The 71,864-nt window shown below is 40.6% G+C and overlaps 3 protein-coding genes across 7 annotated transcripts in view; 2 read left to right on the plus strand and 1 right to left on the minus strand.

The window, feature by feature from the left end:
- The first annotated feature begins 281 nt into the window (after positions 1-281).
- LOC106603319 (rho guanine nucleotide exchange factor 9) lies at positions 282-21,102 on the plus strand. Of its 4 annotated transcripts, none has more exons than XM_014196844.2 (11): positions 282-460; positions 4,060-4,239; positions 5,152-5,241; positions 12,181-12,399; positions 13,764-13,943; positions 14,179-14,411; positions 14,743-14,872; positions 15,576-15,707; positions 18,422-18,665; positions 18,740-18,808; positions 18,908-21,102. In XM_014196844.2, the coding sequence occupies exons 1-11, from the start codon at positions 440-442 to the stop codon at positions 19,075-19,077; spliced, it is 1,668 nt and encodes a 555-aa protein (XP_014052319.1). In that variant the 5' UTR covers positions 282-439; the 3' UTR covers positions 19,078-21,102. The 4 variants fall into 4 exon arrangements, with proteins under 4 accessions (XP_014052319.1, XP_014052323.1, XP_045572996.1 ...); XM_045717040.1 differs by lacking the exon at positions 282-460 and adding an exon at positions 727-884; XM_014196848.2 differs by lacking the exon at positions 5,152-5,241.
- A 271-nt stretch (positions 21,103-21,373) lies between these two features.
- Positions 21,374-41,411, minus strand: gab3 (GRB2 associated binding protein 3). Of its 2 annotated transcripts, none has more exons than XM_014196841.2 (10): positions 41,057-41,411; positions 37,307-37,616; positions 26,296-26,497; positions 25,747-26,195; positions 25,486-25,538; positions 24,999-25,248; positions 24,544-24,634; positions 24,342-24,423; positions 23,842-23,961; positions 21,374-22,567 (listed from the first exon to the last, which is right to left on the minus strand). In XM_014196841.2, the coding sequence occupies exons 1-10, from the start codon at positions 41,126-41,128 to the stop codon at positions 22,451-22,453; spliced, it is 1,746 nt and encodes a 581-aa protein (XP_014052316.1). In that variant the 5' UTR covers positions 41,129-41,411; the 3' UTR covers positions 21,374-22,450. The 2 variants fall into 2 exon arrangements, with proteins under 2 accessions (XP_014052316.1, XP_014052315.1); XM_014196840.2 differs by having other exon boundaries at positions 25,486-25,541; positions 41,057-41,410.
- An 8,052-nt stretch (positions 41,412-49,463) lies between these two features.
- The window catches only part of LOC106603320 (SWI/SNF-related matrix-associated actin-dependent regulator of chromatin subfamily A member 5), a 24,352-nt gene continuing 1,951 nt past the window's right edge, over positions 49,464-71,864 (plus strand). The window contains exons 1-21 of the mRNA XM_014196849.2: positions 49,464-49,618; positions 50,493-50,582; positions 50,941-51,107; positions 51,312-51,412; positions 52,293-52,393; positions 60,425-60,604; positions 60,730-60,885; positions 61,017-61,148; positions 61,708-61,776; positions 62,635-62,744; positions 62,876-63,102; positions 64,024-64,145; positions 64,424-64,576; positions 66,098-66,230; positions 67,193-67,338; positions 68,000-68,128; positions 68,575-68,685; positions 70,427-70,540; positions 71,165-71,287; positions 71,422-71,554; positions 71,726-71,844. Of these exons, the coding sequence (XP_014052324.1) occupies positions 49,562-49,618; positions 50,493-50,582; positions 50,941-51,107; positions 51,312-51,412; positions 52,293-52,393; positions 60,425-60,604; positions 60,730-60,885; positions 61,017-61,148; positions 61,708-61,776; positions 62,635-62,744; positions 62,876-63,102; positions 64,024-64,145; positions 64,424-64,576; positions 66,098-66,230; positions 67,193-67,338; positions 68,000-68,128; positions 68,575-68,685; positions 70,427-70,540; positions 71,165-71,287; positions 71,422-71,554; positions 71,726-71,844 (2,673 nt within the window). The 5' untranslated portion in view covers positions 49,464-49,561. The remainder of the gene's footprint in view (positions 49,619-50,492; positions 50,583-50,940; positions 51,108-51,311; positions 51,413-52,292; positions 52,394-60,424; positions 60,605-60,729; positions 60,886-61,016; positions 61,149-61,707; positions 61,777-62,634; positions 62,745-62,875; positions 63,103-64,023; positions 64,146-64,423; positions 64,577-66,097; positions 66,231-67,192; positions 67,339-67,999; positions 68,129-68,574; positions 68,686-70,426; positions 70,541-71,164; positions 71,288-71,421; positions 71,555-71,725; positions 71,845-71,864) is intronic.

Here is a 71,864-nt window from a genome sequence, read left to right on the forward strand (position 1 = left end):
CTACTAACTGAGCTACGGGGAAGGCAAATTGACACAGTCCAATAGTCCAATAGAACAACCATCGCAACCCGAACGCAGTGTCTGTTTATGTTCCTGTTGTTGAGTATTTCGGGGCTGTGATTGTAACTATGTTTTGATGAGCAAGCGTCACGAGGTTAGGACACCCATTTTAAAGCATAGATAGGAACAATAAATGATGAGCCCCCAATTTGCGTCTGTGGTATGTTCTTCTATGCATGAAGCACCGCCCAGGCTTTTGCTCCCCACTACGCAGGGAGAGATGCAGCAGTAGCATTCTACAGTGGCTACGTTACCGTCACAATTTTAGTGCATGCAAAGACCCCATCTGCTAATGCAAGACGGCACTCAAATCGTCAAATCGGGAAACTAGCAGACTACGGGTGTCAGAGTGGAAAGGGAACTAACGGTGGAGACTCTGATGATGATGAGGATGATGATGGTGAGGGTGATGATTCTGTAAGAGTTATAAACATGAATACAATATTATGTGAAAGAGGAGATAATTAGAGATTTATATATTTTTCCTTGCATTTGGATAAAATTATGAACAGTCACACAAAATGTTGGTGTACAATAATCTGCACCTTAACCGATTGCATTTTGTTGCGCTCATGTACTACATTATGACCTTGGATATGAAAGTTATAATTTGCATGATCGTAATCATCGTATATGATGCTTATGTTTGTGTGGTTAGTGGTTGCTGATACTGTGCCTCAGTGTGCGTATGGATAATCGCAGCCCGCACGCAAGTTTAGCCTACGCACGGCGTGCAGTGGAGGCAAGGAAGTGGGAGCGAATGCGCGTTCTTATGGAGGGACACAGGGCTTCAACATGGCCTCATCACGATATGAATGGCGCTGGTATATTCTATTTTTTCTTATCTTGTTTTGTGGTTTACCTTTTCTTTAACATGTCGACCATCAGTAGAATATGGCAGTCACGGAGCGCTAGCTAGATTGGTTATATAGATTTTAAGGAAAGGTTCCTTGGCCTCTGTTCCCTCGTAAATCATTTTTTATTGGCATGTTGTAAAACACATCCCGCATGTGGGTTCTGTTGATTAGCCTACTTGGCAGTGGTGCTCGGTTGAAATAAATGAGTTCTTATCACATCATCTTCTTGATCTGGTAGGATTGAAAGAACGCGATTTAATAATAGAATAGAATATATTAGAATAATGTCATTATTCAGCATGTAAACTCTAAATGGCTGTGTAGATAACATTTTGTACTGACCAACATGTCATGTCTTAGAGCTAGTGGGCGCAATGCAAACAAACAGTATCATCTAGCATACTGTAAACGAACTAGCATATAGCCTAATAATGTTATTATTTGTTATCGAATGTAGAGTTGTCTGTCTTTAAAAAAATATATGGATCCTGTTTTAATGGTTTTACGTTGATATTGAAGTAGTTTTTATGTCTATTCTTCCATGCTTCTACTATATCTCACTGTAGGCCCCGTGGTGCCACATAGGCCTATGGTTGTATTTCCATTGCTTTTAGTGAATGATAGGGGGTAGGCCTAAATAGTATGCGTATATGCATCATGTTTTGTAATGTAGGCCAAATATAATGCAGTTTTCCTTTTCATAGTGACAATTCTACAGATGCTATGAATATGATTGCATGTTTTTGTTGTGTGTGTGTGTTTGCAACCTAATTCAAGATAGACCTACTGTTTCTCAGCTGTATGGAATGCTTACAGTGCTGTTCATATTGCAGGGTCCCAGTAAAAAAAAATGGTGATGCAGTGAGTCTCACAGGAGGTAAAATAGCTGTATTGCAAAAAGGCAATGCTCTGGTTGTGTAATAACACTAATACTGTCAGTATGCAGACATTCCTTTAAAAAAATACAGGATTATTTATTAGTTGTATTATGAGGAAGCCAAAGGTAGGTTGTCATATCAAAACATGGGGGTGCATATTTAATGCAGGCAGGGGTGCATTCACATGGAGATGCATGTGGAGCAGAAATACCTCTTTATATTCTTCAGCTTGTGAGTTATAGTGGAGAGTGAGCACTCTTGCCACATTTATCAGGGGACATGTTGACTTGTTCATTTGTATATTACTGTGAGGGCTTGTCTGTTTTCATTCTGTTGTATCTCTCATTGTTTGGGCTATCACCTTTTTTGTTTCACTCATGATGTTATTAGGATTTCAGAGCTCAGACAAGGGCACCTGTGGTCTATTGCATAAATCTTTGTTTAAAGAAATGTTAATTATGTTAATAGCCTACATAAAGTCAGTTGGCCCTGTGTAACCTGGAATAGGTCATGACATTAACATGTGAATGGAGGGTAGGTTTTTCTCTGCATTATATATTAGAGAAACGTTGTTGAGTAAAACACAAATTATGGCAAAGTTTGTTGCTTGTTTTGGGATTATGAGAAAAACAGTCACTCCAAGCAGAGCCACTACAGATATGTTTTAGGGATTTATTGACCATAACAGCTTGGCTGTGTAATTCGGATCAATGCACAAATGTAGTATCTACCAGCCTGCACCCTGTTTCAGCTCCCTTTAGCCTGCATTGCATTCCAGCCAACTACACAAAGCTCTAGCCAACTACACAAAGCTCTAGCCAACTACACAAAGCTATAGCCAACTACACAAAGCTCTCTAGAGCAATAGGCTATCCTTTATGTTTATATTCAACTTTTTACATTATACTGTAGATTGTTGAGTTTTGAGACAAGAAGAGATTTGGTAGATTTTTCTATTTTCTGGGCATATTTAACTGCTTTTCTTAGTAGTTTGACTCAACCGTGTACTACTGATCATCTTATGTAACATGTATATTTTACACTGGGGAGAAGTGTATTATGTACAGTAAATCTGTTTTAGACAGAATAAGGCCAATTACAGATTTTGCCGACAAACCCAGGGCCATTTTGTGAGAGGGAGTGGAAAGAAGAAAAGTGGCATAGGTGTAATAAAATATTTGAACCATTGTGGGTGATACAATTAATAGGGTCGTCAAACTGAATTTGTTTTGTTTGACCTGGCTTATACTGTGGCAATACGGATGGGGAAATATTAACACAATCGTTCCTCTTCATGAGACTTGATTTGAGCGGTTTTAGATCTCCCCACTTTAATGTCTAAAGCCCATATTAAGATTGATCATCTGTAGAAGGAAGTATTCCCTCAGGGTGGACACGCACAGGCATGTGTCTGTTAGGGTATCATCCCTGAGTCATCTCTACCCACTACTCGATCTTATACTTTATCATATTGCAGTGTCCATCGGTGGTATGATTGATGGTGGAACGAAACTTTGGTGTCTTTTAGTTAGTTTGGTTGTGTTTGTCTGAGCACTTATGGTGGATTTAATATTGGAGAAGATTAGAGCAAATCTGAACAAATGGGAAAGAAGAAGTCATCCACCATTGTTTTATCTCTTTGGCATTAATTATAACGCATCATTTGTTAGGTTAATCTCACTGAATCAAATATGTTTAAATCTTCATAATACTGGTAATTTGTAAAAAAAAATAAAATAAGTAAAAAAAATAAAGTATATATATTTACATACCAGTCAAAAGTTTGGACACACCTACTCATTCAAGGGTTTTTCTTTATTTTGACTATTTTCTACATTGTAGAATAATACTGAAGACATCACAACTATGAAATAACACATATGGAATCATGTAGTAACCAAAAAAGTGTTAAACAAATCAAAATGTAGTTTATATTTTATATTCTTCAAAGTAGCAACCCTTTGCCTTGACAGCTTTGCACACTATGAGTAGGTATATAAGTTGGTTAAAAACTTTGATATGGTCGCCAAGACTTGACAGTGCCCTCCTGCCCTTTTGCTAGAAGTTGAATGAGAACTAGAGTACTAATGAGCCCTTACACTCCTCTCTCACCCTTTCCCCCCCATTTTCCCTCTTCCCCCTCTCTCCCCTCTCTCCCCTCACCCCAATATCCCATTTTCCCTCTCCTCTCTTCTTTTTTTCTTCTCTCTTCTCTTTCCCACCTCACTTCCCTTCTCTCCTCTCCCCTATCCTCACCCTCACAGTTGATCAGTGGAGGCTCCATCGCCAGCGCTGAGGCAGTATGGGATCATGTCACCATGGCCGACAGGGAGTTGGCATTTAAGGCGGGGGATGTAATCAAGGTCCTCGATGCATCAAATAAGGACTGGTGGTGGGGACAGATTGACGATGAAGAAGGATGGTTCCCAGCCAGCTTTGTGAGGGTGAGTGGAGCCATCAACGACTTTCTCATTCTGTGCTGCACAATGTCTTGCCTCTCAACCAGTACACAAGGGTTCACCACCTATTCACAATGGTGTGATGGATTATCAGTGTTGGGGAGTAGTAAACTACACGGAGTTCAACTAGTAATTTAACTACATTTTGCTGTAGCTTGGTAGTAGTTAAACTAAATTCAAATCTATGTAGTTTTTTCAGTAGATAATAAAAGTTGTTTTTGCCTTGCAGCGGTGTAGCTAACTACTGGAACTACACACTATCTTTTTTGGGGCAAAAATAAGTAGGCAATCATTTATTTTCTTTTTCGGGCATCAGACCTGCCTAATTCTAACTTCAAACATCATTTTTGTGTTTAATAGGCTAAAAACAAATTCTGTTAATGTATGTCCCCAAAGTGAGCTGTTCTTGCAGTTTGTAGAAATTTCAGATCTATATAATAATTTTTCACAAAGTAGTTTGGATGAAGTGAACTATTTTTTTCAAAGTAACTTTTTAGTTAAGTAAACTATATTTTTCTTAAGGGTAGCTTCAGTGTAGCTTAACTTCTTCCAGTGCGAAGTAATAGGTAGCTTGGTAACTATATTTTCAGAGTAGCTTCCCCACTACTCATTTGACACTGCCTTATCATTGATAATTATTGATCGACTGCCCCGTTTTGAAGGCAGATATTTTAGGCTTTGATGATGATGATGATAAATTGATATTGATAAAAATATGATTATGCCATGGTAATCTCACAGCAACTAAACATTTTTACTAGTCTCCAAATGAAATACTGTGAAAACAAGAAGACATCAGAAAACCACTAAGTATTAACTCCTCACGTATCACTACTAGCCTTCTCACTCTGCTACAAATGAGTCTGAACGAGGTATGTCATGTTTTTCTCTCCAAAGGTTGAACCCCACCTACCACAACCTCAAACAAAACAGGTTTTCTATATCAACCCTATAGCAGCTCCAAGGTTCCAAAACACGACTACCAAGGTGCGTTTAATAGTTTCAGCAAGAATTTCAAAGCGTCTGTTTTAACTAGCATCTCACTGCACATTGGACCACCCCATATCTAACATCCTGTAGCTTTGATACTACTGCTTCCATTTGCCAACAACACCATGCTTCAAGTGTCAAGCTTGTAATGGCATTAAGGTTAAACTATGGTATCTCAAACAAATATAGAGAATAGTTATTGTTCATTCTTAATTGATAAAGTGCTTCCATCACAATCTAAACAAACAAATAGAAATGTGTTCATTTCCATCTTGGGAAAAGTGTAGGAAACCTTTTCCAAGTTGGCCTTGAAAGTTAGTGGTGGGCTCTGCTTTGCTCTCCACTCCCTCTCACACACTCTATGTATCTCTCCCCACTCAATCTCTTTCTTTCATTCTCCTTTCACTCTTATTCTCACTATCTGCTCTCTCACTAAACTGAGAAGCGAGCACTGAGGCACTGATTCATCTCAGATCTGAATGATGAAACATGTATGACCACCCTTTTAGCAGAGGACAGGGCATATCAAACAGGTGGATAAAAAGAGCAAGGATTGATGAGTGACTCAAATAAAAGCTATTTAATGGTTATTTTATATAACTGGATTTGTTGGCATGTTGAAGTTATTTTCAGTACATTTTCTAAAATCTTAAGAGCATTTCTGGATTATTGCACCAATCCTATGAATTTACCATACAGCTTTTGTCCACTGGTCCAAGGAAACAGAGAGAGTGGGCCCTAAATAGACACCCATGGACAATGAACTCAGGCTGAGATAAACCGTGTACACAGAGTACCATCAAGCACTGAGACAGACGCAGCGGCAGGATAAAGTTACTTAGGGGGCACTTGAAATCGCCAAGGGGGAAATTTTTTTGGGGGTTCTTGCATTGGAATTATATTGAATTCTGCCTATATAATCATGCTATACCACAATAAACATCAAGTTCAAATTCTGAGATCATTGAGTGATTTTTAAGTCTGTAGCCTATCTCTGCTGCGCTGTATCAGCACAATGGACAGCACCCTACAGCTAGGCCATTTTGGTAATGAGTATAGGCTAGAAGATAGATAGGCTGTTTGAAAAGATGAATTTCTCTATCTGAATGCAGCCGTACACACAGCTGTCTTACCCAAATAATGCAAACTAAATGATGAAACTAGTAGCCTAGTTATTCATGCATGCAAACAAAAATACTGAATAGCACACTCATAGAAAAAAGGGTTCCAAAAGTTTTTTTGGGCTGTCCCATAGGAGAACCCTTTGAAGAACCCTTTTTGGTTCCAGGTAGAACCCTTTTTGGTTCCACATAGAACCCTTTTGGGGTCCAATTACAACCGTCTGTGGAAATGGTTCTACATGGAACCAAAAGAGTTCTACCCAGGACAAAAAGTGGTCTTCAAAGGGTTCTCCTATGGGGACAGCTGAAGAACCCATTTAGGTTCTAGAAAGCACCTTTGTGCAGTTTGGCTTGGAATACCGACACAACTGCGAATGCGAATAAATGTGAACAGACCAAAACAGCAGGAAACCAAGTACTAGGCCTAGTAAACAAAATATCTGATCAATAAAAGCTTGACACAATTTATATTTAGGCTAGTTACATTAACAGTAAACAAACGCAGTAAACAAAAGGCAAATGGAGATCCAAATAACTAAGGCCTACAGCCTAATACAGTGAGATGCAGCCGTGCACAGCTGTCTTGCCAAATAAATAGGCCTATAGGGCCGCTTCAAACATGGAAAATCATGGCACTCGCTCATGAGTTCAGCAACACGTTGTGATATGGCACAATACACTTCTGTGAATCAAATTCGACCCACGTAATCATTTAAGCAATGACAGCCTACCATGAACACGTTTCTAATAAGTACAGTTCCATTTACAGCAACGCAAACCAATAGGCTACCAAGAAAACCACAATAGAATGTATCTATTTCTATGATGAAACATACCCATATGTAGCTTTACCCAGCGGCGTCATTTGAATTCTTACATTGGAATTATATTGAATTCTGCTTATATCCCGCTATACCACAATAAACATAAAAGTTACAAAAAAGAAGTGACAGATTCAATGGCACAAAATCTTGCTGCTCTCTATCAGCACCATGGGCAGCACCCTACACACTAAAGCAAGATTTTAATAAAAACCAAACAGCTAGATTGTTTCAATCTTACCTTTGCAAAAGAGTTGCATCTTCCTTGATGCTCTGTGGAACTTGAGTAATCGATCATTCCATTCTCCCCAAAATCTTCTTGACATTTGGATGAGTTGAGCTTTTCTCGGATGTTGCATGCTTCTTCTGTGCTGACTGAACTCGTTTGTCAAAGTGGAAAATGAGTTCTCGCATGTAGCTGTGGACGCCTCAAAAGTCAGTCCATGTTTCAGTGCAGTAAGCACGGTCAGCATAACGGAGAGAGGCTCGGAGAATCATTGCAGAATATCAAGTGGGCTCCATTTGTCCTCATTGGAGCCAGAGTGGGCGATTTCAGTCTGCAAAAACTGGCGAGCAACACTAAACTAAGCTACCACCAAATCTGTTTTGCCTAGATCCAGCAGTGGTTTCCCCTTTTTCAGATCTAGAAAGTCATTGCTCCCTGGGTTAAGGACACACAGGGCCTCCCTGTTGGCTGTTGCGTTCGCTAAATCGTTCTGACATTTCTGACTCGTGCTGAAGAACAGTCTTTTACACTCAGTCTCTTCTCCTCTGTTCTGCTGGCCTACTGTACTGTCCACCAGATATTGTTGGAGATTTGTACTTACCTAACTTTGTAATTTGCTTGGAGCTGGTGGTGGTGCATCATATCCTTTGGTATTATCAATAGAATTCTTCCAGTTAGAATACCCAGCTTGGGTGAAGGCCTTGTTTGCGTTGTTTGGGAAACAAAATGCAGCATCTGCAGTAACCGAGTATTCCAGCCACTCTCTTCCTATGAACCAGATGCTATTAAATGAACGTTTTTGGGACAGAACTTGCGACTAGGGTAAGATTCTAGGCTAACCTGAGCCGGCTCCTTAGTTCCAAGATCACCAGGAACAATGGAGGTGGCTGTGGTGGAGCCATTATCCTAGCGACGTTTGTGGAAGGATGCTAGCTACAGCTAACTAAGAGTAAAGCAGCTTCAACGGTAAACTTGACCCCAATAAATCAAAATCAAATATTACAGACGGAGGCGTATCACGGTCACTTAGCCTACCACAAAGATGAGAGATGAGAAGCGTTTTTCCCCGCTTTTTATGTAAACCCAAAGGAGTCACACCTAACCGCCCTGTGCTTTCCACACACTGCAGTCCATTGTGCTGACACAGCGCAGCAGAGATACAGATTTTTTCCCCCTGCTAACCTGTCACTCAATCATTTGAACTTTTTTTGCTATTTTTATATAGGGACTTAACTTAAACTGAGGGGGCTAAAGTTTGAACTGAGGGGGCTAAAGTTTGAACTGAGGGGGCTAACTCTTCGAGCCGGCCCGCACTGAGACGAGATGTCTGGAAAAGTTGACTTACAACAGAGGCCATTTGTGACTCTTGTATGGCCACATCAAAAGGGTCCCGTGACTCTACATATATTAAGGCAGGGTCTAGTGTTTGTAACATATATTGGCATATGCTTTATACCCATCTTCTTTATGTGCAGTCTTTCAAAGTGTGGTTGGTTACCCAAGTAGTGGTGAAGGACAAAACAGCACAACCAATAACTAACTTACAGTAGCTGGTCTCATAGGGTTAATGACCACCATCAAAGTTAAACAACTACCTCGTATTTGCAAACAAACAGATATCAGATATGTCAGGACGATTGAGCAAAACACTCTGGAGTAGATGTTTCAGCCTCATCTTTTTTTAATTTGACTGAATCTACCCACTGATCTCATCTCATTTCATGTGTTGATTTTCTTTGTGTGACAAGAAATAGTAAGAGAATTCTATGGGAACATAGTACCCTCATATCCTAGATGGCAATGTGCCCATTAACAACACAGTTGCTTCATGGCTGGCTTTGAAATGTGTATTCTCCTGAAAAACATCATGATTATGTAGATCTGCATTAGGAGTCAGCTACCTACCCTGTGTTCTCTGGCAAGGATGCTAAAATTAGTTCCCTTTGAGGATTACACAAAGTGACAGCTCATTCTTTGAGATGCCTTCAAGCAACCGATGCACAAATGCGCCCACAACTCCTTCAACTAGGAGGTTTCAGATTGTAATCAAACAATGAATACTGCGTAGAAGGACATCATATTCATTGTTTCATGGTTTTATCCCTTTTGTAATGCAATGTTATTTCTTATCTGTGTGTGTTAACCAACGCTTAATTTCTTTCCAAGAACACACAAATCCATGTCCAAAAGATCCACCTTCAGTCTGTAATATCATAATATGACAATTAAAAAGAAAGGTGGAATTCCATATCACTTTCAGTTTAATAACCACGGCAACATCATAGAAAGGTTTTGCTTTGTACAGCTTCCTACTCGACATAAGTCACAGCACTTTATGAAGAAAAAATTTAATGTTTTTGCCAAGTTGGGTGTTTCACTGTGAGTGTTCCTCAGTTACTCTAGTGCAGGGATGGGTAACTTTGATGGGGGTGGGGGCCACCAAAAAATCTAACTCATCTTGAGGGGCTGCACTGGCTCGCAGGTCTGCCTACCTACATCCATACACACACATGCAGTCAGTTGGCCCTAGCCTTATGGGGGCCCTAAGCAAATGTTTTTAGTAATTTGGTAATTCGACCATGATTAGTACATCTTTAGATAGCTGGCCGCTACACTAATTTACCCATCTAAAAAAAAAAAAAATGCTGACATGGGCTAATGGAGTGACTGTCAGTGACTGAGATAACAAGAGACAAACTGCTGATGCACAACCACATTTCTAAATTGCACCGTATTCTACTATTGATCCGTGGGCCTAAAAAAGGCGTGTCACGACCAGCTGTCATCCCTGCTCTATTGAGTCCTGATATTTGTGTTCGATGTTAACATAGGCAAACTGTTAATTTACAGAACTACAGTGCCTTCTGAAAGTATTCATACCCATTGACTTATTCAACATTTTGTTGTGTTACAGCCTGAATTCAAAATTGATTAAATATATATTTTTCTAACCCAAGTGAAAACATGTTTTTATAATTTTTTCCCCAGATATATTGAAAATTAAATGCAGAAATATCTAATTTACATACTGTAAGTATTCACACTCCTTTGCTATGACAGTTCAAATTGAGCTCAGGTGCATCCAATTTCCATTGATCATCCTTAAGACGTCATCTAATAGTTTGGACATAATTTAGAAAGAAACACACGTCATTGTAAGGTTTCACAGTTTACAGTGCATGTCAGAGCAGAAACTATACCATGAAGTCCAAGGAACTGTCTGTAGAGGCATATATCTGGGGAAGCGTATAAAACCATTTCTAGAGTGTTGAACGTTTCCAAGAGCACAGTGCTTTCCATTATTGGGAAATTTAAAGAATATGGAACTACCCAGACTCTATCTAGAGCTGGCCGTCCAACCAAACTGAGCAACCGGAAAATAATGCAAACCATTCTGTGGTCTGATGAGACAAAAAATGTAACTTTTTGGCCTGAATGCAAAGCGCTATGTCTGGAGAAAACAAGGCACGGCTCATCACCCGTCTAACACCTGATGCTTTTTAGTAGCAGGGACTGAGAGACTGGTAAGGATAGAGGGAGGAATGAATGAAGCCAAATACAGGCAAATCCTGGATGAGAACCTGCTTCAGAGTGCAAACTACCTGAGACCGGGGCTCGGGCAGTTTGTTCCAACAGGACAATGGCCCTAAGCATACAGCCAAAGCAACGCTGGATTGGCTTCAGAACAAGAATGTGAAAGTCCTTGAGTGGCCCAGCCAAAGGCCAGACTTGAATCCCATTGAAATCTGTGGTAAGACTTGAAGATTGCTGTTCACCGCCGCTCCCCATCTAACTTAACAGACGTATGTAAATTAGATATTTCTCTATTTCATTTTCAAGAAATGTGCAAAAATGTATAAAACATGTTTTCACTTTGTCATTAAGGTCGTGTGTAGATGGGTGAGGAAAAAAATAAATGTCATCCATTTTGAATTCAGGCTGTAACACAACATTTACATTTACGTCATTTAGCAGACGCTCTTATCCAGAGCGACTTACAAATTGGTGCATTCACCTTATGATATCAACAAAATGTGGAATAATGTGGAATAAGTCAATGGAAATTCATATTTTTTTTTAAAGGCACTGCATGTGGTGTATATTTATATTGTTCATTAGGTTAAGTTATAACATGGTCTATCACTATCGATTTGAACATGGCTCCAATGGGAAACAGACTTTCAGGAGCCACTGTTGAAACACAGGGATTATACAGTGCAGTCTATCAACTGTCCCATTTATCAGTAGCAAAACTCTGTTTTAAAATCCCCCTATCGCTGCCTTACATCGTGTGAGCGCTCTTGCTTAAGGCTCTATTGTTCAGTCACAGTGATGTACTCAGCCTAACCTGCAATTTCATGCTTGTTTATTTTTCTAGTTTCGATGCATACTGTTGCTTTAGCTCCACCTATTTGATGTAAAGGCTTTTTCCCCTTGCTATGTGTTCGCTTCAATTCAAGACAGGTACCTCTTTTACAGGTGCATCAGAGGAATGAAGACCTGATGTACACTATATGTATATTTGTTTACTTGTATTTTTGTAACAGGTGTTGTGTCGAATCTAATTATGATGCACAGTGTTAACTGAAGGCGTGGCATTGAACATTTATTTCAATTGGGAGAAAAAAGTCCCATGGCTTTGTAATTAGTATGGAGTTGTTTTTTGTATTTTAATTATATTTTAGATCATATACTTACAACCCAACCCTGATTGTTGATGCTACTGAATATTTGTCCAGGCTGACATTTTGTGTTTGGCTGTCCTCAGCTGTGGGTGAACCAGGAGGAGAACACGGCGGTAGAGACAGCTGAAGGGGCTAGCCCCAGCCCCAGTGAGGTCCAGAACGGCCATGCGGATGCCAGCCCCAGCAGCAGCGACTGCCTGGGCCAGCCCGCCCAGGACAGAGACCAGATGAGGGCCAACATAATCAATGAGATTATGAGCACAGAGCGTCACTACATCAAACACCTGAAGGACATATGTGAGGTAGGCTTGGCTGGCTAGAGGACATCTTCCAGAGACTGAAGGGCATATGTGAGGTAGGCTTGGCTGGCTAGAGGACATCTTCCAGAGACTGAAGGACATATGTGAGGCAGAGGTTATAGACAATTACCTTGTTTTGGATCATTATCCAACTACTATTCAAAGCATGATAAGCCAGGTTACTAGTGATGATTCAAAATGAAATATAAGATATTTCATGAGCATGAAGGTTGAAGAAGTTTCTTTAAATATATCTAAGTACCCAGTAAACTGTATATCCAATATCTCCACAGTGCTATAACAGAGTTTGTACACTACAGTGATTAGATTATGCAGTACAGTGCTTCCCGTGTCCCTCAGAGGCAAACTTAAATCAATGGTGTTCTAGCCTAACGTAGCAGGGCAGGCGTAAAATAAACACCTGAGCGGTGTTTCTTTCTTTCTGGTCCTGATGAGAGAAGAAAAACTGTCAGGGAGGTTCTCTTCTGCACTGTTGAACCAATCCAGTAAATGCGGAGGAGGAGTTAAGGTGGAGTGTCGCCTTTTTATCAACCAATAGCGGAAGTCGCGTCACAGGCACTCTTTCCATTTCCCCTGAAAACCGGAAGCATCCAGTGGGTCCGACCCCGCAGAGGGTGATGGTGTTCCAAGGAGTAGTGACAGGGCTACAGTGTTTTAGTGAGAGATTAGAAGTGATGACTGGGGGTGTTGACCTGTAAGTGCTGGGCTCAGAAATGGTATCCCTCCCATCACACTGCACTCTTCCCCTGCATATATAGTAAAAAGCACGCCATATCTTTCATGCTCCGCCTGTCTCTGTCAAACAATGCACCCAGTAGAGTACATGAAAAAGTACTCAAAAAGCTCTTATCTGATCTATTAATTTTTAAATCAGTTTTCCCTCTGTTCCCACAGGAATATTACATAATCTGGAAATTATGCAGAGAAAAAAACAAGAGTTTAATCAACATCACATGGGAAATTGTAATGTGTAGGTGACTGGGTATTGAAGCGTGATGGTCTCTTAAGTGTGAAACTATTTGATTTTTCATGAATTATTTGAAATGTTATCTGAGAAATAAGCTCCCACAGAGGGGATGAGTTACCTAACTGAGACTCTTGCTTATAGAGCTGTAGCCATTTTCACTGCCTTTATTTCTCCCCAGGTCTAATCTGGGAAGAATTTGAATAAATAATGACTATGATGCAATCTTTGGCACTGATGTCTTTTTTTTAATGCTAAGACAAAACTGTTTAAATGGCCTGCAGTTAAAAAAAAAAATTCAGATGCCATGAAACATCCTGCAATAGCTAATATTGGATCGAAACTTTTTTTCTTATTTTTCTTATTTTCTTTGCTGCGCCAGGGTTACTTCCGGCAATGTAAAAAAAGAAGAGACATGTTCAACGACGACCAGTTGAGGGTCATATTTGGGAACATTGAAGATATCTATAGATTTCAAATGGGCTTCGTCAGAGACCTGGAGAAGCAGTACAATACAGAAGAACCTCATCTCAGTGAAATAGGTCCCTGCTTCCTAGAGCATGTAAGCATTTTTGTATCTCTCAGAATTCCAAGTGTTTTTTAAATGTAATCCCTCACAATAGATTTGAGTAAACCTTGTGTATCATACATACATTCCCATTTTGAGAACCTTGATGATGGCAGTTCCCTTTGGTTATTAGTTTCAATGGCAAACGTTTGTGAAATCCCCCAAAATAAAAACATTTGTAGCTTGTTTCAGCATTTTAGACATACTGTACACATTTATCTGTTTACAGCAAGATGGCTTTTGGATCTACTCGGAGTACTGTAACAACCACGTGGATGCCTGCATGGAGCTCTCTCGGCTGATGAAGGATGGCCGCTATCAGCAATTCTTCGAGGCGTGTCGCCTGGTGCAGCAGATGATTGACATCGCCATTGACGGTTTCCTACTCACGCCCGTCCAGAAGATCTGCAAGTACCCTCTGCAGCTGGCAGAGCTGCTCAAGTACACTGTCCAGGAGCACAGGTACCTGTCCCTCAGCCTCAATGTCACATCAAAGATTTACATTCACCTCTGTGTCGTGATGAAGGATGTTTCTACTGATAAAGATCCTTCTGGAATGAATGTTCCTTTATGCTCTCAAGCTAATTGTATGAGACATGAGGGTGTCATGAGGGTGTGAGGATCCTAGACGTGGATGCTAAGCTAAAAGTATTTTGTGAAGTGAAGTCTATGATAGAGACGTGGCACGGTTTGAATGCCTGACTATTTACAGTACTATGGTTGGCCTTGTATTCCTTCTTTTTCTTAAGTCTCCACCACTGTAACATTGTGTCATCATCTCCTCTTCTTGTAGTGACTACCGTTATGTCGCGGCAGCGCTGGCCGTAATGAGGAATGTCACTCAGCAGATTAACGAGCGGAAACGTCGCCTGGAAAACATTGACAAGATAGCACAGTGGCAGGCGTCTGTGCTGGACTGGGAGGTAGGACTGAGACAGGGTGACAGGAATGAGGAACAAACAAGTACTGTGGGACAAACATACACCAAGCTGTTTTAGTTGAATGTTTTGCTCTGTCAACTTACTCCTTTGCTACTGCACTAGTTTGTGTTGGTCAGAGTTTGTATTTTGCAATGCACTTCTTTTGATAAGCTGTCAAGTAGAGCCTATTTGAAGGCTTAGAGAGGCAAGAAGCTGTTTATTCTTTTAAAGGAAAATATATCTCTCCAATCTCTCCTTTTGGAGCATGTGTTCTTTTGATGAAATAAGAAAACACAGACTGTCAAATGCAGTGCATTTTGAAGCACTCCATTTAATCAGGATGAAACTAGTCAGGAGTGAGAAGAGGCAGTGGATGAATCTGTTTTGCTAGACTTGAACCTGTATTTGATACGAGAGAGAGCTAGCGTTATCAGGTCACTCTGACCTAGTTGAAGAGTTTTTTTCCAGAGTTGCGCAGTCACTGAGGTACTGTAATTATGTCAAGTAAAAAATGTTGTATTTGATCCTTCTCTCAAGATCTAAAGAGTCAACGTTAATGAGATGAAGCCTGTCTTACCAGCCTGTATCTTATCAGCCACTTTTCTAATTTCATAAGCATAAAAGGATTCGGTTTTGATGACTATGTATCACAGATACATTATTGATCCTGTTTAAAGATCTGAACGTCTTGTATTTCTCTGTGCAGGGGGATGATATTCTAGACAGGAGTTCAGAGCTGGTCTACACTGGGGAGATGTCATGGATCTACCAGCCGTATGGGCGGAGTCAGACTAGGGTCTTCTTCCTGTTCGACCATCAGATGGTTCTGTGTAAAAAGGTAAGGTCTGGGTCACAAATACTATTTAATTGATCGGAACCAGTCTTGGCGCACCCAGGTGCTTAGTTAACTCCTCTCTTTTGCAGACAGAGTTGTCATGAATATGCTAAAATGTGATCCATTGGTCAATTTGTTTGTGAATAAAACATGGGAACAAAGTCAGTAGGTGTTGTCATGACGTTGGCCTGTGGGTAAGGTTTATGACCCCCCCCCCCCCATATATACCTTTCTCCCTTCCCTCTCTCTCTGACGCTACTGAAGGACTCTTGAATAGCCTTTGTTAAACATAGAGAGTCTGGGAACATCAAACAAGTGGGGGGAAAGGAACCATATTTCGGTAATAGAACCAGTTGAAAATATGCGTTGGTACTTAATGAATATGATGTCAGTTCGGTTGTCATCTGAGACATTATGACTGATGACAGGACGACATAAACTGTATCTGGGAAAGTCTACACATTCTAGTTATCAGATTCACATGGAATTGTTGTGCAATTTAAATGTTTAAATATGACACTATTTGTGAAAAGATGGAATGTAATTTTAGCTTCCAAATGAGAAAATTGGGTTTTCATAAGGTTAGAGTCCTGCTCAATCAGTGGCCCGCCCCTGTGAAGAGACATGGGTTATAAACTATGAAAGCCCTTGACGAAAAAGTAATTTCCTGTTCCGAGGACGATAGGGCGACGGTCCATACGTTAAAAAGGACTAACATGTCAACTACAGAACTAAGCCAACCTCAGCGTGAGCTTTGGTTGTGAATGGTATGAACTTTGAACTCTTATTCACTAAAGAAGTGAGACCTCCTAGCCGTTGAGTTAGCAACAGCAGCTGTAAACGTGGGCTAGGAAAGGACGGACGACGTATCCAGTCTAACACACAACGAAGATACTACAACGTAACCAATTTACCACCAGAGACATTTTTCAGAGGACAGGAAGATCTCTTTTGGCCAACACGGCCATCATCTATGACCAACCTACCGAAGCGCAGCTCAGAGTAAATATTTATTGCATTTTCCTTTTCCAAATGGGTGGTAATTTAGAATGCATAAGATACTGTATTTACGAAAGCTTAGCTTCTCCCTTTGTTCCTCAGTCTTCCCGCTCTTTCATTCAAGCCCAACCCGCTCTCTTTGTGTAACAATCCATCATACAGGTTCCGTCCACCAGGGACGTTTTCTGTATGACATAATTTGCATTCTGTGTATATGTAATTCTGTGTGATTAGTTAGGTATTTAGTAAATAAATAATTAAACCCAATTTTGTATTGCTGATTCAAGTTGTTAGCCAGGGTTCCTTAAGATAACCAAGAATTTACAACTTTCAGATGAGACTGAAATAAGGTGACGATTGATATTGACTGCTATTGATGTAAAATATTACTAGGTCTTTAAGAGTTTATGCGGAAGATAACGAGCTCTATAAATACTCTTTCGTGGTGCCCCAACTTTCTAGTTAATTACATTTACATGATTAGCTCAATCAGGTAATATTAATTACAGAGAAAGGATTTTATAGAATAGCATGTCATATCACTTAATCCGGCATAGCCAAAGACACGACAGTGTGTTTGTATCTCCCAGGTTCAAGGCGAATGAAGGTCACGGCTTGAAAAAGAGAATCACGTCACCAGCTTGGTGTGCCTAAGGGGTAATGATTTATTGTGCAAAACAGAAAGTCACAGGATTGTAAGAGAAAATGCTTAGCCTCAGCAGTGTGGTGACAGAGACAGAGCTTTAGGACAGTATGACTGCAGTTTTTATGACCAAACATGCTTGTTAGATAGTTTATATGACAGCAATTCTTATTTACTCCCCAATACCAACAAGACATTTGAGTCATATTCACAAATCTCTACAACTATGAAAAAAAGAAGCATCTCAAGAAAAAAAGTTCTTAAATGCATCCAATAGCTCAAAATGTCTTGAGAGAGTCTGAAATGCCATGTTAAGAAATTCTCAATTAATGAAGTGCTTAGCTCTTAAACACTCAATCAATCCCATTCTTTAGGTACGAGTCTTTATAAAAGCTTAATCATTCAAATATGATGGTAGCTCTCACAAACTTGTAGCTTGAAATTAAAATGGTCAGGAACACAATTCTTTCATTCAGCTCCTGAAATGGAATGAACCTTGTGGTACAGAATATTATGTCCCTTGAAGTAACAGAACTTGATGGATATACTGTACATCCGAGTCACATCTGCTTGTCTATGAGATCTTATCTTTGATCTCCATCGCCTCAGAACTGTGATTGATTCCTGCTTCTGACGTGGATGACAACAGTGTTGTTACATAAGAGAGGCCGTCATGTCCATAGAGAAGTGAGGGGTAGCTTACAGTACAGGACACAGGGCTGTTGTGTCCCTCGGAGTTTACCGCTGGCAGCTGCGACAAGTGTGACGCAAGCTCTCAGAGGGGAAAGGAATACAGGAGTACACAGCAGCAGCATCACTAATGGGGACGGGATGCCTGGAATCTGGAGCAGCTGCTTACAGCATGGACCCCTGTCTGTCACAGGGAAATTGATAGGGTGCAATTATTTCTTCCTGGCTGCCAGGAATTCAAGCCTTTTCATTTCCTGTCTTTCACCTGGGTTTCGCAGTACCTTGCTAGTGTTCAAAGCACTAGTGTAGATGATTCAAAGTAAATTAGAATCGGCTCTCTACTTAGTTTTCCCTTCCACTCCTCCCTCCCTTCCTTTTCCTTCAGGACTTGATACGACGAGACATTCTGTACTACAAGGGCCGCATCAATATGGACAGGTACAATGTAGTTGATGCTGTAGATGGGCGGGATGATGACTTCAACGTGAGTGTGAAGAACGCGTTCAAGCTGAGTAATAAGGACTCAGACGAGATCCACATTTTCCTGGCCAAGAAGCTGGAGGAGAAACTTCGCTGGCTCAGAGGTTTCCATGAGGAACGCAAGATGGTGCAAGAGGATGAAAAAATAGGTGTGTATGTGAAAGAAATGGTCATTTGCACAACATCAATTAAAATGAAAATAACAATAATTTCTATTTTTCAGGGTTTGAGATATCAGAGTATCAGAAGCGGCAAGCGGCAATGACAGTGCGAAGAATGACCAAACAGAAAGGTAAATACACACTTAACCAAGTTTTACTAACTGTCTGTTTCTAGTCTATCTGTAATGCATCTCTCTCCTCCTTAATATCTCTCTCCTCCCAAATTTTAGGCCATAGGTCTGTGCCCCCTGGATACCCCCCTCCTATGGACCCCATGAATCCAGGACAGTACTTAGTAGGAGACGGCATGGAACAATCAGAATTTCAATTCCCTGAACCTGAAAGGTGCAAGTCTCCCTTCTGGCAGAGCTTCAGCAGGTTAACCCCCTTTAGGAAATAGAGACGAGATAGTTTAGAAAGACTACCTTATTTTTTTTAGAAGCACCATTCTAATTCAATTGTGACTTTTTTAAAGGGAAATCTGAACACAAATAGTATTTGGACCCAAGAGTATTTGGATTGTCAAACATTTAGCTTGTGAGCATCTCATTAATGACTGTACTGTTATAATCACTTTACCTGTATGAGCGCAATGACAACTAGCAACACAACTACCACAGTGAATCACACCTTTGGAACCTGAGAAACCAAAACACCTTCCTATCTCCTGAACTGTGAGAATATTTTTGTGACCTCTACTAATCCTTGGACAATGGAAAAGGGAATCACAGGTTTCAAGAAAGAACAAACTGAACATTAATTTTGTGTCCACATTTAAAAATGAGGAAGCGCTAGTCATACATTGATCTTTATGCCAAATCTGGTTGTGTCCTACAGTTCACTGTGACCTTAATGGGCATTTTATAGATTTCTCTTCTTTTATTTTCTTGTTTTTGTTAAAATGTAAAATGCTGGCCAAATGCATCAATCTTGTATTGTTTTTGTTATTATTTATTAACATTTTATTTTTGTTAATTTGTAATGCATGATGAAGTCCAATACAGGTGTTCTATGTGCAATTATATTCTTACGGGTCAAAGGAAAAGAGAATCAGCATCATCAACTTCAATGTCACTCATTTATATACTTTACATGTTGTTGTTTCATCTAGGATCTTCAGTCTGGTAGGAATACCATCTTGAGTTGTTCTCTTAAATGGTCATTCACACTGATTTTACATAACCAGGATAGAAGTTTGAGACCTGATATTACAGTATATTCAGCTATCACATAGTACATTGCATATTGCTTTCTTTACCACCTTACAGTTATTGTATAATACTATGTGGTTATAGTTGCACTTACATAAGATGCACCTGTGATTTCTTCAGGTGGAAGAGTCTGCTAGAATGCTCTTCAACCAAGTCATCCAACAAAGATTGCGATCTCATAAGAGTCGAACATAGGCTTACCATTCAATTTGACGATAGTTCCAGGAAATAACCATGGTTAAAGCCATATCCATTGGATTTATTTTCATGTGATGTTCATTCTTCATAGTGAGAGCTTTATTGCTTAGGACAAGAAAAGAATAGCACTTTGTTTAAAAGGTAGCCAAACTACAGTAAAAACATATTGGGAATCATTTTCCTGGGGTGGCTTTCATAGTGCCAGCACAATGTTATGACATTACTGATTTTACACCTGTTATTTCAGGTTCAAGCCTTCACTTCTGCCACCAGGATTAGATGAAGCAGGGGATGTTTCAGTGGGTTTCAAGTGGGTTTTCTAGGCATTATGATGGCAACTTCAATCAAAATGTTTTGCCAGCATTGAAAAAATGCAAAGGGAAGGCTGGTGGTCAAGCTTGTTGTCTATATTTATTTTTAAAGGGTAAAAACAATTTTTAAAAGGATATTTATATGCCGAAAAAATTAACTAGGATTTAATACATTGCACTAAATACAGTGTAAAAGTGCAATATGAAAGTGTGCAGTAATATTGAAAGACAAAATGCTTTTAATATTAAGGCGTTTATCTTGATGATCTATGTATGGAACATTCATACATTTTTAATAAAGTGCATTATAATGAAAACAAACGCTTAAATATCGAATTATTAAGTTGTTTTTATTTCATTTTTTGTTTTTATTAATAATTATGGATGATTTATCATTCATTCTGTGACTATGTCTTGGAATAAATCCAAATGTGTCAACATGACTGTTTCTTTCATAGCTTAAGTTGTAATGAACCCTGTTTGTTGTAAACAGATGTGCATTAACATAAACTCCAATGCAATGGATAAACACCAACATTTGATTTCATTTATCTAAATGCCAAGTGTTGATATTGACTATTTCCTCAAAGAATCACCATCTCTCCTTATCCTTTCCTCATGATGTACCAAAAGACAAGCACACCAACTTGTAAGATAAATAATGTATAAGATCTACTATTAAAGAATAACCATTGTGTGAAGAAATCAATTTATTGTCTATTGCAGGTATGTATGTTAAAAGACTACATGAAGACATTAGACTTTCTGAGTAAAATTATGTTTGGAACTGTGCAACTTCAGGATAAGCTACAGTATAATTGCACTATGGCCCCCAGCTAGCTACTTAGGGAAGTGGTAGACTTGGTAGCCTGCTGGTCGTGTGTAACATCTTTTCAGTTGTTTACACTAATCAGTGATGTAGTATAGCCTGCTACTGCAGCTGTGGATGACTTAATAAAGACAAATGTACTGTATGTCAGGTAAAAGGGATTTATTAAAGCATGAAAACCTTCTTGGATGTGTATCTTTGCATACATTACATGGACATGTTAAAGCATACATTAAAACAATAAAGCTCACAACCTGAAGATGGTACCGCTTGTGCTAAAGTAATGGGTTCATCTCCATCTTTAGAAACATCTAGTTAAGACTGTATGGCTTTCCCGACATTTGTGAAGAGACTGTTTATTGTAAGGTAGTTCTCCACCCTCACCAAGTTTACGATAGGCACACAGTGATTTGTGCTTTCTTCTGTAGATTGACCTATCGAGATGGTGTTAAGTATTGTGGTTTGAGTCATTGGTACCCTCTTACACAGTAATAACACAGTACTGTTACACAATATCAGGTCTGAGATGTTTGTCCTGTTCATCTGACTTATTTGAATGATACCACTCCATTTAATCCCTATGTACATGATTACAGATCGCATTGCGCTTTTCCTACTGGCTGCCAATCCAAGGCATCAGAACTTAAAAAAACAACACCAAATGCAATGTGCAGGGCAGAACCATTAATGCATGTCTTTGTCTTTAGGATTCCAGCTCTACATTTGCACTTCTACATATACACCTGTACTTAGACACCTGCTCATTTGGATTAACATACTCTTATGCTCAGACCATTGTTCATCTAAAAACAGAATACGTGAATTCCTGTGTATTGAGAATCCATACAATCTGTTTCAGCAAAAGAATGAGAAATGAGCAGTGTCCTTTTTATTGCGTAACATTGAATACTAAAACAGCATTGTGACACAGTGCATGGTAAAGTGACGTTCACAGTGTAACTTTGATGTCATATTTGTACAGTGAATTTTGATGCCCCCAAACCACAAACCAGTTATTTAAACTGTCTTTGACAACACTGTCTACTTTCTTCTCTCATAGATGTTTATATCTGATGCATTTCAAAGTGCTTTTATTTTGTACATGAAAGAAGAACTGCTCTCTTTGAGGTAAGTTACCATCTCTTATGACAGATTTTGTATGTGATGTTGCATTTGCTCCACTTGTTTTGTGAAATGGAAAGTCGTGTTTTTTTCCCACCTGATCTACACTTTAGACTGCCGGACATCCTTCCACTCCATCTTAGTGTTCTGCAGGGCCTGAGTCTTCTTCTCATCCACCTGCACATAGTCCACCCTGTGTTCATCAGCAAGGAGGGGCTTCTGGAAGAAATCCCAGCAGAGTTGGTGTACAGTAAACTAAGGTATTTACATTATTCAATCAAAACCTGTATCCAGAATGGAACTACCAGTCTTACATTTGGGGTCCCGTGCGGCTCAGTTGGTGGAGCATAGTACTTTGTGGGTTTGATTCTCACGGGGACCAGTATGAAAAAGTACTTAAGGTATGCACTCACTGTAAGTTGCTCTGAAAAAGAGCATCTGCTAAATTACTAAAATGTAAATGTACATAGATTACCTTTCTCCCCTTCCCATAAAGTGAAAACCTATTTTAAATTGATGCTGTTTTGTCAGTTATTCAGTGGCTATAATGCAGTCTTATAGTTGCATGTAATATGTCCCCTATGCTTCAGACTGAAGGAAAGCATTAGTATTCCTTTCGCTATGTCTTTTGCAGATTGAGAGTGAATGACTTGTCACCAAAACAATGAGTCACTGACATTATTGTCTCACAGTATGCAGCTGCCTGATTCATTACCATGGAAATGGACACAGCTACACCCTGCAAGTGCTATTTCATTGTTATCACACATTTGCTTGAATTTGAGCCAAAACCACAATGTAATGTATTGTTTACTTCTGGGCTATTGAATCCAGATGGAAGATGGGACAATAAAGCCAAACAAATGAAATGATACATAGAATGTATGTATGTTGTTCACTGTTTTAAAGTCTGACCAGTATGTGTGGTTTCAAATACTATTTAAATGAAAACCTATTTTGCACCCCTGCTCAGATGGTGACAGACCAATAATTTGGCTTGATTTCTAACATACGAGTCAATGCAAAAGTGGCACTTCAAGAAAATGTCACATACAGAATACAGATAAGGAATCACCCAAGGACCCGTTGCCTAGATACAGGCGCATGACACATTCAATTGGAGATTGAACGATAAGAGTGAGCAAAGCAACAAATGTCAGATTATTCCCCTAGATTGGTAATAGTAGCAATAATGAAAATGTATGACACCAATCTGTCTACTATCATGTGTATCAATTAACCATGCAGAGACAAAGTTGTATTACTGTACAGGGGATTTTCCAATTAAAAAGTAATTGCCCACACACTAGAATGACCAGAGGGAATTGCAGTGGATGATGACTGTAATTTGAAGTCCTTAAAGCTGCCAGTGGCAGCTCAAAGTGAAAGACAGGCACTTCTAATGCTGTTAAATGGTTGAATTGATTCCATGTCTTGCTTTGGAGACAAACCCATTCCGACAATTTGACCTCTATTTATTCAATCAAGCTTACCTTTTGCACAGGAGACGGAGATGCGGAATTGAAATCCAGTGAAAGGTAGTCCAGGTTTGATCTCCTAAGCCACGGCTGGGTGGCTCCCTCGTTTGTAGAGAAGAACAGCTGCCTTGACTCCTGAAATTAAAGTAATCTCACTTACAATGAGGCTCACTTCATATTCATCTCTGAATATGTTGTCATATGGTCCACCAATACTGAACACTTTCCATTTGTATCGCTAGTTTCAGGTGAAGATCAATTGTCATATTTTAAGCCTTTCTTGGTACTGCAAACATTAATTCATAATTGTGATGATCAAACCTTTATTCCTTTGCGTTAGGCAGTTTGGAACTCTGAGTTTAGACACAAATGCTGAATTATTCATGGTAGGGGAGAAAAGCAGTCTACCTATACAGTGACTAGGGTACTTTTTTCTCTCTCTGAAGATTGTGGAAATGAAAGTTTATATGTATAACTATTTGTGATGTCAATATACATGCAGAAGGTAACTTTACTGTTGGAATGCTGCTGGCTTCTTGGTCTCCTTTAATTCCCAGTTGTCCTTGTCTTCTCTCCAGTAGGACTTGCAGTGAATTTCTGGGAACAACACAAACAAACATACCAACACACACAAACAAATTAATCCATTTTTTTCCTCCTTTTTTCATTTCAGAGAGCTGAGAGTTCAGGGTGGATATAGTTATATCTCTGACTCACCCTGGCTCTGTCATGGTTCTGATCAGAGGCATATGAGTTGGACATTCTCTTATAGTGGACAGGCCCCTCAGGTCTAGTGGTGGAGGCCGGGCTGCGAACCAGAGAAACAACATGGTGAGATGAGGCAAGCAACCCTCAAATTCTCTATTGGACAATAATGATCAGGTCTACTTTTCTCCAAACAAAGGGCATTTGTGTTGCAATAGCAATATTTCAAAAAGAGCCATACTGCAAATACTGTCTCAAAAGAAGACTTTCACAGACAAAGACATGTATCCAATAGTGGGTCTTGTGGGAGTCACAAGGTTCAATAGAATGTAAAACCTTATTAATTTTGCTTTCAGCAAAATAGATGCTTATGAAAGCATTTTTTATGCTTCCTCTACTGAGTACGATGATTGAATAGATTATGTAGCCCTTTAGACAGGACTTTTTCCTTCCTTTTTGCTCATTACCTCTCCTGCGTGGTTTGAGATCCCTGTTGATTGGAGGTGGTTCTAAATCCCCAGGTAGACCTGCAGTGGGAAAGGGGGTGGGAGCGAGAGGGGCCTCTGTTTTGCCATTAGCCTTGAGGAAGCTGATTGTAGTGGGGCTCATAGGGATGTAGCCGTCCGATACACCTTCACCAACACAGACAGGTGGAGAGGCCATAGGCACGTACGAGTCCTCGTGGCAGTTTGGACTTTGAGTGGCAATGAAACGTGGCTGCAAAAAGACAACAAGACCAGACCAACTTGGAAATGTGTCGTAGACCATGGCTTATAATGATGTAGAAAGGTCTCTTGTAAATCCTGTATTGTTGTTTGACATTCAAGAAGGCAAAAAATGACAGTTAACAATTATTACCTGCTATGAACTGTCCAACAACATTATGTCCAAAACATTTTGTAGTATTGAAAATGCCCATCAATTCCCATCAATTGCAAGTACATGTGTTCTTACCAAATTAAGACTGAGCCTTTTGTTCCTGCTCCTCAGTGCACTCCCATCAATGTCTTCTAGATTAGACAGAAATATCGCTGATGAAGGCGGTTGTGATGTTATATAACAGAATAAATGACACTGTGTGGTTGGAAACATGATTGGTCAGAATCAATACATGTGCTGACTGTATATATTACATATACCGTATAATATATACCAGTTTATGGAGCCAGGTATGAAGGGCCTAGACTGAAGGACTCTGCTGGTTATATACTGTACCTCTTCTGAAGTGGTCTGGCAGGCCTGACAGAGAGATCCTCCGGGGGATGAGTGCAGGTTGGCCTGTGAGCTGCTGCCCAACCCCATCCAGAGGCCTATGAGAGCACTCATCAATAAGGTGCTCGGAGAGGTGGATAGACTTGGGGGGCAGAGGAGGGGGAGTTAGTCCATCAGTAGTTACCTCCAATATGGCAGAAGAATATGGCTTGTCAAACTGGAAGATGTCGGGTGTACGGTTGAGATTTCGAGGAGAGGAAGAGGATGACGTGGGGCCACATGGGGCGCTGAAAGGAGGATCATGCATCCTTATGTGGGGGAAGGGGGACGGAGATGGTCCAGTGTGGGGAAAGGGAGACCAAGAAGGATCAGGTGAAGAGAAGACATCTTCTGTAGTAGCGTCTGATGAATTCTGTTCCAGAGATCGCTCAGAGTTTGAAAAGCTGTCACATCTATAAAAGAAAGAAAAAGGAAAATACAGTGCCTATCGTTTATCATCATTAAAACAATGTGTGGATATGGTGTCCAGTTTGAGAGGTATAGGCTACATACCTAAAGATTCTGAACCTCCCTGTCTCACACTGTGAGAGGAAGAGGTAGTCCATTGGATGGTTGGGATTCATCAGGCTGGGCATCTCAACTCTGCTGTTGCCATAGGCCATGAAGTCAGGGTTGGAAGTGAATGACATATTTCGGGAGAGAGCAGGTGAAGGCTGCTGGGAGGTTGGGTTGTGCGAAAAACCTTCCTCTGATTCTGAAAAAACAGATATGTGGGGAGAGAGCAAGAGAGAGAGAATATAAGGAATAGAGAGAAAAGAGAGAAGAAATCCATAGTTTCTACATTAGTTCTGAGCTGGCTCAGGATAATGTTACATTCACTAGGCCAGAGTCAAACAGGAATCCTGATCTCTCTTGACAAATGTGATCTCTGAGACGTAGTTGTCAATGATCTCCAGCAGGTGGCAGTGGAATAAATTTGAGCAGTGCTTTAAATGCTTTTGCTCTTGTCCATGCCCCTTTACCGTAAACAAAGCCCCTACCATAAAGCTATTCAGACTGAGCAACCCCCTAAAACATCCACTATGGTACAATATAATCACAACACCTGTGTATGTATAAACATGTTATACGTTGTATAAACATGTGACATGTATATAAACATTATCTCACCAGCACCATAAAACATAAGAATGAGAAGAAAAAAGACCAGGCAGTTTAAATATGGAAAAAAATAAAGACCATTCTTAACTTCTCCAAACCATATACAGTACATATTTTGCGTCTGTGTGTGCTGCCCATGCGTGTACAGCGCATTCGGAAAGTACTCAGACCCTTAACTTTTTCCACATTTTGTTAGTTTACAGCCTTATTCTAAAATGGCTTAAATATAAATGTCCTCATCAATTTACACACAATAGTCCATAATGACGAAGCGAAAACAGGTTTTTGAATTTTTAGCAAATTTACAAAAAATTTGAAACAGAAATAGCTTATTTACATAAGTATTCAGACCCTTTATTATGAGACTCGAAATTGAGCTCAGGTGCATCCTGTTTCCATTTATCATCCTTGAGATGTTTCTTAAACTTGATTGGAGTCCACATGTGGTAAATTCAATTTATTGGACATGATTTGGAAGGCACACACCTGTCTATATAAGGTCCCACAGTTGACAGTGGATGTCAGAGCAAAAACCAAACAATGAGGTAGAAGAAATTGTCCGTAGAGCTCCGAGACAGGATTGTGTCGAGGCACAAATCTGGGGAAGGGTACCAAAAAATGTCGGCAGCATTGAAGGTCCCCAAGAACACAGTGGCCTCCATCGTTCTTAAATTAAAGAAGTTTGGAACCACCAAGACTCTTCCTAAAGCTGGCCGCCTGGCCAAACTGAGCAATCGAGGGAGAAGGGCCTTGGTCAAGGAGGTACCAAGAACCTGATGGTCACTCTGACAGAGCTCCAGAGTTCCTCTGTGGAGATGGGATAACTTTCCAGAAGGACAACCATCTCTGCAGCACTCCACCAATCAGGCCTTCCTGGTAGAGTGGCCAGCTGGAAGCCACTCCTCAGTAAAAGGCACATGACAGCCTGCTTGGAGTTTGCCAAAAAGCACCTAAAGGACTCTCAGACCATGAAAAACAAGATTCTCTGGTCTGATGAAACCAAGATTGAACTCTTTCGCCTGAATGCTAAGCATCATGTCTGGAGGAAACCTGATACCATCCCTATGGTGAAGCATCGTGGTTGCAGCATCATGCTGTGGAGATGTTTTTCAAATGCAGGGACTGGGAGACTAGTCAGGATCGAGGGAAAGATGAACGGAGAAAAGTACAGAGAGATCCTTGATGAAAACCTGTTCCAGCTCGCTCAGGACCTCAGACTGGGGTGAATGTTCACCTTCCAACAGCACAATGACCCTAAGCACACAGCCAAGACAATGCAGGAGTGGCTTCGGGACAAGTCTCTGAATGTCCTCGAGTGGCCCAGCCAGAGACCGGACTTGAACCTGATTGAACATCTCTGGAGAGACCTGAAAATAGCTGTGCAGCGACGCTCCCCATCCAACCTGACAGAGATTGAGAGGATCTGCAGAGAATAATGGGAGAAACTCCCCAAATACAGGTGTGCCAAGCTTGTAGCATCATGCCCAAGAAGACTCAAGGCTGTAATCGCTGCCAAAGGTGCTTCAACAAAGTACTGAGTAAAGGGTCTGAATACTTATGTAAATGTGATATTTCAAAATGTCTAAAAAACCGTTTTTGCTTTGTCATTATGGGGTATTGTGTGTAGATTGATGAGGGGGGAAAAACTATTTAATCAATTTTAGAACAAGGCTGTAAAGTAACAAAATGTATAAATTGTCAAGGGGTCTGAATCATTTCCGAATGCACTGTATAGTTGTATTTTTGAGTTTTCTACTGAAAATGTTTGAGGCAAGGTGCTGGTTAGTGGAACACAGCTATAACTATTTGTTTTCTTATACAAATTATTTTAGTTGAGCAGTGAGACATGCAGACAGGAGCGTGAGATCTATATGGTCAGGATATAAGAGGAAACATCCATGTTATCATCATTCACATGTTGCTTAAGTAGTATTTCACTTAATCATTGGCAATCATCTCTGCTTGGCTTTCAGTAACTGAGTTCATTATCGTTATAAAGACCTAGTATGGGTGTCAGTATGGGGGAGATAACATGGGCTTGATCTATAAATGCTTTGTATATTTATATTTCTACAGACAATGAGATACACTGTGAAAAAATGAATACTGAATGCTCTAATTAGTTATGTATTTATAAGACTCATACTGTAACATCAGGCAGAGCCTAAACTTCTTATTTTTTCAGCACATGAAACAGCAGATAAAAATTAACAATCTCTTGTGTGTTTCTTTCACAATGGATTTACCACAGTGTGTGGATTGAATTACGTTCACATTCATACATTTAGGATTTTCTTCTTTTTTTGTGTAATGAATAGTCAACAAGTTCAGAATTTCATTGACTTAATGTCTCACGTTGCGTTATCTTTCCCAGTTATGTGTAAACCTGGGGTTTGCTACTGTTCCTCTGGGCTATAATCTCTTATCTTTGTCTGGATATCATGTAGTCTGCCCTATCTGCTCCACACAGGCAACAATGTTTTACTAAATGTTCCAACTGCCAACTCTTATTAACTCCAAACCAGGGGGAGAGCTGTGGAAAAGACATGAAGGCAAGAGAGCATGGTTTCTAAGTGTTCAAGCATCACCCTGGCACCCAAGCATCACCCTGCCTATGGCACTATAAGTTATAAGTAACCGAATTGGGTAAAATAAATCCGATTTTACTGCAGCTCTGTCCACCGCTTTACTATATGTTTGTAATATTTAATTTTTTAAATATGTCACTTTGGCACGTTTTTCAGATGTAAGTAGTGTCTTTTCAAAATGTTGTAGTTAATCTCAAACCATTTTTTGTTAAATATAAATAGTAAAACGTTATTGGTGTATATCACCTTGTCACACCTGTCTTTGTGATTGTCTCCACCCCCCTCCAGGTGCCTTTTTTTTTCTAAATCTAAATGCCTGTAGCTCAGGACCTGAAGCAAGGATATGCATATTATTACATTTACATGACATTTTTTTTTACATTTACGTCATTTAGCAGACGCTCTTATCCAGAGCGACTTACAAATTGGTGCATTCACCTTATGATATCCAGTGGAACAACCACTTTACAATAGTACATCTATATAATTATTTTTATTTTTTTGGGGGGGGTTAGTAGGATTACTTTATCCTATCCCAGGTATTCGTTAAAGAGGTGGGGTTTCAGGTGTCTCCGGAAGGTGGTGATTGACTCCGCTGTCCTGGCGTCGTGAGGGTGCTTGTTCCACCATTGGGGTGCCAGAGCAGCGAACAGTTTTGACTGGGCTGAGCGGGAACTGTGTTTCCGCAGAGGTAGGGACGCGAGCAGGCCAGAGGTGGATGAACGCAGTGCCCTTCTTTGGGTGTAGGGACTGATCAGAGCCTGAAGGTACGGAGGTGCCGTTCCCCTCACAGCTCCGTAGGCAAGCACCATGGTCTTGTTGCAGTTATTGATATCATTTGAAAGGAAAAACTTTGAAGTTTGTGGAAATGTGAAAATAATGTAGGAGAATATAACACATTAGATCTGGTAAAAGATAATACAAAGAAAAAAACAGGCTGAAGAAATTCGGCTTGTCACCAAAAACACTCACAAACTTTTACAGATGCACAATCGTGAGCATCCTGTCGGGCTGTATCACCTCCTGGTACGGCAGCTGCTCCGCCCACAACCGTAAGGCTCTCCAGAGGGTAGTGAGGTCTGCACAACGCATCACCGGGTGCAAACTACCTGCCCTCCAGGACACCTACACCACCCAATGTCACAGGAAGGCAAAAAAGATCATCAAGGACAACAACCACCCGAGCCACTGCTTGTTTACCCCGCTATCAACATACTGACTCAACTCTAGCCACTTTAATAATTAAAAAATGTATGTAATCAATTTATCACTAGCCACTTTATATAATGCTTACATACCCTACATTACTCATCTCATATGTATATACTGTACTCTATACCATCTACTGCATCTTGCCATCTTGATGTAATGTATCACTAGCCACTTTAAACAATGCCCCTTTATATAATGTTTTCATACCCTACATTACTCATCTCATCTCATATGCTATACCATCTACTGCATCTTGCCTATGCCGTTTGGGCATCACTCACTCATATATTTTTATGTACATATTCGTATTCATTCCTTTACACTTGTGTGTATAAGGTAGTTGTGAAATTGTTAGGTTATATTACTTGTTAGATATTACTGCATGGTCGGAACTAGAAGCACAAGCATTTTGCTACACTCGCATTAACATCTGCTAACCATGTGTATGTGACAAATAAATTTGATTTGATTTGATACCATAAACCTATTTCCATCATGGGGCAATCTGTTCACAACGTTGACATCAGCAAATAGCTCTGCCACACGAGGCCATACAAGCTGTCTGCCATCTGCCAGGTACAGTTGAAACCAGGATTCATCCGTGAAGAGCACACTTCTCCAGTGTGTCAGTGGCCATCTAAGATGAGAATTTGCCCACTGAAGTCGGTTACGACACCAAACTGCAGTCAGGTCAAAACCCTGGTGAGGACGACGAGCACGCAGATGAGCTTCCCTGAGACGGCTTCTGACAGTTGATGCAGAAATTCTTCGGTTGTGCAAACCCACAGTTTCATCAGCTGTCTGGTTGGCTAGTCTCAAACGATCTTACAGGGGAAGAAGCTGGATGTGGAGGTCCTGGGCTGGCGTGGTTACACGTGGTCTGTGGTGGTGAGCTGGTTGGACGTACTGCCAAATTCTCTAAATCGATGTTAGAGGCGGCTTATGGTAAAGAAATGAACATTCAATTCTTTGGCAACAGCTCTGGTGAACATTCCTGCAGTCAGCATGCCAATTGCACACTCCCCTCAAAACTTCAGACATCTGTGGCATTGTGTTGTGTGACAAAACTGCACATTTTAGCTTCTTGACATGCCACACCTGTCAGGTAGATGGATTATCTTGGCAAATGAGAAATGGTCACTAACAGAGATGTAAAAAATTTGTCCACAAAATTTGAGAAAAAATAAGCTTTTTGTGCGTATGGATCATTTTTGGGGTCTTTTATTTCAGCTCATGAAACATGGGACCAACACTTTACATGTTGCGTTTATTTTTTTGTTCGGTGTATGTAAAATAGGCACTGTATTATTTTGGTTCAGTACAGGAGTTATCTGTTTTGAGACGTTTGATTAAGTGACAGTTAAATGTACTGTTATCAAATGACAAGGTAATCATATAAAAATTAATGTGAATATTGCATTGTGAAAAGAAAATACTTGAATATTGAAAGAGTTATTTGATGCAGTGAACAAGTGACTTTGTGAATTTGTTTGTTGTACAGATGTAAGATCTTAATTTGAGACAATTTGCTACATCAGGAAAATAATTCTTTAGCAACAGAAAATGTGAATTATTATGTAGATTATAATTAATGAACATCTTTGTAGGGGTTGATACATTTTTCGTAAGGGAAAATCAAGTCAGAAATTTCTAAGTGGAAGGTACAAACTTCAGAAGCCTTTTTAAAACTCAAATACACTACAAGTTTTAAACGTCCTGCATTGTAAGAAAGATCCTGCAACAGGGTGATCAAATTAAGATCCTACATCTGTACTTAGTCAACTGAAAATTAGTTTTGAAACATGAGTCATTTTGATTATCTGTTTAGATTGTTGTACAAAGAGTTGTACCCCACACTAGTGAAAAATGTACCACACACTAGGGAAAAATGCATGAAAGTGATTGAAAAAAACTTTAACACTCAGAATCTCTCTGCAAAATGATTTGATTATTGCTACAACATTTAGGTAGGTGAGTGCGTGCGTGTACAGTGAGGGAAAAAAGTATTTGATCCCCTGCTGATTTTGTACGTTTTCCCACTGACAAAGAAATGATCAGTCTATAATTTTAATGGTAGGTTTATTTGAACAGTGAGAGACAGAATAACAACAAAAAAATCCAGAAAAACGCATGTCAAAAATGTTATAAATTGATTTGCATTTTAATGAGGGAAATAAGTATTTGACCCCCTCTCAATCAGAAAGATTTATGGCTCCCAGGTGTCTTTTATACAGGTAACGAACTGAGATTAGGAGCACACTCTTAAAGGGAGTGCTCCTAATCTCAGTTTGTTACCTGTATAAAAGACACCTGTCCACAGAAGCAATCAATCAATCAGATTCCAAACTCTCCACCATGGCCAAGACCAAAGAGCTTTCCAAGGATGTCAGGGACAAGATTGTAGACCTACACAAGGCTACAAGACCATTGCCAAGCAGCTTGGTGAGAAGGTGACAACAGTTGGTGTGATTATTTGCAAAGGGAAGAAACACAAAAGAACTGTCAATCTCCCTCGGCCTGGGGCTCCATGCAAGATCTCACCTCGTGGAGTTGCAATGATCATGACAACGGTGAGGAATCAGCCCAGAACTACACGGGAGGATCTTGTCAATGATCCCAAGGCAGCTGGGACCATAGTCACCAAGAAAACAATTGGTAACACACTACGCCATGAAGGACTGAAATCCTGCAGCGCCCGCAAGTTCCCCCTGCTCAAGAAAGCACATATACATGCCCGTCTGAAGTTTGCCAATGAACATCTGAATGATTCAGAGGACAACTGGGTGAAAGTGTTGTGATCAGATGAGACCAAAATGGAGCTCTTTGGCATCAACTCAACTCGCCGTTTTTGGAGGAGGAGGAATGCTGCCTATGACCCCAAGAATACCATCCCCACCGTCAAACATGGAGGTGGAAACATTATGCTTTGGGGGTGTTTTTCTGCTAAGGGGACAGGACAACTTCACCGCATCAAAGGGACGATGGACGGGGCCATGTACCGTCAAATCTTGGGTGAGAACCTCTTTCCCTCAGCCAGGGCATTGAAAATGGGTCGTGGATGGGTATTCCAGCATGACAATGACCCAAAACACACGGCCAAGGCAATAAAGGAGTGGCTCAAGAAGAAGCACATTAAGATCCTGGAGTGGCCTAGCCAGTCTCCAGACCTTCATCCCATAGAAAATCTGTGGAGGGAGCTGAAGGTTCGAGTTGCCAAAAGCTGTGTGTGCTGCCCATGCGTGTACAGCGCATTCGGAAAGTACTCAGACCCTTAACTTTTCCCACATTTTGTTAGTTTACATCCTTATTCTAAAATGGATTAAATAAAAATGTCCTCATCAATCTACATACAATAGTCCATAATGACGAAGCAACATTTTTTCAGACCCTTTGCTATGAGACTCGAAATTGAGCTCAGGTGCATCCTGTTTCCATTGATCATCCTTGACAGTGGTGACGTGTCATTCATGGCAGGTAGGGCAGAACCCCACCTGTTTTGAGCCACACCTGTTTAGCTATAAAAACATATATATCATTTATTTTTGTGTGCCTGTTTTGCATGTTATTTTGGCATTAAAAACATGTCACATGTCAGTTTGCATAATTGAGTTAATAAAGCCACGGACAAACGTCTCTTTTTTGCTTTCTTGAGACACTACGTCACTGCAAAATGTACGGTTAGAGCTCGAACATTCAAGCCCCTTGGGTGCTGGCATAGACTTAAATTAGAAGTGCCCATCCAAGAATGCTCAAAGTCATTGGCCACAGATATATCTACCGCAGCTTTGATTAGACTGATCATGTCAATATCATACTTTCAAAAAGGAGTCATCATCATGCATCAGGTTGGCAATCTACTGGCAAATCCTTTTCAATCCTTGTCATATGAAGAGAAAATATAGATAAAATGTTTCAGTGCTCATCGGCCATTGGACATAAACATTACACAACAAATTGGAAATCACAAATTAAACAATGAGTGCTAAGGCGCCACTGCAGCCCCGGGTTCGATCCCAGGCTATGTCACAGCCGGCTGTGACCGGGAGACCCATGAAGCGGCACACAATTGGCCCAGCGATGTCCGGGTTAGGGGAGGGTTTGGTCCCTTTCCCCATCATAATTTAGCCTACTATTCTGATTTGGTGGTACACATGTAGCCTATGGCCTGTTTTAGAGAAATGTAATCATTGAATATTGTAAGAGCTTTCATTGTCTGCTTATATGCCCACTTTATTTATCCTACGGTTCTGACTTGGTGTACAGGGAGAATACTGTAAGAATGGCCCACGTTCTGAATTCTGTCGCTGTACATTTCAAAAGTGCAGAATTTTTTTAAATATTGACTACGTTCATCCTAGCTCGCTCATTAATGTCTTAATCCAAATTACAGATTCACTCTTATCTGCTCCTCGTCCCCTTATGTCATAGTTTGTACATCTCAATTGTCGGTAGAAACCACATTTGTTTAAGCAAATCAGTCTTCTCAGCTATGTTTTTTTTAAAATACTGTAAATTAATCTGTTTCGCTGCCAGAAAAGGCTCTGATGATAGCCAGGTGTAGCAGTGGTAAGGATTCACTACATGGTGCTGAAAAGATTGGGACATCTTTATGTAGGCCCTAACAGTTTGTTGGCACCATTTGTCACTTTATAGTGCAATTCATCTATTGTTTAGTGTTGTGTTGTGCTGTGTAGTGGCTTTGCTGGCAATGTGGGGAGTTTGCCCCACCAAGATATACATGCTAAAATCGCCACTGATCCATGAGATGTTTCTACAACTTGATTGGAGTCTACCTGATGTAAATTCCATTGATTGGACATGATTTGGAATGGGACACACCTTTCTATATAAGGTCTCACAGATGACAGTGCATGCAGAGCAAAAACCAAGCCATGAGGTCAAAGGGATTGTCCATAGAACTCTGTGACAGGATTGTGTCAAGGCAGAGATCTGGGAAAGGGTACCAAAAAATCTCTGCATCATTGAAGGTCCCCAAGAACACAGTGGCCTCCAATGGAAGAAGTTTGGAACCACCATACCTGCCAAACTGAGCAATCGAGGGAGAAGGGCCTTGGTCAAGGAGGTGACCAAGAACCCGATGGTCACTCTGACAGAGCTCCGGAGTTCCTCTGTGGAGATGGGAGAACCTTCCAGAATGACAACCGTCTCTGCAGCATTCCACCATTCAGGACTTTATGGTAGAGTGGCCAGACGGAAGCCACTCCTCAGTAAAAGGCACCTGACAGCCTGCTTGGATTGTGCAAAAAGGCACTTTAAGGACTCTCAGACCATGAGAAAAAAGATTCTCTGGTCTGATGAAACCAAGATTAAACTCTTTGGCCTGAATGCCAAGCGTCACATCTGGAGGAAACCTGGCACCATCCCTATGGCGAAGCATGGTCGTGGCAGCATCATGCTGTGAGGATGTTTTTCAGCAGCAGGGACTTGGAGACTAGTCAGGATCGACGGACAGATGAACGAAGCAAAGTACAGAGAGATCCTTGATGAAAACCTGCTCCAGAGCGCTCAGGACCTCAGCCTCGGGCGAAAGTTCACCTACCAACAGGACAACGACCCTAAACACACAGCCAAGACAACCTAGGAGTGGCTTCTGGACAAGTCTCTGAATGTCCATGAGTGGCCCAGCCAGAGCCCAGACTTTAACCCGATCGAGCATCTCTGGAGAGACCTGAAAATAGCTGTGCAGCGATGCTCCACATCCAACCTGACAGCGCTTGAAAGGATCTGCAAAGAAGAATGGGAGAAACTCCCCAAATGTAGAAGTGCCAAGCTTGTAGCGTCATACCCCAAAGGACCTGAGGCTTTAATCAATGCCAAAGGTGCTTCAACAAAGTACTGAGTAAAGGGTCTGAATACCTATGTAAATGTGATATTTCCGTTTTTATTTTGAATACATTTGCAAAAATTTATAAAAAACAGTTTTTCTTTGTCATTATGGGGTATTGCGTTCAGATTTATGAGGGTAAAAAACGATTTAATCTGAATACTTTCCAAATGCACTGTACATCGGGGTCCCTTTGCAAAACAGGTTATAACCTCCAGAGCCTTTCCCGGTTAAATTAAATATATTCTGCTCATACTATTCATAAAATTGTTTACCATCAATAAATCCTATGTATTTCAATGTCATTGCATAAGTGACATTAGTACATTTCTTGAGCCCAATAACTTTATCGGCCCAAAACTTTAGAGGCCGTATAACACTTGTCTTGCAGCAGTAATGATTGAAACATCTCCTTTAAATGCAATGCAAAACTGCACATGACAAATTAATATTGTCCACTCATTGATTTACCAGTCATCATCAGATTACCACCTAAATGGTATGTTATCTCAGTCTTGAATTTATATAGCCTTCCTTAATAAACATGCCTACATGACTACTCTGTCATAGGATGAAAGCCTCCAACAATAGTTGAATACCAAACTATGTTTCTCTATATTCTTTGTTGAAATTGAACACATAAATGTGATTTTGTAACTAATACTAATAATTAATTTAATTTGTAAAGCGCATTTCTCACACCCAAGGCGCTTAAACTGTAACTGTAATGAACTGTGTCTCCGTGCGAGTTCCTTACCTGTCCCATCATCCATTCTCAGAGGTCCAAAGTGACAGATCTCCCTGATCTGACTGACCCAACTGTTCATCTCCTCCTCAGTCTTGGCCACCAGGTAGAACATGCGAGACGACGTCTTGACAACAAAGAGGTGCTGGTTCTGGAACTCCCTTTTGACCAGGCGTTGCTCCGTCTGCATCTGAACCTCACACTCTCTCAGGTCGATGGTGCGGATGGGCTTCTTTGAGGTCTTGTTTCGGTAGTACTCCAACACATCTGGGTTCCCACTCATACGTCCTCTTTGAAGAACAAACCAACGTCTCCTCCATGCCTAGGGGACAGGGAACTCCGCAGATTAACATACTGTACTGTTGCACCTTGTACTTATAGACAAATCAATGTAATACAATTATTCTGCACACATATGTAGACTAGTTGCCTTAGTTGGTTAGTAACCTTAGAAATATTTGGTTGGTAATAATGGTTGGTGTATTTTTATGTGACTTTAGGTTCAACCATGACCTCAGCAATAGAATGTTGTTGTTCTATATCAATGTTTATTTCATAGTTTATCAACAGAACCATCAGTGAAACATTTTAACATGGTAGCTCAATACAGAAAAATGGGAACTATTTTATGTCCCTGACTGTGGCTAAAGATTCTTTGTACAAAGCACTGTCTTTATCCTCATTTTGTTTCCAGCATTGTGACCTGTGTCAATCAGTTTATGTCACACGCAATGCACCGGGGAACATACATTTTTAGTCATGGAAAATGTATCACTGCTCTTCTGACCACGTTCATTTAGCAACACAACCTTAATTTACCACAGCTATAGACAACACCCTTTTTCTTGCTTTTGGTACGGTTGTTGTGAGGAACTGACAACAACGTTTCCCAGAAGTGCTGAGAAGAGGAAGTTAATTCTATGTAGAAGAGAAGGTCTGACACGAACAAAAAGCTAATTGTACTGCAGTGTGGGTCACTAACATATTGGGGAAGATTAAAAAGGCAACCTCTTTTTCTGCTGAAGTTTTTCATGCCAGAATGGATACCGATTAGTATAGGAGGGGTTTTGTTTTCAGTAATGCTATGAGAATTTGATGCTTAACTGTCTCTCTTCATTTTGATACTGAATAAGTAGGCCTATCTGAAGTACTTAAAAATGTTGGTCATGATCGTGATGACCTCATGGTCACTCACATGGGCTATGAGTCATATGTCCATCTATATACTAACCGTCAAATATTCATGACTGACTTCCATAGGCCTACTATGTCTGTTCTTCAAACTTCACCCATGTACTATTTAAAGCCATTTCCAATACCACCTTTTTAGCAGTGGTTGTACATTTTATACCGTTGACTAATAAATTCAGTATTCAGGTGATTCATGCATTATTCTACCTGTCATACATCTGTTGTCATGGAACACTGGATGGTCTGAAATGAAATCATAGCTGTTTTTGAGCTTTGAGAGTACATTTGATGAAACAACCTACCATAAAGAAGAACTGTGATTTGTTTTGAAGAGGCAGTGGTATTAGCACACTTTTTGTAGTTGTCTGTGTTACACTATTATTCCTATCTCAGTTGACTAAGGAAGTGTGTGCTATAACCCACCAGCCGCCAGTCGCAGGATTATATTGTTTATCTTTGTGATGATCTTATAAGAGAGTTATGAACATGCTCAGAACGTTTGTCTGAAAACAAAACTCTGTCTTGTTGTGCCCACACTCATATTCAAATCAATCATAAACAGTGAACAAGTTGTAAATCCTCATTTGCATTACACAGTGCTAGGAAAGAGGACACGGATACAGAGAGTAGGGCAGCTCATGTTCATCATCAGTGCTGCATGTTCAGTATGTCAAAGCATATTTAAAATGCATGATGTGAGAATAATTAACACATGCATACGCATGCACACACTGGCACACGCACTCTACACACACGTACATTGTAATATTGTTGTATGGGGGTGTTATACATTTTGTATTCTAGATATGTAGTGGTGTAATAATGTTATGTGATGTACTGTTTTATCTTTGGTTTTATTTGTGATGTAAGTGCCTTAATGTGTTTGGACCCCAGGAAGAGTAGCTGCTGCCTTGGCTGCAGCTAATGGGGATCCCTAATAAAAACAATACAAAAAAACCCTAACGGGAAATATCCTCACACTCCAGAAACCTCTACAGAATCATGCGTAAAAACACTTCCTTGTTGTGGTGATAATGGCATTATTGAGTGCGAACTCAACTCTGCTGGAAAATAAACTAGGCCTATTCTATTGAGAGTGATGTTTTTAAACCATACCATTTTTGTTTGGAACATGTTTCCCCATGATATTTTTTATAAAATGTCACACAATTATTGTGTTATGAAGAAAATTAAAACATTGAACTATTTTACCTCTACAGATCCTTTAATTTGTTTTGTTTACCCTTACGTGGGCATTGTCTTTTTTTAATTTAAATGTGGTTAACTTATGTACTTATGTATGTTAACTTATGGGCCACTGGCAATGCTAGCTGTGACCTCTGTGTGTTGGAGAATTGAAACTGTCTGTGACTTTCACTCTCTGAGTCTCATCATCAGTGTTTATAAAAGCTAGCTGCTCTGGGCCTTCACTTGCTATGTGTGGTTAGTGATGAGTCCAATGTATGCCCACACACTTTTCTCTTGTGTATGGTTAGTCTGGTCCTTGCAAAGGGAAACATTGTCCTTCCTGTTTGTCTGTGTCCTCCACAAAGCCCTCAAACTATTTTCCACCAAATAGTATTTCTGATGTGACTCTCTTTCCAGTGAATTACCACTGCCCCCTTAATCTGTGCTAGTTTTCAGAAAAGCCATCGTCCTCTCTACTCTGTAGAGAGGAAGTGCAAACAGCCATCATAAAGCCTGGTAATTTCTGCCTGTCGGGTCATTTTGTACTGCTTGGCAGCGACAGTACTTCCCATGTTTTGCAATACACACCCAAATTTCACAGAATGAGAGGCCAACAGTCTCAACACACATCCCAGAATGGGTGGCCTCCCCCTTTCCTCCCTACACAACAACATTCTCACATGACCCTACAGAAACATTGCAGATTGCCAGGCACTTGTCCCAGTTCACTTTTGGTCAAACATGCTAATCCAGACATGTTAACATTACAGTATAATACACTTGAATTATTAATAAGAGGTAAACCCATCTGCAAAAAAATATAAAATTCTAAACAAAGTAAAAAATGGTAAACATTATGGTTTATAAGCAGTTTGATATGTTTAAAATACATGTGCATTTACTGAAGGAAATTAAAATGCTATTTTCACAGTGCATTAATGATTCGCATCAGCATGACCAGCAGTTATAACAGCATGTTCTACAGTATGTAATGGCCACTACTAAGAGGAAGACACTGGCGAGGTTGCATGAAAACACTGTTTACAAAAAGGCATACAATGGTCATTATTCTACATGCCTCTGCAAGCTTCATTTCACCTACAATATCTTGTGAACTAGCGGCATAGCAGTGCAGCTGTGTTGATGACTGAGAATCACACACACACACACACACACACACACACACACACACACACACACACACACACACACACACACACACACACACACACACACACACACACACACACACACACACACACACACACACACACACACACACACTGTTTTGTCTGCAGCAGGAACTGGTACTACTACTGCTTGGCTATAATGCATCACAATAGCACAGAAGCCAGCAACCGCCCAGCCTGTTCCCCTACTCACGTATCTCTTTAGTTTCTTCTCAGGGGGAGATTTGATGAGCCAGCCAGTGCAGACCACATCCCCTGCACTCATCTTGACTGCAGAGGGAATCCGGCGTGTTTTCTGGATATAATTGTCTTTAGCACTGATGGCTGCTGCTGCTGTGAAACTGTGAGCAGCACCAGGCGATTCCTGTGTTCTTGTATACAGCCTACAGCCGTACCAAAAGGAGGAAGTCAAGCCATTGATCACACTGACAGACAAGGGGAGATGGAGAGAGAGAGAGGGAGGGAGGGAGGAAGAAAAAGGAGGGGAAGAGAGAGAGGGGGGAGATGTGTGTATGCTTGTCTGTAGATGTGTGTGGGTCTGCAGATTGTGTGGGTCTGACAGAGAGAGTGAGTAAGTGAGAGAGAGAGAGAGAGAGAGAGAGAGAGAGAGAGAGAGAGAGAGAGAGACATGTGTGTGAGTGTGTGTGTGTGTGTGTGCGTGTGCGTGTGTGTCTGTCTGTCTGTCTGTCTGTCTGTCTGTCTGTCTGTCTGTCTGTCTGTCTGTCTGTCTGTCTGTCTGTCTGTCTGTCTGTCTGTCTGTCTGTCTGTCTGTGTTAACAGAGAAAATACCAGCACATGAGAATATTTTTTTCTAAACAGAGCAGCAGTATTCATGCGGATGAGCTGTAGTTGAACTGTGTCTGGCTGAAAAGTGCTGTGGAGGGAGTTTCATGAGCCATCTGTCACATCAGCCCTCGCAATGTTCAATGTCTTAGTGTCAGAATACCGGTGTGTACCAAAATAACAACCTCAGTCCTAGAACAACAACCATATCTACATGTGCATACTACCTCAATCAGCCTGACTAACCGGTGTCTGTATGTAGCTTCGCTACTTTTATAGCCTCGTTACTGTATATAGCCTGTCTTTTTACTGTTGTTTTGTTTCTTTACCTACCTATTGTTCACCTAATACCTTTTTTGCACTATTGGTTAGAGCCTGTAAGTAAGCATTTCACTGTAAGGTCTACACCTGTTGTATTCGGCGCACGTGACAAATAAACTTTGATTTGATTTGAAATAAATAACAAAATACAATTTATTTGTTATTTTGTTTGTGCATGCTAAATGCACTAACAGAGGAAAAATATTATAGCAAACCTTGGTATTGCATTTTTCATGTAAATTCTACAAAAATCTTTCGACTTTGAAACATAGAACTGATTACAATAGGCTACTTGTAGGGGAAATGAAATAACTAGGGTTATCGATGTAGGATAATTTAGTGAAGGAGACATCATGCTTTGGTTTAGAATGCCTCTCCCTGATAAAAATAAAAACAAAACGACAACAACTACTAAAACTGCGCTGTTGGTCTAAGGCCAAATGATTGTAAAAAATAAATACAGTGCCTTCAGAAAGTATTCACACCACTTGACTTCCACATTTTGTTGAGTTACAGCCTGCATTTAAAATTGATTCAATTGAGATTGTTTGTCACTGGCCTCCACACAATACCCCATAATGTCAAAGTGGAATTATATGTGTATAAATTGTACAAATTAAAAATGAAAAGATGAAATGTCTTAAAAGTCAATAAGTATTCAACCCCTTTGTTATGGCAAGCCTAAATAAGTTCAGGAGTAAAAATGTGCTTAACAAATCACATAATAAGTTGCATGGACTTACTATGTGCAATAATAGTGTTTAACATGATTTTTGAATAACTACCTAATCTCTGTACCCCACACAGATTCAACCACAAAGACCAGGGAGGTTTTCCAGTGCCTCGCAAAGAAAGGAACCTATTGGTAGATAGGCAAAAAAAAGCAAACATTAAATATCCCTTTGAGCATGGTGAAGTTATTAATTACATGTTGGATAGTGATTCAAAACATCCCGTTACTACAAAGACACAGGCGTCCTTCCTAACTCAATTGCCAGAAAGGAAGAAAACCGCTCAGGGATTTCACCATGAGGCCAATGGTGACTTAGGGATAGCCCCCTTTATTCAATTTTCGCCTAAATGACATACCCAAATCTAACTGCCTGTAGCTCAGGCCCTGAAGCAAGGATATGCACATTCTTGGTACCACCTGAATGTAGGAGAATATAACACAATAGATCTGGTAGAAGAATATACAAAGAAAAAAAAAAACGTTTTTTTTCTACAACCATCTTTGAAATGCAAGAGAAAGGTACCAGTTCTAGCCATCACTCTGGTTTCGATAGTGTCCACAAGATAGCAGATGGCAGCGGTGTATGTGCAAAGTTTCAGACGGATAACTTGAAGAATGAGTGAACTACAAGACTTTTAGTGTGAAGTCCCCAGGTACATTTGGGCAAATCGTGAAGGAGACATTTGCATTCATATTACATTTTTCTGCAAGAATATCGTAAAATCTGTATACTTGGACTTTGATTTAGCTTTCCAAGTATTAGTAGCCATATTATAAGTTCAACATTTGCAAAACAACCAGTTTTCATAACTTCATAACTCTGAATATTCTTATAATTTCTGTCCAAAATGAAAAGGCATACTGTCGTACAAGGTTAGTAGCTACATTTTACGACATATACATGCTTTCCAGATACCGTAAAGCCTAGCTCATTGACTATCTAGCTAGCTTTGTTTGACATTGGTGCTTATTTGACAAAGATACAGTCGTTCAAGTGATGACTGCCCGCGTCATCGGAGTGCCATGAAGGCGTCGCTCTCTGACCAAATACAGTGTCCTATAGGATATACTACACCCCTAATGATATAGTGAAGTCCTGTTACCTTCTAGGATCTCTGAGGAATACATACGAATGTGATTTGACTCGTTGAAACAATGTTCAGGGCGAGATTTTCACAGATTCCTTTCTTTGCAAATTGAACGAGTGGAAATACAAAATCGATTGTGCATACTATATGGACCTTTTTAGGATATGAAAAAGGATTTTATCCAACAAAACGACACTTCATGTTATCTCCAGGACCCTTTGGATGTTAAATCAGAGCAGGATTTCATAATGTAAGTACACATTTCACCTTCAGAGGTGAATTTATCAAATCTATCGCGTGAAAAAAAGTGTTTTGTTGTTAGGAGCTCTCCTCAAACAATACCATGGCATTTTTCGCAGTAATAGCTACTGTAAATTGGACAGTGCAGTTATATTAACAAGAATTTAAGCTTTCAGCCGATATAAGACACTTATATGTACCGACATTTGTTGTTTCTCTAAAATCTGCATTCTTGACATAAGGCGCTGCATGATTTACAACTGTCCCGTTGACGGGACGCTGATCCTTAAGAAGATTTATTAAAACAGTTACAGAGTTTAATGGCTGTGACAGGAGAAAACTGAGGATGGATCAACACCATTGTATTTACTCCACAATACTAACCTAATTTAGGGTGGCAGGTAGCCTAGCGGTTAGAGTGTTGGGCCAATAACAGTAAAGGTTGCTAGTTCAAATCCTAGCTGAGAGGTGAACAATTGGTTGATGTGCTCTTGAGCAAGACTCTTACCCTAGTTGCTCTGGATAATAACACCTGCTAAATGACTACAATTTTAATTGACAGAGTGAAAAGAAGGAAGCCTGTACAGAAGAAAAATGTTCCTGTTTGCAATAAGGCACTAAACTTGTAACTTTTTTCCTGAATACAAAGTGATTTATGTTTGGGGCAAATCCAATACAACACATTACTGAGTATCACTCTCCATATTTTCAAGCATAATGGTGGCTGCATCATGTTATAGGTATGCTTGTAATCGTTAAGGACTGGGGAGTTTTTCAGGATAAAAAAAATAAACTGAATGTGGCTAAGCACAGGCAAAATCCTAGAGGAAAACCATTCCACCAGACACTGGGAGATCAATTCACATTTCAGCAGGACATAACTTAAAATACAAGTCTAAGTCTACCCTGGAGTTGCTTAACAAGAAGACAGTGAAAGTTCCTGAGTGCCGAATTACAGTTTTGACTTAAATCTACTTGAAGATCTATGACAAGACCTGAAAATGGTTGTCTAGCGATGATCAACAACCAATTTGACAGAGTTTGAAGAATTTTAAAAATAATAATGGGCAACTGTTGCACAATGCAGGTGTGGAAAGCTCTTAGAGACTTACCCAGAAAGACTCACGGCTGTAATCACTGCCAAAGGTGCTCCTACGGGGGTGTGAATACTTATATAATTGTCTTTAGTTATTTTTCAATAAATTTGCAAACATTTCTAAAAACATGTTTTCACTTTGTCATTATGAGGTATTGTGTGTAATCTACACAGAATACCCCATAATGACAAATCAAAAACAGGTAAATTTGTTTTTTAGCAAATGTATATAAAAAAAATACAGAAATACCTTATTTACATAAGTATTCAGACCCTTTGCTATGAGACTCGAAATTGAGCTTAGGTGCATCCTGTTTCCATTGATAATAATTGAGATGTTTCTACAACTTCATTGGAGTCCACCTTTGGTAAATTGAATGGACATGATTTGGAAAGGCACACACCTGTCTATATTGGTTCCACAGTTGACAGTGCATGTCAGAGCAAAAACCAAGCCATGAGGTCAAAGGAATTGTCCGTAAAGTTCAGAGACAGGATTGTGTCCATGCACAGATCTGGGGAAGGGTACCAAAAAATGTCTGCAGCATTGAAGGCCCCCCCAAGAACACAGTGTTCTCCATCATTCTTAAATGGAAGAAGTTTGGAACCACCAAGACTCTTCCTAGAACTGGCCGCCCGGACAAACTGAGCAATCAGGGGAGAAGGGCCTTAGTCAGGGAGGTGACCAAGAACCTGATGGTCACTCTGACAGAGCTCCAGAGGTCCTCTGTGGAGATGGGAGAACTTTCCAGAAGGACAACCATCTGTGCAGCACTCCACCAATCAGGCCTTTATGGTAGAGTGGCCAGACGGAAGCCACTCCTAAAAGGCACATGACAGCTCGCTTGGAGTTTTCCAAAAGGCACTTAAAGACTCTCAGACGATGAGAAACAAGATTCTCTGGTCTGATAAAACCAAGATTCAACTCCTTGGCCTGAATACCAAGAGTCATCTCTGGAGGAAACCTGGCACCCTCCCTAAGGTTAAGCATGGTAGTGGCAGCATCATGCTGTGAGGATGTTTTTCAGAGTCAGGGACTGGGAGACTAATCAGGATCGAGGGAAAGATGAACAGAGCAAGTACAGAGAGATTCTTGATGAAAACCTACTCCAGAATGCTCAGGTCCTCAGACTGGGGCGAAGGTTCACCTTCCAACAGGACAACAACCACACATAGCCAAGACAACGCAGGAGTGGCTTCAGGACAGGTTTTTGAATGCCCTTGAGTGGCCCAGCTATAGACTTGAACCCAATCAAACATATCTAGAGTGACCTGAAAATATCTGTGCAGCGATGCTCCCCATCCAACCTGACAGAGGATCTGCAGAGAAGAATGGGAGAAACTCCCCAATTACAGGTGTGCCACGCTTGTAGCGTCATACTCAAGAAGACTTGATGCTGTAATTACTGCCAAAGGTGCTTCAACAAAGTGCTGAGTATCACTAGTAACTTTAAACAATGCCACTTTAAATAATGCCACTTTAATAATGTTTACCTATCTTACATTACTCATATCACATGTATATACTGTATTTTATACCATCTACTGCACCTTGCCTATGCAGCTCGGCCGTCGCTCATCCATATACATATATGTACATATTCTCATTTACCCCTTTAGATTTGTGTGTATTAGGTAGTTGTTGGGAATTGTTAGATTACTTGTTAGATATTCCTGCACTGTTGGAACTAGAAGCACAAGCATTTCGCTACACTAGCATTAACATCTGCTGACCATGTGTATGTGACCAATAAAATTTGATTTGATTTGATTTGAAAGTAAAGGGTCTGACTACTTACGTAAATGTGATATTCCAGTAGTTTTTTCTTTATAAATTTGCAAAAGAAATTATAAAAACCAGTTTTTTCTTTGTCATTATTGGGTATTGTGTGTAGATTGATGAGGGAAAAAACAATTGAATCCATTTTAGAATAAGGCTGTAATGTAACAAAATATGGAAAAAGTCAAGGGGTCTGAAAACTTTCAGAATGCACTGTATATTATTAATTAAATGGTCTAGCTTGTCGTGCTGAACAAGATACATGGCTGGTGAACGAGACAGTAAAGATGTATCCCTGATTGCCATCTTGTGGTAGATACTGTATCTAGCAGGCCTAATTTCAATGAAATACAGCCTTAATTTCTAAGAATATGGTTTATAAACTGTATTGAGGATTAACTCTCTTATTTTATTTATTTCAAACAAAAACAAAACAACTAAATTTTTTAAATACTGTTGTTCCCAAAGGATAGCCTACCTTCTAAACAAATGATGTATAGCTCCAAATTATGTGGGATTGTTATTCTTTGTGAATTAGATGTGTTATAGAAATCACCAAGTGCTGTGCATGTGAACATATGATGGGATGCTCCATTGTTTTTGTTGATGCCCACTATTTTAAGATTTGCACACATTATAGAAAAAAACAAAATGTGTTACTATCGCAATTATATTAATTTCCAAGGTTATTATCATGATGTATAAATTATATCAATATTATTGAGAACGTTCTAGTGGGTAAATTGTGTTATCGCGGTATTTCACTACTGTAAACCAGCGAGAAATTACGAAAGGGGCGTATACTCTCGTGTACATTCTATTTAATAGCTACGTGAAATCAGCGACATTAAGCCACACTAAGCGACACTAACGGGTCCCAAATCGCGGAAAAAGCTTCTCAACAAAATCATAGATTTACCTGAACACTATCACAAATTGTATTATACTTTGTCTGTTTCAAGATATGTTCTGTTTTTCTGATCCTACCCTCATCTTTTCGTATTATTTTAATAGATATTAAGGCTCATAGTTACGTTCTAGAGGTTATTTGTAAATATTCTGCCAAGGTGGGTAAATAAACAAAAAAAAATGCAATCATTCTATTTTAATAAGAGGACATATTTATTTAACATCAATGTTACATGTACATGGGTTGAAAACGAATTAATGATTGAAAATATTATAATATTAGTTTAATTTCCATTCCACTGGATGGCACTGTCCCCCATGCTGCTCCACATCAGGGGTCTGAGGATTAAACTAGTCAAACACATGCATTGGTAGATGTGGTGTGCATGGTTATAAACTTTACAATTATTACACTGTTATTGACTGTTATAAACACATATTACATTGTACATTGTTAAAACAACACACCTACATTGTGAAGAGTGGGTGTTTTCATAAAGGGTTTACAGAAACGCATGAGCTGAAGGGGGCAAGTTGTCCATATAAAATAAGTTACAAGATGAGAACCAATAAATAACCCACAGACAGTCAGACAGACAGACAGTCAGACACACAGACATGTAACCACTTATCTGTAGCGGATGAGGTTGTTGTAGATGAGACTGAGTTTCAAGTAACCAATAGGATTTGATATGCTGTATTCATGTACATTTTTCTCAGTAACCCCTACTAACTCTGCTCTCACCTAGATATTCCCGCTACTCACATCACCTCTCATATCCACCAAAGCCATTCCCTGCTCACTCAGCTGCTGAAACTGGTCACACTCTGCCCTTCCAAACACCCACCTTCCTACACCATCCACTGACACCTCCTCCTCCCTCAGGCCTACTAAGGGGTAAATATCCCTCCCTACGTCGACTACTCCCATACCTTCCACCACAAGATTCTTGCCATCATACTAAATACCAGAGTGGGGTCCAAGGCAGAATCATTCCCCGTGGCTACAATAATCCTGGTCCCTCGGCCATCATTCAGGCACACCAGCTCTTTCACCTCTATCAAAGTGGCCCATGTGCCCCTGCCAGAGTGTGTTGTGTGAATTAAAATCGCCACACCACATTATTTTGTATAGTGTTGTCATAGAGGACTTAAATAAAATAAAAATACATGTCAGCAGTGGAAGTAGATTTCTGCTGAAAAAAATTGCCTGATAAAGTAAACTTTGATGGTATAACACTGGATCCTATTAGTGTCTGAGGATTCCAAATCACCCCCTTTATTGGATACAACTTGTATTGTTACAATAGTACAGTAACAAATAGCTGTAAAGTGCTGTAATGAAAATACGGTTTTGGTAACAGCTGACAGTAGATTTTCCTCAAATAAACTATCGAATGACGCAAATATAGCCGTCAAAATGATCAATGCTTTGTAGTTATGTAACTTTTGTAATGTTATTTTATTTTCTGAGCTGCAGCCCATAGGTACAATGTATGAAATAATGAATTCAAATGTTTAAGTAACTTTAAACTATAACCGTTCTGATTTTAAATTAAAAAAACGTACTGTAAGTCTAGTAAACATTTTTTGAAGGGACTTTTATTATGAAATTTAGCCGTTTGATAATGTGACCTTAATGTCGCTAGGTTCACAATGCTCTATCTAATGACGTACCAAGCCTATTTGCTGTATAATAACTTACACAGTCTGGTCTAAAAACTCATGATAAAAACAAAGTCCACAGAATGTCAGATGAAGAGATTCCGTCAACTTCCAGAGAGCATTTACCCGAAGATGAAGAGGTGAGCATTTGAAAGCAGACATCTTCTTTTCCAGAAATATGAGATAGAGTGTTAGTAGCTAGCTAGAAGTTTGCAGTATTGTTGATTTGGGGGGGAACATGGCGGGAAGGAGGCTTGCACATCTGCATAGCTGTCTACAGATGCTAGCTAACTAGATACCACCAGGTCAAACGCTGACCAGAAAACATTAGCTACAATGCTTGTCGTCGTGCAGTTGAGAGAAATGTAGCCAATATTCCCGTAGACTTTTAAATCCTGCCAATTTCAGTCTGACAAGCGTTGGAGTCCCAGAGCAACACAACTGACTGTATCTGTAGCTTGTCGTCTGTTTCACTTAGCCCAGGCAGCTCACCGCACAGTCGCATGCAGCAAGACCAGCCCAGAGCAAATCAGCTGTCTACTTTCAACACTAGCTGCTTGTTGCGCTCTGGGGACTGTTATTGGCTACAGTAGCTAACAATTTCATGTTTATGTTTGTGAAAAACAGGCGTGGTGAGGTGTACCTAACTGCTTGAACTTTAACATCGGTTCAATTGAAGGCAGAACTTATTCGCACATTTTATAATAAATAATATGTGAACGTGCTCAAAATGTATTATAATTGATTGTGCAACAAGCATCACATGTAGCAAACTTTCTCGACCTTCAACCATAAATCTATATTGATTAAACGTATTATAGAATAATGTTGCATGAATTCACAGGAAATTGTATACAATACACAGCACATTCCCGTATAAGATCACTGAAATAGCCATACAAAATTGTTTTAAATTGCACGTTACATTGATTAAATGTTAGTGAATCATATGCCAAATAAATATGTACAATTCAGTGAGCATGTCATAAAGTAGTCTACTGTGTTTGTGCTCAGGCAAAAGACCCCCCATTTCAGCTGAAGCCACCTCCGAAGGCTTTGCCTAAGGCGGAGGGAGCGGTGGATCCAGAATACGAAGAGAAAAGGGTGAGACAAATTGCTTTGTCACAAACTCTCTCTGTGGATTCATTTGAGATTTTAAAATGCAATTGCAAGTTGAATGATTACATTAGGAAGTATCACGTGACACAGATTAGTCACAGCATTGGTTGAATTCTGTGCCAGATATTTGAGAAAAACATAACATTTTTTTTCCAACTTTTGCAATGGGCTCCCCACTGTGGTAAATGTGTGGAATTGCAGTGTGTAGTGAGACTGCAGTGTACAGGGAGAATGTGAGTGGCAAAATTACAGTTAAGCATGACATTGATCTCATATCCTTACTAGTCAAAAACAACTTGTTGGTGTATTTCTGTATTTTTTTCCCCCTGTCTTTTTACCATAGAAAACAGATAGAGCGAACCGGTTTGAGTTTCTGCTCAAGCAAACAGAACTCTTTGCCCACTTCATCCAGCCTGCGTCTCAGAAGTCTCCTACTTCACCCCTGAAAGTGAAACTTGGACGACCTCGCGTTAAACAGGACGAGAAACAAAATCTCCTCTCCGTTGGAGAGTATGTGGCTGCTGACTTGTTTTAAGAGTCTTGCCTTTATTTACAATTTTCTAAATGTCAGGTCTATGTTATTGTAAATAAACAAGCTATATTGGTGAATAATCCATGAATAATAAACAATACAATCTGTTTACCATTGTAGCAAAGCATACTATTTGTCCGCCACCTGTGTTTTTACAGTAACCGCCACCTGTGTTTTTACAGTAACCGCCACCGACGCACAGAACAAGAAGAAGATGAGGAGTTGTTATCTGAGAGCAGGAAGGCAGCTAACGTCTTGGTTCGCTTTGAAGAGTCCCCATCCTGTACGATGTTTTCATATAGCTTTTAAATGCTCATTTTAATAGTCAGCCCTCCATGTAAATTAACTGTAGCAGGTGTAACTCAGTGTTGTATTCTAGCAGGTGTAACTCAGTGTTGTATTCTAGCAGGTGTAACTCGGTGTTGTATTCTATCAGGTGTAACTCGGTGTTGTATTCTATCAGGTGTAACTCGGTGTTGTATTCTAGCAGGTGTAACTCGGTGTTGTATTCTAGCAGGTGTAACTCGGTGTTGTATTCTAGCAGGTGTAACTCGGTGTTGTATTCTAGCAGGTGTAACTCGGTGTTGTATTCTAGCAGGTGTAACTCGGTGTTGTATTCTAGCAGGTGTAACTCGGTGTTGTATTCTAGCAGGTGTAACTCGGTGTTGTATTCTAGCAGGTGTAACTCGGTGTTGTATTCTAGCAGGTGTAACTCGGTGTTGTATTCTTGCAGGTGTAACTCGGTGTTGTATTCTAGCAGGTGTAACTCGGTGTTGTATTCTAGCAGGTGTAACTCGGTGTTGTATTCTAGCAGGTGTAACTCGGTGTTGTATTCTAGCAGGTGTAACTCGGTGTTGTATTCTAGCAGGTGTAACTCGGTGTTGTATTCTAGCAGGTGTAACTCGGTGTTGTATTCTAGCAGGTGTAACTCGGTGTTGTATTCTAGCAGGTGTAACTCGGTGTTGTATTCTAGCAGGTGTAACTCGGTGTTGTATTCTAGCAGGTGTAACTCGGTGTTGTATTCTAGCAGGTGTAACTCGGTGTTGTATTCTAGCAGGTGTAACTCGGTGTTGTATTCTAGCAGGTGTATACCTTTAATACTAATTAGCCCCCATTTGAGAACTGCTGATGATTTGTTTTTTTTCCTCCTTGTCTTTTTCCAGATGTAAAAAATGGAGAGCTGAGAGATTACCAAATCAGAGGTCTCAACTGGATGATCTCCCTTTATGAAAATGGCATTAATGGCATCTTGGCTGATGAAATGGTAATAATGACTGTACCTTAAACATAGAATTAACAATAGTTGATGTTTACTTGCCTCCATTAAGTGCCAGAGCCATATATTGATATCCAAGTGTAAAGGGACATCCACACCAAGGATGATAAAGATAGACTATACATAACTATAAAACGTTGGCAAGCATCCACACTAGAGGAAGGTTTATAGTTCTGCAGTAGGGGTAGGCAAACTTTTTGGCTTTAGGGCCACATCAGGATTTTGAAATTCAACAGAGGGCCAGAGAAAGAGCAGTTATTTGAAAATATATAGGTCCATTATAAAATCTACATACTTTCTATCTAGTTTTAGACGTTCGAGTGTGGCCTGGGGGTTAATTTTTTACCAAAAACAATAATTTCCCAGCTCATTATTTTTACTCAAACCTCCCGCCTGTGCGGGCCGTAGTTTGCCAACCCCTGTTCTACACTCTAGGCTACACCTGTCAATCAACTGATCAACGCATCCTACTGAACGCTGTAGGCTTATTAATGTAACACAGACCATTCACTATTTTCATGGTGTGTTCATTTTCATAGTGACTACTGCAAATAATACTTCAATGTAGATAATAATATAGAAATACATATTTAAATGTAGCAATTCAACAACAAACGCTGTTTAGCCTGTGCATCTTCATGTCATGCTTGCCTCGTTGTTCTAGTCGTTTGCGAGTGATTTCCATTTTTCTAATAGTTGTCAAATCTTATTTTTCGCTGTGCTCATCTGTCTGTTCTGTGCACCATTTGCAATGCAACAATGTTATCACCAGCTAAAGTAATCACACCAACACTCTTTCTCCTCAACACAATTGGCCCAGCGTAGTCCGGGTTAGGATTTGGCTGGGGTAGGCAGTCATTGTAAATAAGAATTTGTTCTTAACTGACTTTCCTAGTTAAACAAAGGTTAAATAAAAAAAATATAAAATACTGTGAAATGCTTATGTACAAGCCCTTAACCAACAAACATTTTTTATAAACTAAAGTAAGAAAAAAAATAATACAATAAAGTTACAATAACAAGGCTTTATACAACAGGTGGGTCTAATCCTCAATGCTGATTGGTTTAAACTGCATTCCAGCCAGTGTCTATTCCACGAGTTACCACCGGCTAAATCTATGACTTTAAAATGCCTATTTACTCTGTTCCATCTGACTGTGCAGTCCACTGTCTCATCAGCCCAGCCAGGTCATTAATATACTTGATCTCCACTATAAAAATCATCTAGACATTATCTCACATTTCTTTTAGACTAATATTTCGTTTTCAACAGCAGAGATTTGTATAAACCTTGCTGTCTGTCTTTCCAACATTTGCAACATTGTTTAAAAATTAAAATTCGATCTCCAGCTGTCCCATAGTAATGAACGTGTTGAGACGAGACATACACGCAGGCAGCGTTTCACAGCCAGTCAAAATCACGAGTCAGCTTTCATAATGACTCCAACACCATCATTAAGTTTGCTGACGACTCAACATGGGTAGGCTTGATCACCGACAATGATGAGACAGCCTATAGGTCAGAGACCTGGCAGTGTGGTGCCAGGACAACAGCCTCTCCCTCAACGTGAGCAAGACAAAGGAGATGATCGTGGACTACAGGAAAAGGAGGGCCGAACACGCCTCTATTAACATCGACGGGGCTTTAGTGGAGCGGGTCGAGTGTTTCAAGTTCCTTGGTGTCCACACCACCAACAAACTATCACGGTCCAAACACACCAAGCCAGTAGTGAAGAGGGCACGACAACACCTTTTCCCCCTCAGGAGACTGAAAAGATTTGGCATGGGTCCCCAAGATCCTCAAAAAGTTCTACAGCTGCACCATCGAGACCATCCTGACCTGTTGCCTCACCGCTTGGTATGGCAACTGCTAGGCATCTGACCGTAAGGCGCTACAGAGGGTAGTGCGTACGGCCCAGTACATCACTGGGGCCAAGATTTCTGCCATCCAGGACCTATACACTAGGCAGTGTCAGAGGAAGGCCCAACAAATTGTCAAAGACTCCAGCCACCCTAGTCATAGATTGTTCTCCCTGCTACCGCACAGCAAGCGGTACCGAAGTCTAGGTCCAAAAGGCTCCTTAACAGATTCTACCCCCCAAGCCATAAGACTGCTGAACAGGTAACCAAATGGTTACCCGGACTATTTGCATTTACATTGACATTTTAGTCATTTTGCATTGTGTGCCCCCCCCCAACCCCTCTTTTATGCTGCTGCTACTCTCTGTTTATTATATATGCATAGTCACTTTAACCATACCCACATGTACATACTACCTCAATAAACCTGACTAACCGGTGTCTGTATATAGCCTTGCTACTCTTATTTTTCAAATGTCTTTCTACTGTTGTTTTATTTCTTTACTTACCTACACACACACATATACCTTTTTTTTCCTTTGCACTATTGGTTAGAGCCTGTAAGTAAGCATTTCACTGTAAGGTCTACACCTGCTGTATTCGGCGCACGTGACAAATAAACTTAGATTTGATTTACCCCTATCTACAGTACATGTACAAATTACCTCGACTAACCTGTATCCCTCACATTGACTCGGTACCGGTACCCCCTCTATATACCCTCGATATTGTTATTTTATTGTGTTACTTTTTTATTGTATTTTTTATTTTAGTTAATTAAATATTTTCTTACCTCTATTTCTTGAGATTGTTGGTAAGCATTTCACGGTAAGGTGTTACCGTTGTATTCGGCGCATGTGACAAATAACATTTGATTTTTATCATTTTTAAGGCTATATACAAAGAAATGTCAATTGAAAAAAAGGTCAAACGAAACGAAGTGCAGCTAGTTTGCAGTCTTTCCAGCTTCAGTTTGACATGATTGTGTTAGCTCTGTTGTTGGCTAGCTCCTAGAATAACAGTGTCCTAACTAGAGAGCACATTTTCTATGCCCGGCGAAATCGTGCCTCATCTAACTAAATGACTCAGAAAACAGCTTACACAAATGCAAATGCAGCTACTGTTGGGATAAAGCAAGGGATAAAAAGTTGCCAGCCAGTATAGCAATGGAACATTTTAGAATAAACGACTGGGTCGCGTCCATAGATGCAGAACAAAAAGACTGAACGACTGGGTTGTGTCTCTGGTAGGGTTGCAAAATTCTGGGAACTTTCAATAAATTCCCTGGTTTTCCCAAAATCCCGGATGGAGGATTCCTGGAATCAGGAGGGAATAAACATGAAACCTGGAATCTTCCAACAAGGATTTCTGGATAACCAGGGAATTTATTGAAAGTTCCCAGGAATTTTTCAACCCTTGTCTCTGGCAACTGAACCGATAGAATGAACGACCAGCCGGCTTGGGTAGCAACCCTAGATTTGTGTCGGGAATATAGCTTGTGGAATGATGAAATAGTATGAATAAATTCATCTAAATAACGTAAATCATTATTTGAATATGTTTGTAACCCATTGTATAAAGTGATAATGCCCCCTAGGCCGGTGTTGGGAGGATACATTGGCACGGTTTGCCGGCCATCGACTTCGGCTCGGGCCTAACAACACCCGTGCCAATATATCCTCCAAACACCGGCTTATTGGGCATTATCACTTAAATATACAGGGGGTACCGGTACCGAGTCAATGTGCAGGGGTACAGGTTAGTCAAGGTAATTGAGGTAATCGGTAATAATAAAGGTAATTGAGGTAATAATAAACAGTGAGTAGCAGCAGCTTAAAAAAGGGGGTCAATGCAAATATAGTAGTCCGGGTAGCCATTTGATTAACTGTTCAGCAGTCTTATGGCTTGGGGGTAGAAGCTGTTAAGGAGCCTTTTGGTCCTAGACTTGGCACTCTGGTACCGCTTGCCGTATGGTAGCGGAGAGAACAGTCAATAACTAGGGTGGCTGGAGTCTTTGACACATTTTAGGGCCTGGTATAGAGGTCCTGGATGGCAGGAAGCTTGCCCCCAGTGATGTACTGGGCGATATGCACTAACCTCTGTAGCACCTTGCGGTTAGGCCATTCATTACAGGTGTAGGATCTTAATTTGAGCCAATTTGCTACAGCAGTAAAATAATCCTGCAGAAACAGGAAATGTGGATTATAATGAATTTACATTTTTGTAGGGGTTGATGCATTATTTATGAGGGAAAATCAAGTCTGAAATGTCAAATCGGAAATTGCAAACTTCAGAAGCCTTTTTAACCTTTATGGGTTGGGTCCTAAACTGGGAAGGTTGTCGCTAACGTGCGCTAATGTGACTAGAATGACGTTGTATACAACAGCCAACTTTCCGGGACATAAACATGTCTTATATGAGCAGAAAACTTAAATTCTTGTTAATCTAAATGCACTGTCTAATTTACAGTAGCTATTACAGTGAAAAAAATGCCATGCTGTTGTTTTTTTTAACCTTTATTTAACTAGGCAAGTCAGTTAAGAACAAAATCTTATTTACAATGACGGCCTAGGGACAGTGGGTTAACTGCCTGACACTGTAAAGTCCATGGAGAATAAGAGCACCTCCTCCCAGCTGCCCACTGCACTGAGGCTAGGAAACACTGTCACCGCTGATAAATCCACGATAATCGAGAATTTCAATAAGCATTTCTCTACGGCTGGCCATGCTTTCCACCTGGCTACCCCAACCCTGGCCAACAGCTCTGCACCCCTAAAGCAACTGGCCCAAGCCCCCCCCCCCCCCGATTCTCCTTCACCCAAATCCAGACAGCTGATGATCTGATAGAGCTGAAAAATCTGGATCCATACAAATCAACTGGGCTAAACAATCTGGACCCTCTTTTCCTAAAATTATCTGCCGCCATTGTTGCAACCCCTTTTACTAGTCTGTTCAACCTCTTTTTCGTATCGTCTGAGATTCCTAAAGATTGGAAAGCGGCCACGGTCATCCCCTCTTAAAAGTGGAGACACTCTAGACCCATCCTGCCCTGCCTTTCTAAAGTCTTCGAAAGCCAAGTGAACAAACAGATCACCGACCATTTCGAATCCCACCGTACCTTCTCCGCAATGCAATCCGGTTTCCGAGCTGGTCACGGGTGCACCTGAGCCACGCTCAAGGTCCTAAACAATATCATAACCGCCATCGATAAAAGACATTACTGTGCAGCCATCGTCATCGACCTGGCCAAGGCTTTCGACTCTGTCAATCACTGTATTCTTATCGGCAGACTCAACAGCCTTGGTTTCTCGAATGACTGCCTCGCCTGATTCGCTAACTACTTCTAAGATAGAGTTCAGTGTGTCAAATCGGAGGGCCTTTTGTCCGGACCTCTGGCAGTCTCTATGGGGGTGCCACAGGGTTCAATTCTCGGGCCGACTCTTTTTTCTGTATATATCAATAATGTCGCACTTGCTGCGGGTGATTCTTTGATCCACTTCTACGCAGACGACACTATTCTGTATACATCTGGCCCTTCTTTGGACACTGTGTTAACAAACCTCCAAACGAGCTTCAATGCCATACAATACTCTTTCCGTGGCCTCCAACTGATCTTAAATGCAAGTAAAACTAAATGCATGCTCTTCAACCGATCGCTGCTCGCACCCGCCCGCCCGACTAGCATCACTACTCTGGACAGTTCTGACTTAGAATATGTGGACAACTATAAATACCTAGGTGTCTGGCTAGACTGTAAACTCTCCTTCCAGACTCATATTAAGCATCTCCAATCCAAATTAAATCTAGAAGCGGCTTCCTATTTCGCAGCAAAGCATCCTTCACTCATGCTGCCAAACATACCCTCCTAAAACTGACTTTCCTACCGATCCTTGACCTTCGGCCATGTCATTTACAAAATAGCCTCCAACACTTTACTCAGCAAATTGGATGGAGTCTATCACAGTGCCATACGTTTTGTCACCAAAGCCCCATATACTACCCACCACTGCGACCTGTATGCTCTCATTGGCTGGTCCTCGCTTCATATTCGTCGCCAAACCCACTGGCTCCAGGTCATCTATAAGTCTTTGCTAGGTAAAGCTCCACCTTATCTCAGGTCACTGGTCACCATAGCAACACGCACCCATAGCACGCGCTCCAGCAGGTATATTTCACTGGTCACCCACAAAGCCAACACCTGCTTTGGCCGCCTTTCCTTCCAGTTCTCTGCTGCCAATGACTGGAACGAATTGCAAAAATCACTGAAGTTGGAGACTTATATCTCCCTCACTAACTTGAAGCATCAGCTGTCAGAGCAGCTTACCCATCGCTGCAGCTGTACACAGCCCATCTGTAAATAGCCCATCCAACCAACTACCTACCTCATAACATATTTGTTTTTGTTTTTCTGCTCTTTTGCATACCAGTATTTCTACTTGCACATCCTCATCTGCACATCTATCACTCCAGTGTTAATTGCTAAATTGTAATTACTTTATTTGCACACACTGTATACAGATTTTTCTATTGTGTTATTGACTGTATGTTTGTTTATCCCATGTGTAACTCTGTATTGTTGTTTTTGTCGCACTGCTTTTGCTTTATCTTGGCCAGGTCGCAGTTGTAAATGAGAACTTGTTCTCAACTGGCCTACCTGGTTAAATAAAGGTTATATAAAAAATAACAGCCTCCACTCTTCTGGGAAGGCTTTCCAATAGATCCTGGAACATTTCTGCGGGGACTTTCTTCCATTCAGCCACAAGAGCATTAGTTAAGTTGGGCACTGATGTTGCGCGATTAGGCCTGGCTCGCAGTCGGCGTTCCAATTCATCCTAAAGGTGTTCGATGGGGTTGAGGTCAGGGCTTTGTGCAGGCTAGTCAATTTCTTCTACACCGATCTTGACAAACCATTTCTGTATGGACCTCGCTTTGTGCATGGGGGCACTGTCATGCTGAAACAGGAATAGGCCTTCCCCAAACTGTTGCCACAAAGTTGGAAGGACAGAAACGTTTAAAATGTAATTGTATGCTGTAACGTTAAGGTTTGGGGCAGGTAGCGTTCTCCTGGCATCCGCCAAACCCAGATTCGTCTGACGGACTGACAGATGGTGAAGCGTGCTTCATCACTCCAGAGAACGAGTTTCCATTGCTCCCGAGTCCAATGGCGGCGAGCTTTACACCTCTTCAGCCAACACTTGGCATTGCACGTGGTGATCTTAGGCTGCTCGGCGATGGAAACCCATTTCATGAAGCTCCCAACGAACAGTTCTTGTGCTGACTGATGTTGCTTCCAGAGGCAGTTTGGAACTTGGCAGTGAGTGTTGCAACCGAGGACAGATGATTTTTACACGCTACGCACTTCAGCACTCTGTGGTCCCATTCTCTGCGCTTGTGAGGCCTACCACTTCACGACTGAGCAGTTGTTGCTCCTAGATGTTTCCACTTCAAAATAGCACTTACAGTTGACCGGGGCAGCTTGTTGGAACTGACTTGTTGGAAAGGTAGCATCCTATGACGGTGCGACGTTGAGAGTCACTGAGCTCTTCACTAAGGCCATTCTACTGCCAATGTTTGTCTATGGAGATTGCATGGCTGTGTGCTCGATTTTATACACCTGTCAGCAACTGGTGTGGCTGAAATAGCTGAATCCACTAATTTGAAGGGGTGTCCACATACTTTTCTATATGGTGTACATAGGAAAATATGGGCTTCTTCTGACATTGAGATGCGCTGTCTGTCGTGGATCATCAGTCTTCAAAGTCCTCCTATAATTCATGTGGATACCAATATGCTTACATGCCCATTTATTCAGAAAAGCTCACCACACACTCTGCCTCTCCCCTCCGAGCGGCTATTCCTTGCGCACCTAGAACCTAGAACGCTTTAATGGAACGTATTTTGGATTGGTTTTTGACGTTGTACTGTTGGGGAGAGAGGGATAAAATCGCACAAAGTTATCCCAACGATAGCTATTGTTATTGTTCTCCACTGTTTTTATAGTTATTGTTGTAGTGTGGACGCTGCTGTTCACTTTTATATTTTTTATTGTTATTGTCCTTGGTGTGGATGGCCCTTAGGTCTCTGGTAAGTGCCACTAGTTGTGAGTCAAGCTTATGCGATGTATGTATGACAGGTTGATTATTTGTTTATTGACCACAGGGCTTGGGGAAGACCCTCCAAACCATTGCATTGCTGGGATACCTGAAGCATTACAGGAACATTCCTGGCCCCCACATGGTTCTGGTTCCCAAATCAACGCTACACAACTGGATGAATGAGTTCAAACGCTGGGTACCAACCCTTAAGGCAGTCTGTCTCATCGGGGACAAGGATGCAAGAGTATGTCCTGTTTTTTTCTCTTGATTGACACTGATTAAACATCCCCTTTCATAACACATTATCAGGTGGGTAGGTAACCAAGACCACTAATGACTCCTTTGACAAATGTTCTCCTTATTCACCAGGCGGCTTTCATCCGTGATGTTATGATGCCAGGGGAATGGGATGTTTGTGTCACATCCTATGAGATGGTCATCAGAGAGAAATCTGTCTTCAAGAAGTTCAACTGGAGATACCTTGTCATTGACGAAGCTCATAGGATAAAAAATGAGAAGTCTAAGGTATGAACTCAAATTCAAATAATTTAGGGATAAAACGTTTCTTTTTCTACTTTCAATTAATGAAGTTTGCCCTATACACAATTATTTTTTATGATTTTTATGTAATCTTTACATTAATCCTGTGTTGTCAGCTCTCAGAGATTGTCCGTGAGTTCAAAACCACCAACCGTCTCCTCCTGACTGGAACACCTCTGCAGAACAACCTCCATGAGCTGTGGTCACTCCTTAACTTCCTGCTACCTGATGTCTTCAACTCTGCCAACGTGAGTCCTGCCTCTGTTTGTTCTCTCCATGTATTCCTCTTGTAGTGATATTCTTCCTTTAGATTCATGTGACTGGAATACCAAATCGAGGAAGAAAAGAAATTCATATATCGCTCCAGGCAAAAGGAACTGCATTCTTTTGTTGTTTTGTATCAAAAGACCCTCCAGCAGTATCTTAATGTTTTTTGTTGTTCCATTTATATCATCTAGTTTGAATTCGCTTCAGTCAATCACTGAGCTCAGCCCCACCTGACATGCTTCTTGTCTTTCCATGATGTGTCAGAGGGAAAGGTAGCCCCGAGCATAGGCTTCCCCCCTCAGGCACTGCTCTGTTCTATTGTCAGTTCCTCCCAGTTTGTCTGGGATCCCTCCCCCCAGTCACCCCCAGAGGCAGTAGCTGATCATATGTATCCTGTCCTTTTCTCTAACACAATCCCCTCTACAACTGAAGCCAAAGCAGAATCATCTTTACTTTTTTTCTCTCTCTAAAATAACTTTTGCACTTTCATGGAAAATGTATGTGTTAAAAACAAAAGGAACATTTTTCTTTAATTCTCAGGACTTTGATTCTTGGTTTGACACCAACAACTGTCTGGGGGACCAGAAGCTGGTGGAGCGTCTGCATGCGGTAAGCTGTGTTTCACACTTCCATTACGTTCCGAGTTCACTGCAGATTCCTTCTTATCTATATTTATTTTTAGTATACATAATACATCCCGAGTGGCACAGCGGTCTAAGGCACTGCATCTCAGTGCAAGAGGCGTCACTACAGTCCCTGGTTTGATTCCAGGCTGTATCACATCCGGCCGTGATTGGGAGTCCCATAGGGCGGCGCACAATTGTCCCAACGTCGTCCGGGTTTGGCCGGGGTAGGCCATCATAGTAAATAAGAATTTATTCTTAACTGACTTGCCTAGTTAAATAAAGGTTAAATAAAAGAAATAAAAAAATTATATACACTGAGTATACAAAACATTAAGAACACCTTTCTACTATTGAGTGGCACCCCCTTTTGCCCTCAGAACAGCCTCAATTTGTCAGGGCAAGGACTCTACAAGAAAGCATTCCATGGGGATGCTGGCTCATGTTGACTCCAATGCTTCCCACAGTTGTGTCAAGTTGGCTGGATGTCCTTTGGGTGGTGGACCATTCTTGATACACATGGGAAACTGTTGAGTGTGAAAAACCCAGCAGCGTTGCAGTACTTAACACAAATGGTGTACTTGGTACCTACTATATGCCCTGTTCAAAGGCACTTAAATATTTTGCCTTGCCCATTCACCTTCTGAATGGCACACATACACAATCCATGTCTCAAGGCTTAAAAATCCTTCTTTAACCAGTCTCCTCCCCTTCATCTACACTGATTGTGTATATCATGGAAAGAGCAGGTGTTCTTAATGTTTTGTACACTCAGTGTATGTAAAGAAGTACATGTAATACATGGGTAAAAAAATAGATGAATTAAAGCATTTGCCTTGTTCAGGTGCTGAGGCCTTTCCTTCTGCGTCGCATTAAAGCTGAAGTGGAGAAAAACCTGCCTCCCAAAAAAGAGGTGAAGATTTACCTCGGACTGAGTAAGATGCAGCGAGAATGGTATGTGTTTTTTTCAAATACTTAGTACTTCCCAGTGTTGGCAATAGCTTTTGTTGGTTCAATGTTTCTACCTATGAAATTCAAGAAAAAATTATTTCAAATGAAACAACATTTTGTTCTATTTTTGTTAGGTACACACGGATTCTGATGAAGGACATTGACATCCTCAATTCTTCTGGAAAAACTGACAAGATGCGTCTCTTGAACATCCTGATGCAGCTGCGGAAGTGCTGCAACCACCCATACTTGTTTGATGGGGCCGAGCCTGGACCCCCCTACACCACCGACACTCACCTGGTAACCAACAGCGGCAAAATGGTGGCCCTGGACAAACTGCTGCCCAAAGTCCAGGAGCAAGGTGCTACATTCTCTCTGATCATTAAATGCTTTTACTGTAGTTTATCCCAACAATTAATTAGAGGGGTTAAACAAAGAATACATTATTCATGTACATTTGATGTCTTTATCTCAGAGTTTTGATCTGTGGTTGTTACTGTACTGTTACAAGCCATACTTTCAGATAGGAGTCTAGGTGTAATTTATATTTTGGCCACCAGATGATAGCAGTGTGTGTGCAAATTCAGACTGATCCAGTGAATAATTACATTACTGCACAATATTTTGTATCAAGTCTGCCAGGAGTTTGCCCAAATGTGCTGAATTGGTCAATTGATAGGTTTTCAAGTACATAACTATAGAGAACATTCAAAAATGCTATGGTAAAAAACAAATTAAAGTTTACAGACTCCCAGGAACGTCATACATGATGGATCATTAGCTTATACACTAACTTTCACATCTAGGCTGGGTGAGTGTGGAGCCAGAGACAGCAGTGGGGTCAAACTGTAGACCCGCAGTTCCTACATTTGAACATAAAAAAAATATTTTATCAAACAAAACGATGCTACATTTTATCTCTGGGACCCTCAGGATGAAAAATCAGACACCCATCTCGTAGAGGTTAAAAGGGCAAGGACAACCTCATAGGATGCAGGCTCAAAGGTTTGCATTTTGTTGAAGGATATCAGGATTCACATGTAGAATTTAAAAAATTTTCATGAAGCTTTCATGATGAGAAGTTCATTTGACAATCAAATTAGCCATGCTCATTTAGAATTAATCAAACCTTGCTGCCATGCAAGAAACCTCATTAATCATTTTCTGCCATGTTTTTTTTCCCTTTGTGGAGATTGCATTTGAACTAGAGCTATGTGACCTGATATTGTATGCTGTTCTGTTCCCTAATGGAATGACTGCGTTTTGTCTCATTGGTTGCCAGGGTCTAGAGTCCTCATCTTCAGCCAGATGACCAGGGTCCTTGACATTCTTGAGGACTACTGCATGTGGAGAGGTTATGAGTACTGCCGTCTAGATGGGAACACTCCACACGAAGCCAGACAGGTACGGGGCATGACTTCAGCTGATGAGGCCTCATTGACCACAATCACAGGCTCCCATGGAAACCATAAGGAGCTGTATTGGAACAGTTCAATCTAACCTACTATGTTCGTGTTTTTGTAGTATCTTCACTTCAAAACACTGTACTTTGCCTATTGTGCTCGTACTGACTGTGCTTGTAAAATTTGTGTAAAGTGTAATTACTTTAACTTCATGAAACAAAACTGATATTTTAGATATTGTGTCTAACTAATGTATGAGCTTTATGGCCATGTTTCAAGGAAGCCATAGAGGCCTACAATGCTGACAACAGCAGCAAGTTCATTTTCATGTTGAGCACCAGAGCTGGAGGTCTGGGCATTAACCTGGCAACTGCAGACGTCGTCATCCTGTATGACTCCGACTGGAACCCTCAAGTGGACCTGCAAGCAATGGTTAGAAACATTTCAGTTGTGGCTTCCTTGGAAACATACTTATATGTATGTGGATACTTCCTGAATGCACTGATATATATAATATATATTAGTGCATTCAGGAAGTATTCCCACCCCTTCACTTCTTCCACATTTTGTTACGTTACAGCCTTTTTTTTCTCATCAATCTACACAATACCCCATAATATCAAAGCAAAAACAGGTTTTTAGAATTTTTTTGCAAATGTATTAAGAATATAACTTAAATATGGCATTTACATTACTATTCAGACCCTTCACTCAGTACATTGTTGAAGCACCTTTGACAGCGATTACAGACTTGAGTCTTCTTGGGTGTGATGCTACAAGCTTGGTACACCAATATTTGGGGAGTTTCTCCCATTTTTCTCTGCAGATCTTCTCAAGCTCTGTCATGTTGAATGGGTAGCTTCACTGCACAGCTATTTTCAGGTCTCGCCAGAGATGTTCGATCGGGTTCAAGTCCGGGCTCTGGCTAGGCCACTCAAGGACATTCAGAGACTTGTCCCGAAGCCACTCCTGCGTTGTCTTGGATGTGTGCTTAGGGTCATTGTCCTGTTGGAATGTGAACCTTCACCCCAATCTAAGGTCCTGAACGCTCTGAAGCAGGTTTTCATCAAGGATCTCTCTGTAGTTTGCTTCGTTCATCTTTCCCTCAATCCTGACTAGTCTCCTAGTCGCTGCCACTGAAAAACATCCCCACAGCATGATGCTGCCACCACCATGCTTCACCGTAGGGATGGTGCCAGGTTTCCTCCAGACGTGACGCTTGGCATTCAGGCCAAAGAGTTCAATTTTGGTTTCATCAGACCAGAGAATCTTGTTTCTCATGTTCTGAGAGTCCGTTGGGTGCCTTTTGGCAAACTCCAAGCAGGCTGTGATGTGCCTTTTACTGACAGGTGTGTGCCTTTCCAAATCATGTCCAATCAAGTGAATTTACGACAGGTGGACTCCAATTAAGTTGTAAAAACAGCTCAAGGAGGATTAATGGAAACACTTGAGCTCAATTTCAAGTCTCATAGCAAAGGGTCTGAATACTTATGTAAATAAGGTATTTCAACTTTTTTTTTATACATTTTCAAAAATGTCTTATCCTGTTTTCACTGTCATTTTTGGGTATTGTGTGTAGATTGGTGAGGGATTTTATTTTTTTACATCCATTTTAGAATAAGGCTGTAACATAACAAATGTGGAAAAGGGGAAGGGGTCTGAACTTTTTGAATGCACTGTATATTAAGCATTTGGAAAAGTAATTATTAGTCGGTAGTAAGTAGAAGTAATTATTATTCAGTATTAAATAAAAGCAAATATGACTTAGTAGTTATTAGTTAGAATTTCACACATAAGTGACTAATACTATGTCATGCATACAAAAATACTAGTAATGTTAGTTCGTAACACTGGCTTGTATCTTGTCTTTTACTTTTAAAAAGTGTCTTGTTTCAAAGAAATAGACACCTCCATACACTGAGGCAATCAGTGTGTTTGTTTTTGCCTCTCTAGGACAGGGCTCATAGAATTGGTCAGAAGAAACCAGTGCGTGTGTTCCGCCTCATCACTGATAATACAGTCGAAGAGAGGATTGTAGAGAGAGCTGAGATGAAGTTGAGGCTAGACTCCATTGTTATACAACAAGGTATTCAGCATGGTTTTAATTTGCAACTTCGTGGTTTGTCATTCCATGGCTTTCAAATCCATGTAGATCATATAAAATTACTAGAGGGGTTATGTCATAAACCCTCAAAGTTCCATAATGGGGTGAAATTTGCAGCCAGCTTGGTCAGGAAGAAATCCAAAACCAGTCTAATTGAATGGCAGTCGAAGCATAATGTAGGTGATGCATTTCCTGCTTTTACTTACACAGGAAAATAAAAGTAAGGCATGTGATGTATCAAAAAGGATGTAACGGAATTATAGTCAACATAAAATATTGTCATATTATAATTACAGTATGGATTTATACACATTTTCTGGATAAACAGCATCTAAAATATATGTAAACAGACCATAAATGTCTCATATTTAGTTTTCTTGGAAAGCTGAGTGCTATTATATGATACAATATCAGTACCTGCTGCATTTATAACTCAGCCAAGTCCTATTCAGTGCATTGAATGGAATGTTGGCATATTGAACTGCCTGGCTAGCTAGTTAACACACAGTGCAGATACTTTCTTCACATTCGTTGTTTTTCACAATATCTTATCACAGCACTGACAAACTGTGGTTGACCAACTCCCTGACCAACATGGCTGACCTTTGGACCATCATAAGAAGGTTCATGTCCATTCTAGTATTCTAATTCCTAATTCTATGTTCAAGTCCCTTAAATGTGTCCTTACCTTTTTTTTAAAAATGGTCTGACTCAGCAGACAGTAAATCAGACTTGGATTTGTTATTGGGACAGGCAAGACAGACCTTGGTTAGGCTTGAGACAAAATTAGACCACACATATATGCTGTACATGCATGCATACATATACTTTAGTACTTTATAGAATGATCTAGACCCTGAGACATGGATGTAAGTGCCTGCTGCAGGGTCTTGTACATTCAGTCCCACACCCCAACTACTTTTCACATCTTTTCAACTTTCCAGGGAGGCTGATGGAGCAGTCCAACAAGCTGGGGAAAGATGAGATGCTGCAGATGATCAGGCATGGGGCCACTCACGTCTTCGCCTCCAAAGACAATGAGCTCACGGACGAAGACATCAACACCATCTTAGAGAGGGGGGCAAAGAAGGTGAGTGAGGACCATGTGAAGGATCAGTACACAGTGTTTGGTTGACAGACTGGCTGCTTGGTTTTCTGTGCTCACCTGTCCTCACCTGTACCCAATTGTCATACTTGAGTAAAAGTAAAGATACCTTAATAGAAAATGACTCAAATAAAAGTGAAAGTCACCCAGTAAAATACTACTTGGGTAAAAGTCTGAAAGTATTTGGTTTTAAATATACTTAAGCATCAAAAGTAAATGTAATTGCGAAAATGTACTTCGATATCAAAAGTAGAAGTATAAATCATTTCACATTCCTTATATTAAGAAAACCAGATCAGCACGATTTTCTTGTTTTAATTTTAAGGATAGCCAGGGGCACGCTCCAACACTCAGACATCATTTACAAACGAATCATCTGTTTAGTGAGTCTGCCAGATCAGAGGTAGTAGGGATGACCAGGGATGTTCTCTTGATAAGTGTCTGAATTGGACCATTTTCCTGTCTTGCTAAGCATTTGAAATGTATGAAAAAAGTACATTATTTTATTTGGGAATGTAGTGGAGTAAAAGCAAAAGTAGTCAAACATATAAATAGTAAAGTACAGACCCCCAAAAAATGACTTTAGTAGTACTTTAAAGTATTTTTACTTAAGTACTTTACACCACTGCCTTTTGACTTATCCTAGACAGCTGAGATGAACGAGCGCATGGAGTCTCTGGGAGAGAGCTCCCTCAGGAACTTCACTGTGGACACCGGAGGAGCAGAGACCAGCCTCTACAACTTTGAAGGGGAAGACTACAGAGAGAAGCAAAAGGTATCAAATTACTACATGTTTTGTCATGACTCAAGGTTAATAGCATCAAAGAGCATTTTGCATTGACATTTTTGTCATTTAGCAGACTCTCTTATCCAAGAGCGACTTACAGTAGTGAGTGCATTCTTTTTCATTCTGGTCCCCCGTGGGAATCATACCCACAACCCTGGCATTGCAAGTGCCATGCTCAACCAACTGAGCAGCTTGATATGGTACTGTACTTTGATTAGCTAAGTCCCTTGTGCCTCAGGTTGAATTTCATCTTAGATATTGAACTTTGTGAATACTGTGTGATAGAGGTAAAGATGGCATACAGAGTATACTATTCATAGATGCTTATGAAATAAACTTTATGAAACCACCGTAACCATGAAATAAGGTGTGCATCATATACCGTATACTGAGTTGGTTCACCTTGTGAGGGATGGACTGGTCTTTTTTTGTAGCTGAGTATGATGGAATGGATTGAGCCTCCTAAAAGAGAGAGGAAAGCCAACTATGCGGTCGATGCCTACTTCAGAGAGGCCCTGCGTGTCAGTGAACCTCGAGCCCCCAAGGTAACGCCCCCTCACAGATCAATCACACAGAAACCGCCAACCGCCTTGCTTTGCATCCCTGCATATAAATGACATGCTTATTCAAGTGCTGTCCCAATCAAGGTTATTATACTAAACGAAACTGAAACTAAAATAAAAACAAAATTGGAAAAACAATTTAGTTAAATAAAACATTTCTGAAAAACGTTTGACAAACTAAAACTATACTGAAACTATTATATTTGACTACAAAATTAACTTAAAGGAAAAACCATAAAATTATATTTAGTTATTTTTTTCTTGGACAAGGTTTTCAAGCTTCTAATGATGTTTTCGAGCTTCTGAATCTGGCAGGTAAATGCTGCTAGTAGATGCCGATGTTTCAAATAGGCCTAGCTTGTGCATCACTATCATTAGCTAACAGGGAAGAAATCCAAAGGTGAGCACTGAGTATGTCTGGGCCAAGCTAGAACAGCTTGTGAAGTTGCTGGAGCCGTTCACAATCTACACCGACCAACTTCAAACTGACAGCCAGTCGTAGTCTGATGTGGTGCCGTGCTTTCTCAACCTTGAGGCACACTTGCAGTCAATTACTATTGCAAAACATTTGGCACAGGTTCTCCTGAAGTCAGTGTGAGCACTTCGCATGCATACTGAATCTTCTGGCAGCCAATTCCGATCCATCCCCTGCAGCAGCTTGCTTGATGGACCCAAGTGTCTCTCTGTCACTTCGCTCAACAGACGGAGCCACTGATGAGGGAAGCAGAGTCTTTTGTACTTCAGCAAATCAGAGAGTACAGCCATGGGGCAGGAGTACCCCAAGAAGATACCAGCAAGATAAATCCAGCAAGCATCTCGACCACAGTGCTTCATAAATATAGCTTCCTCGCATCGAGGATTGTGTCTGAGTTCACTGTCCCAAGAGTCAACCTGGCAGGGCATTAAGTGCCCTGTGTGAGCTGAGGAAATACCTGGAAGAGGTGAAGGGGGGCATGTTTAGAGTCACCTCTCCAGTTCTGGCAGGCAGGGATCGCTGTTTATCCAAAGCTGTACCCTGTGGCACTGGATCTGGTTTCTGCCCCTGCATCCCAAGCGTTCATGGAGAGAATATTCTCTGTCTGTGGACAACTGTCATCAGGCTTGAGAAACCGAACAACCACCTCACAAAATTTCAGAATAAAAATCTAAAAACTAATAGAAATAAAACCAATATTAAATCACAAACTATAGTAACCGTGGTCCTCATGTTCATGGAAGAGTTGCTAGTCAATCATTCGTAGGGTTGCAAAGTAAACTACCAGAAATTTGTTAACATTCAAACTTTGTTAACTTCAAACTGGTGGAAGTTCTGAAAAAAAGTCAATACTTGGAAGAATTGCGGAGTTAATTGAAAAGAATGCCTTTGTTGATTATATACTTTTTATGTTAATTAGGCTATTTTCTCTTTAACCATATGGTCTATCCACTAGAAACTCATGGGCAATATGGACACAGATATAATAAATTAATACTATATATGAATAAAAAAAAGTGAGTTATTTAAGTATAAATGACCTAAATTGCCATAGATTACCTGTTCATTACCAAAATTATAGAATATTCCGGTAACTTTGGTATATTACCGGTAGCTTTGCAACCCTAATCATTCCTCTTGTTTCCCACTTCTTCCAAATAATGATGGTCAAGAAGTCAGAATGATGAAGAGGTATACATGTTAATCTTGCTCACCAGAACATGATTAATAATGATGAATGTATTTCAGGCCCCACGTCCCCCCAAACAGCCCAACATCCAGGACTTCCAGTTCTTTCCCCCTCGCCTGTTTGAACTGCTAGAGATGGAGATCCTTTTCTACAGGAATACTATTGGCTACAAGGTAAGACAGCTGTAGTTAAGTTCATTGTCTGATGGATAAATAAAATGTGCCCATGTTGACATAGGTAGCGTTAAGTTTAGCCATTTATAGTCATGTATTATTGTTTCCTGCACATGGTATTTTGACTTGAATGTCCCTTCTTGCTGGTTCTACTTTACTGAAACAATTTACAAAGTTGAATATTAAAAACAATATTTTGAAATCTGTTGGCTCGGGCTTTCACAGAGCCAACATATTAGTTGTGGGATGGTGAATAGAGCCCATAGAAGTGTGTCTCAACTCTGACATTTGTGAGCAGCATCCCAAGTGCTTAACTGTGCCAAGGCACTTGCTGCCAAGGCAGACTGCTGAACTGAGACAGATTGGAGCTTTTACTCCTCCATGGTGCCAGAACCACAGAACACAAATACACACACATTCCCCCTATGCCACCTGATCCCAGGGTACATCTGCTCAGTTCTGCCCAGTTAGCCTGGTTCCCCAACAGGCCTGTCTATCGCTTCACCCAGCCTTAGGGGTCTCTCGTCCAGCTTAATAGCGAGAGACAGAGCCGTTCAGTGTTATGTCTCATCAGAGGTTTATTTAATATGAGCTGTGTCCGTCCTCTCTTCTGTGCTGCTGCAGGTGCCCAGGAGCCCTGACATTTCTAACTCTGCTCAGGTGCAGAAGGAGGAGCAGAGGAAGATCGACGAGGCAGGGCCCCTCAGTCCTGAGGAGACTGAGGAGAAGGAGAAGCTTCTTACACAGGTAATGGAGGGTGCTAAGCTAGACACAACTGTCTAAGATCCCTATAGTGTTTGTCACAAAAAGTGCCACATTATTGAACATTCTAAAGCTTGTATCTAACAAGTGCTGTGTTTATGGTGAATGTTATTTTGCAGGGGTTCACAAGTTGGAACAAGCGAGATTTCAATCAGTTCATTAAAGCCAATGAGAAATATGGCCGTGATGACATCGACAACATCGCTCGGGAAGTCGAGGGGAAAAACCCTGAAGAAGTAATTGAATATTCTGGTAAGATACCGGAGGTCCTCATCATCATAATTATCATCATCTATTATTCCATTACAGTTGTTTACTAGAGACCCATTCTTGTATCTGTTTCAAATAACCATGGTTATTACAGCTTATTATCATTTTATATGCTCCACGCTAGTCTTTTCATACTCTTGTTTTATTTTCAAGCCATTTTCTGGGAGCGGTGCAATGAACTCCAGGATATTGAGAAAATCATGGCCCAGATCGAGCGGGGTGAGGCCCGCATCCAGAGGAGGATCAGCATTAAGAAGGCACTGGATGCTAAGGTGAGCTACTTTACATAAGT

The sequence above is a fragment of the Salmo salar genome, chromosome ssa04 (assembly GCF_905237065.1).
Source record: "Salmo salar chromosome ssa04, Ssal_v3.1, whole genome shotgun sequence".
Classification (NCBI taxonomy): Eukaryota; Metazoa; Chordata; class Actinopteri; order Salmoniformes; family Salmonidae; genus Salmo; species Salmo salar.

Excerpts from the sequence above, each read along its gene's own strand:
- gab3 (XM_014196840.2), bottom strand. The coding sequence starts at position 41,128 with ATGAGTGCAGGGGATGTGGTCTGCACTGGCTGGCTCATCAAATCTCCC. Across the intron at positions 26,196-26,295 it reads GGGAGGTTCAGAATCTTTAG|ATGTGACAGCTTTTCAAACT; the intron begins GTATGTAGCCTA and ends TTTCTTTTATAG. Across the intron at positions 24,424-24,543 it reads AGAACCATGACAGAGCCAGG|AAATTCACTGCAAGTCCTAC; the intron begins GTGAGTCAGAGA and ends TGTTGTTCCCAG.
- LOC106603319 (XM_014196844.2), top strand. The coding sequence starts at position 440 with ATGATGATGAGGATGATGATG. Across the intron at positions 461-4,059 it reads TGATGATGAGGATGATGATG|TTGATCAGTGGAGGCTCCAT; the intron begins GTGAGGGTGATG and ends TCACCCTCACAG. Across the intron at positions 4,240-5,151 it reads TCCCAGCCAGCTTTGTGAGG|GTTGAACCCCACCTACCACA; the intron begins GTGAGTGGAGCC and ends TTCTCTCCAAAG.